This window comes from Clarias gariepinus, chromosome 7, assembly GCF_024256425.1.
Source record: "Clarias gariepinus isolate MV-2021 ecotype Netherlands chromosome 7, CGAR_prim_01v2, whole genome shotgun sequence".
In the NCBI taxonomy this organism is placed as follows: Eukaryota; Metazoa; Chordata; class Actinopteri; order Siluriformes; family Clariidae; genus Clarias; species Clarias gariepinus.
The window spans coordinates 6,556,835-6,628,233 of record NC_071106.1 but is presented as its reverse complement, the minus strand read 5'-3'; the positions used below and the strand labels follow the sequence as shown (position 1 = coordinate 6,628,233).

The 71,399-nt window shown below is 39.1% G+C and overlaps 7 protein-coding genes across 7 annotated transcripts in view; 6 read left to right on the top strand and 1 right to left on the bottom strand.

Moving 5' to 3' along the window:
- LOC128528172 (extracellular calcium-sensing receptor-like) overlaps positions 1–6,415 on the top strand; it is a 9,503-nt gene extending 3,088 nt beyond the window's left edge. The window contains exons 2-4 of the mRNA XM_053500926.1: positions 3,758–3,964; positions 4,948–5,071; positions 5,502–6,415. Of these exons, the coding sequence (XP_053356901.1) occupies positions 3,758–3,964; positions 4,948–5,071; positions 5,502–6,415 (1,245 nt within the window). The remainder of the gene's footprint in view (positions 1–3,757; positions 3,965–4,947; positions 5,072–5,501) is intronic.
- Positions 6,416–12,034: 5,619 nt separating this feature from the next.
- On the bottom strand, positions 12,035–14,022 carry LOC128528244 (uncharacterized). Its single transcript, XM_053500999.1, has 2 exons — positions 12,424–14,022; positions 12,035–12,202 (listed from the first exon to the last, which is right to left on the bottom strand). Exon 1 carries the CDS (start codon positions 13,948–13,950, stop codon positions 12,715–12,717), a length of 1,236 nt encoding a protein of 411 aa, XP_053356974.1. The 5' UTR covers positions 13,951–14,022; the 3' UTR covers positions 12,035–12,202; positions 12,424–12,714.
- A 13,367-nt stretch (positions 14,023–27,389) lies between these two features.
- Positions 27,390–31,611, top strand: LOC128528171 (extracellular calcium-sensing receptor-like). The gene is made up of 3 exons (XM_053500925.1): positions 27,390–27,563; positions 27,812–27,935; positions 30,698–31,611. The coding sequence occupies exons 1-3, from the start codon at positions 27,390–27,392 to the stop codon at positions 31,609–31,611; spliced, it is 1,212 nt and encodes a 403-aa protein (XP_053356900.1).
- Positions 31,612–39,013: 7,402 nt separating this feature from the next.
- LOC128528098 (extracellular calcium-sensing receptor-like) lies at positions 39,014–42,462 on the top strand. Its single transcript, XM_053500851.1, has 6 exons — positions 39,014–39,246; positions 39,511–39,811; positions 39,917–40,702; positions 40,833–41,057; positions 41,295–41,418; positions 41,549–42,462. The coding sequence occupies exons 1-6, from the start codon at positions 39,014–39,016 to the stop codon at positions 42,460–42,462; spliced, it is 2,583 nt and encodes an 860-aa protein (XP_053356826.1).
- A 7,210-nt stretch (positions 42,463–49,672) lies between these two features.
- Positions 49,673–53,264, top strand: LOC128528170 (extracellular calcium-sensing receptor-like). Its single transcript, XM_053500924.1, has 6 exons — positions 49,673–49,905; positions 50,198–50,498; positions 50,611–51,396; positions 51,500–51,724; positions 52,043–52,166; positions 52,363–53,264. The coding sequence occupies exons 1-6, from the start codon at positions 49,673–49,675 to the stop codon at positions 53,262–53,264; spliced, it is 2,571 nt and encodes an 856-aa protein (XP_053356899.1).
- Positions 53,265–53,521: 257 nt separating this feature from the next.
- LOC128528168 (extracellular calcium-sensing receptor-like) lies at positions 53,522–60,423 on the top strand. Its single transcript, XM_053500923.1, has 3 exons — positions 53,522–53,566; positions 59,174–59,285; positions 59,510–60,423. Exons 1-3 carry the CDS (start codon positions 53,522–53,524, stop codon positions 60,421–60,423), a joined length of 1,071 nt encoding a protein of 356 aa, XP_053356898.1.
- Positions 60,424–63,499: 3,076 nt separating this feature from the next.
- On the top strand, positions 63,500–68,439 carry LOC128527824 (extracellular calcium-sensing receptor-like). The gene is made up of 6 exons (XM_053500431.1): positions 63,500–63,690; positions 63,914–64,205; positions 64,350–65,135; positions 65,362–65,586; positions 65,780–65,903; positions 67,526–68,439. Exons 1-6 carry the CDS (start codon positions 63,584–63,586, stop codon positions 68,437–68,439), a joined length of 2,448 nt encoding a protein of 815 aa, XP_053356406.1. The 5' UTR covers positions 63,500–63,583.
- The last annotated feature ends 2,960 nt before the right edge of the window (positions 68,440–71,399 follow it).

The window sequence follows — 71,399 nt, the reverse complement described above, 5'->3', positions numbered from 1 at the left end:
AGGTGTGCAGGGGGAACTAGTTCTTTATAACTGGGCCAAGCATGTGTAACACTGTTATAAAATGCAACCAACACTGCATTATTATAATTGCATTTTAAGATACAGTGTCAGATATACATGGTTTTCATCTAGTTTCCAGTCCTAGTTAATTTCCCAATCTTTATTGGCTATATTGAGGAGAACTGTTTTTACATTTTATTTTTGCAGAATGACTTTTCTAAACTTCAGTGCTCTGCCCACCTGAATTGTCTATGCACATGGAAGTATAGCTTTTAGTAGCATAATAACTTATGGTCAAAAGCACATGTTCAAGCATTAACAAGTTTGCCAAATTACATGACAGTCTGATGAATTGACTCATAGTGCAGCTCTATTTACATAAATTTTTTACACTCTATTTACAATAAATTATTACTATGGCAGGTATAAAGTATATTAAAAGTATTTGGTTTAATGTATCAGGCAATATTTTAAGCTAAACTAATTAATAAACTAAGCTTACATGTTAGTGTCTTACTTGCATATAATTATACTTACTAATAATACACATGCCATAAAGTAGTGAACTGTAAACCCTAATGGTCAAAGTAGTTAAACATATTTACTGTTATGTACTCAATAATTTACATAATTCATTCTGCTTTACTGTATAGTTTTGAATAAGTTTAAAACAAAAATTAGTATGACCTTAACCAAACATAGAGTACAATGTCAGTCATGTCACACTACAATGACAAAAGCACCAGAGAAAAAAAAACATTGTTATTAATTGAATACACTTATAAATAGAGTGAAAAATATGGGTTATAGTTAGTAAAAATAAATAAAAGGCTCACACTTGAAGCAACCTGAATCTGCTTAAGTTTGATGTAATGAGATATGAAGAAGTTCATGGTCATCATTAAAATGATCAATGAATACATAGCCACACCCATCTATGCGATTTCACATAAAGCTATCAAAGCAAGGTGTATATATAAACCACTGTTAGGCATCTTCTCAAGTCTTTAGATTGCTGGGAGTCACCATGCTTGCCATGCAGATTTTTTCCTGCATTATATCTTTTCTATTAGCTCTGTTGATAACCAGAGTCAATTGTGCAGTGAGTAAAACTAATCCAGTCAACTGCAGGATATGGGCAGACCCTCAGTTGCCTGGGATTTTTATGAATGGAGATTTTGTGATTGGAGGGATTTTTACTTTTCATCATTACACAAAAACAGAGCAAATTACTTACACCAGGATGCCACCACAAACACAGTGCTATGGGTATGTGTTGAATGAGACATAAAGTATGGGATCCTGTTTAAAATGACCTGACATTAGACCTGAATTTATTTAATTTATGTGATGTTTAATTTGCATAGAACTTTATAATTTTAACTAAAGCTGCCTTGTTTCTTTTACTGTTTCATAATAGCATTGACTTTAGGGAGGTGCGCTTTGCTCGTGCCATGGAGTTCACCATCCAACAGATCAACAGAAGAACAGATCTCCTCCCTGGCATTAAGTTAGGCTACCGTATACATGACTCATGCTCTACTGTACCGATGGCAATCAGAGTTGCATTTCAGATTGCAAATGGTTTTGATACAGGTTTTAATGAAACTGGTTCTTGTTCTAAATTTGCAGCAACCACTGTGCCTGCTATTATAGGAGATTCTGCTTCCACACAGTCAATCAGCATTGCCAGAGTACTTGGTCTTTTTGGAATTCCACAGGTAAAAAAAATATTGTTTTTACTAAAATCTCTTTGTAAAATCTCTTATATTTCTATGTAAGATTTTTATATGTACATATATATAAAATCTTTACTAGAATGTTTTTTTTTGTGTGAGGACATCAGAAGAATTATTAAAAAAAACACATGTTCCATATAGTAACTTCAGATACTGTGTGTTGTCAAATCATTTAGTTATTTAAAATAATAAAATGCATACATCTGCTCTAGGAAAGGCTATAGATCTAATGATTTTTTAATGATTTCTTGCCTTTCACTTGGTCCAAACTTTAGGTGAGTCACTATTCGACCTGTTCATGTCTAAGTGATAAGAATCAGTATCCTGCTTTCTTCAGGACCATACCGAGTGACCAACACCAAGCAGCTGCACTGGCAAGAATGGTCAAGCATTTTGGCTGGACATGGATTGGAGCTGTTCGTAGTGACTCAGATTATGGAAATTTTGGAATGGCATCATTTCTTAAGGCTGCACAAGCAGAGGGAATTTGTGTGGAATACTCTGAGGCTTACTACAGGACACAGCCCCGCAGTAAACTGGAGCGAGTAGCAAATGTTATTCGCAGATCAACAGCGCGGGTTATACTTGCATTTATGGCATCAGGTGATATGAAGATTCTTTTACAAGAGTTATCACGACAACCAATGCCTCCACTTCAGTGGATTGGGAGTGAAACATGGATTACAGACCCTGATATTTTGCAGTTTAACATTTGTGCTGCTGCAATAGGGTTTGGTGTTCCTCGATCAGTTATTTCAGGCCTTCGTGAATTTCTTCTAGAGCTCACTCCGAACAAAGCATTAGAATCACCCCTGTTAACAGAACTTTGGGAGAGCTCATTCAGCTGTCATTTGAAAAGTCAAACCAATGTATCAGAAGGCATGCGGAAATGTGATGGCAGTGAGGACATTCATACAATACAGAACCCATATTTAGATACATCTCAGTTGCGGATCACTAACATGGTGTACAAAGCAACATATGCTATAGCACATGCCATCCATGGTCTGATTTGCAATGGCACTCAATGTGATAAGAATATTAAATTATCACCATGGCAGGTATAACGTAGCTTAATTAAAAGTATTTGGGTTAATGTATCAGGAAATATTTTAAGCTAAACTAATTAATGAACTAATCTTACATGTTAGTGTCTTACTTGCATATAATGCATAATTACTAATAATACACATGCCATGAAGTAGCACACTGTAAACCCTAATGCTCAAAGTAATTAAACATATTGAGTACTGTTAAAATTAAATAATTACAATTAGTTCAAATGAATAGACCTTGATGAGTATTTAGAACTTTTTGGTATTTATGCGTTTGTAGAAATGACACTTTTCAAGTTAGCTGAGCAAATTTGATATTTAAGTACCTATAAGTACTTAAGTAACAATAACTGTCACCTTAAAGTTCCACCAACTTAAAATCTTTCAAACTAGCCATTTTGTGTCTGACATCATGAAGACGATAGGGTACTATTGGGTCAGTGGTAGGTGTTTTGCCTGCTATGCGAAAGGCATGGGTTTGATTCCCAACAACTGGATGAAGTGACTGTTACAAGCCCAGATAAAATGGGAGGGTTGTGTCAGGAAGGGCATCTAAAACAGGCGTAAAACCTGTGCCAAGCTCCTGTGTGCAGACCAAATTGTCTGCTGAAGCAACCCATTGCTGGGATCACCTGAAAGACCAACAACAATTTATTTAATTTGCAACAACTAAAAAAGATTATAATTGCTATAAAAAATTGTATGAGTTAGACCATTCACTCAATAATGCAAGTAAAAGAATGATTAATATGAATGAGTACAAAAAACTCATAGTTCCATTTACTTAGTAACATCATTACTTAAAAAAATAATGTAACTGATTATCTAATTTTTTTTTTAGTTTTGCCAACTTATTTGGATTTACAGTGCATGTTAATTAAATGTTAATTGTATTATTTATCCCTAAAATTTATTTCTCTATTTTCAACTATTTTATTTTATTTTTTTATATCTACTGTACAGATACTCAATCAACTAAAATTAGTAAACTTCACTACAAATAATGGTTTTCAGGTCTCATTTGACTCTAATGGAGACCCTCCAGCTGTATATGAACTCATCAACTGGCAGTTTAAAAACAGTGGTGCTTTGGATTTTGTCACTGTGGGTCAATATGACTCATCCAGACCAAGAGGACAGGAATTCAAAATAAGCAAAAATATAATCTGGGTTGGAGAAGAAACTGAGGTATTGCATAACAACCCAGATGACTGTGTCTGAACAGAGCAATTATTAACTGAACAAAAATATAAACGCAACACTTTTATTTTTGCTCCCATTTTTCATGAGCTGAACTTAAAGATCTGTAACATTTTCTACATACACAAGAGACCCATTACTCTCAAATATTGGTGTTGTAAAAACAGGTGTGTCATATTATGGTACTGATTAGACAGCATGAATATTACACAGGTGTGCCTTAGACTGTCCACAATAAAAGGCCATGTGCCTTAGACTGTCCACAATAAAAGGCCATGTGCCTTAGACTGTCCACAATAAAAGGCCACTCTGAAATGATCACACGACACAATGCCACAGATGTCGCCACCATTTGCCTCACGCAGTGCAACACATCTCTGTCGCATAGAGTTGATCAGGTTGTTGATTGTGGGCAGTGGAACGTTGGTCCACTCCTCTTCAATAGCTGTGCGAAATTGCTAAATATTGGCAGGAAGTGGAACACGCTGTCGTATACGCCGATCCAGAACATCCCAAACATGCTCAATGGGTAAAATGTCCAGTGATTATGCTGGCCATGCAAGAACCAGGATGTTTCTTGGATGTGTCTAAGGCACACCTGTGCAATATTCATGCTGTCTAATCAGCACCTTAAAATGCCACACCTGTGAGGTGGGATGGATTATCTCGGCAAAAGAGAAGTGCTCACCAACACAGATTTAGACAGATTAATCGGCCTCTTGTGTATGTAGAAAATGTTACAGATCTTTGAGTTTAGCTCATGAAAAATGGGAGCAAAAATAAAAGTGTTGCGTTTATATTTTTGTTCAGTGTATATTTAAACACGTATTCAATATTGTCTACTAATTCGTGTTTCTCTGTATACAATGTGCAAAATATTGGAATACATGAAACTGCAGAATTGGTATGAATCAGATGAAATTGGACTTTTGTATATGTACTGTATATTTTAGGTACCAGTTTCTATGTGCAGTGAGAGCTGTCCTCCAGGCACTAGGAAAGCTGTGCAAAAGAGAAGGCCTGTCTGCTGTTTTGACTGTATATCATGTGCTGAAGGAGAGATCAGTAACGAAACAGGTTGTATATTCCTATATACTAATAAATTAATATTAGTCATAACTTTAGTTATTTACATTATCTACCTGCTCAAATATAAATAATTCACAAAAGGTAAAACAGGACTGTTGTATAGTAGGAAACCAAGCCAAGTAAAAGGTTTGCTTCTTATAACTGTAATATTTATTGAGCTAAAAGTCCCTTCAATTGAAATGAAGTATTTTTGTAAGGAACTATATGGAAGAGATATAAAAATATATTAAATCTATAAAAATATTAAAATCTAATTTTGTCCTATTGCTAGAAAGTGAAGTTTAAATCAGAAATACAACATATTTGAAAGGGTTTGTTGGAGTGGAGTCTTAATTCCCTGAAAAGTACTTCTTAAGATAAAGCTCCATTATGATTGCTCTATTCTGAGCTTTTCTTTCTTTTTTTTTAAATCTGCTAGACTCTTTAGATTGTTTAAGCTGCCCACCTGAGTTTTGGCCCAATGCCAAACAAGACAACTGCCTCCCCAAACCTGTTGAATTCCTCTCCTGGGATGAAACTTTGGGCATCATCTTGACCGTGTTCTCTATCACAGGGGCCTTCATGGCTGTGTGTGTAGGTGCTGTATTTTACAAGCACAGGACCTCTCCTATTGTTAAGGCCAACAATTCCGAACTGAGCTTCCTGCTGCTCTTCTCTCTGACTTTGTGTTTTCTCTGTTCACTGACTTTTATTGGTCAACCCTCTGAGTGGTCCTGTGTACTGCGCCACACTGCCTTTGGAATCACCTTTGTTCTTTGCATCTCTTGTGTTCTGGGAAAAACTATAGTGGTGTTAATGGCATTTAGGGCTACACTTCCAGGTAATAATGTAATGAAATGGTTTGGGCCTCCACAGCAAAGACTTAGTGTAATTACTTTTACCTTTATACAAGTTCTTATTTGTGTGCTTTGGTTAAAAATATCACCTCCTTTCCCTTTGAAAAATCTGAAGCACTACAAAGAAAAAATAATCTTAGAATGTGGCTTAGGTTCAGCTATAGGATTCTGGTCTGTGCTTGGATATATAGGATTCCTTGCACATATGTGTTTTATTTTGGCTTTTCTGGCACGGAAATTGCCTGACCATTTTAATGAAGCCAAATTTATCACTTTCAGCATGCTTATATTTTGTGCTGTTTGGATAACCTTTATTCCTGCTTATGTCAGCTCTCCTGGAAAATTCACTGTAGCTGTTGAAATATTTGCCATTCTGGCTTCAAGCTTTGGTTTAATCTTTTGTATCTTTGCTCCCAAATGTTTCATAATTATTTTTAGGCCAGATAAGAATACAAAGAAACAACTCATGGGTAAGACACATTTTAAAGATCACTGAGACATGAATAGTAAGCATAATATGTAACAATTCTGGAACGTACAGTAAGTGGATTTTCACACTTGGTCACAGATGAACATATGAACTCAAATCCTTCTTAAGTGATTCACAAGTGAACCATACTTAGACATCCTTTATTTGTGTTTTTACCCTCATTTACAGCTTTGAAGTGCCTGGGTATCTCTTTGTAGGAGCTAAGTGACTAGAAAGAGAGAGATCTGGACATTTTTTAAACTGTTGCCCCTACAACCCAGACCAAATAAGTTGGATTAAAAATGGATTGATAGATGGATGCATGGATGGATGTTTCCATCCAATCATATGATTTCAGCAAATGAAAAAGCTAATATTTTGATGTTTCAGTGTTACACAGCAATTACATTGTAGTCAAAGAGTAATAGTTAAAAGTGGTCAGAGATCTTATTATTTAGACTTTTTTTCAAAAGGTGAACTGAGTCCCCTTGTAACTGAGTCCACTTGTATTGTGGTCAACAAAAGCATTGAGACAATGTGCAGCTAATTTCCTTTCTAGTTTTCTATATTAAATAAAAATGTATGTTAATATACAGTTAGTGGCATATGTATAGTTTTTGCCATTTTATAGATCTTCCCCATTACAGAAATGAATGTTAATAAAATAAATAAAAATTAAAAGTTTTATGTGTGCGTTAACAATTCATGGTATTGATTAAATCTTGATAATTTCTATATCAGAATTTAACTTGTCTCTTTAGGAGAATTTGTTTATGTATACACAAAACACTCAATAAATGGAAATTAAAATTTTGCATTAAATAGTGGAGTCAAATATAAAACTAGATTTGAGCTAATTACTAAGCAAGAAAGAAACACAATTGGCTAACATCCCTCAAACTCAAAGCTGCTAGACAATAAAAAAAAATACAAATAAATAAATCATAATAAATGTAATCAGAGATATAATCAGTTAATGTAAGGTTAAATGTGCACATGTAATCAAGAACATAAAAATATGGTCAAAAACAATAAAAAAAAATAAAAAATAAAGATTAAAATTTTGTGTAGGTTTACCTTATGCCACAGGGGTATCTGGGCCCTCAGTGCATGACTAGGCTGCTGTGGGGTGTGGGGTAGGCCTCCATAGAACCTGTTTGCCTGGCACATTCCATTTATGCTTAGTTGGACTGAAATCTAGGAAATTTGGAAAACGTTTCAACATACTTGTCCTGTTTGCTTGCCAAGCCCCATCCATGGCCAGCTATGATGCACTAGTTGTTGAAATACCTTTTTTCATGGCTTGTATTGACCTATTTCAGCAATTTGTGCCAAATTGCCTTTTTTGTTTTAAGTTGGTTTCACAAATGGCAGCCTTAGCATGACACCCTCTACCACTTCCTTTGTTTTGCTTATTGTCTATTTGTTTTGTAACCTTAACCCAATTACATACACTAGTGGAAAATTGATTAATACCAGGCAGTTTACTTCACATACAGTTTTTACACTCCCAGAACATTTTTGGAGACCTTAGTTAGAGAAACAGCTTGGAGAACGAAAGGTGGCGGAGTTTGCTTCTCTATGAACGGAGGTTAGTGTACTGATGTCACAGTGCTAAATAAATACTGCAGCCCAAACCTGGAATCATTGTTTATAAACTGTAAACCCTTTTATTCACATAGAGAATTTTCCTTTTTTATTTTGGCCCGTGTTTACATTCCACCCCAGAAAAATGTGAGTGAAGCACTGCATGACCTGGCAGACTAAATATCTGGCCTGGAACCAAAAATCCAGATTCACTTTTTTTAACAACCTTGGAGACTTTAACAGAGCAAATCTAATTAGTAAACTACCAAAATACAGGTAGCATATTAACTGTCCCACTAGAGAAAATAACACATTGGATCTTTGCTACACAGTTCTCAAGGATGCTTATCACTCTGTACCCCGGGCAGCTTTGGGACACTCTGATCACTGCTTGGTTCATCTTATTCCAACCTACAGGCAGAAACTTAAAATTGCCAGGACTGTGGTCAAAACAGTTAAGAAATGAACCAGTGTAGCAAAGCAAAAACTACAAGACTGCTTTGACTGCACCAACTGGAGTGTTTTTGAAATTGCAACTAACGATCTGGATGAGCTAACAGACACTGTGACATCTTACATCAGTTTTTGTGAAGATATGTTTGTGCCAGGAACACACTCACAAAGGAGATCAGGGTGGCTGAAAGAAGCTACACTGAAAAGGTGGAAAACAGGTTTTCAGCTAATGACCCTGCATCAGTGTGGAGAGGCCTGCAAGGCATCACAAACCCCTCTCCACTGACGCAAACAAACAAAAGCCTGGCTGACGACCTTAACACCTTTTAGTGCAGGTTTGAGAAGAATACCAGCACACCTCAGACCCACTGACTGCCTACGTCACACCTCTGATAACGCTTTTATCACCCCCTCCAACACCCAAGCTCCCCTCACAATCTGTGAAGAGGATGTGAAACAGCTCTTCCAAAGATAGAAGATAAGGAAAGCACCTGGCCCAGACGGTGTCTCCCCCTCCTGTCTAAAAGCATGTGCTGACCAACTGGCTCCGATCTTCACATATATTTTCAACAGATCTCTCCAGCTGTGTGAAGTCCCATCATGCTTCAAAACCTTCCTGCTTCCCAAATAAACCTCCATCACAGTTCTAAATGACTACAGGCCTATAGCTCTAACATCTGTGGTCATTAAGTCCTTTGAATGACTTGTATTGGCCTACCCAAGGAACATCACAGAGCAGCTGTTAGATCCACTTCACTTTGCATACAGAGCAAACAGGTCAGTGGATGATGCAGTTAAAATGGGACTGCACTACATCCTCCAACATCTCAACTGCCCAGGGTGTTATGCAAGAATTTGGTGTGTTGACTTTAGCTTGGCTTTTAATACGATAACCCCAGACATCCTTTTCTCTAAACTCCTACAGCTTACTGTACCCCCTGCCATTTGCCAGTGGATCACCAGCTTCCTGACAGACAGGGAACAGCAGGTGAGGCTGGGAGAAGTTACCTCTAACACAAATAGTCAGCACTGGTGCTCCGCAAGGATGTGTCCTCTCCCCTCTGCTATTCTTCCAGTACACTTACAGCTGCACATCCAAAGACCCAGCTGTCAAACTTCTGAAATTTGCAGATGAGACCACGCTCATTGGACTCAAGTCTGCATGACTACAAGAGGTGGAATGCCTGGTGCAGTCACAGCAACCTGGAGCTTAACATGCTCAAAACTGTGGAAATGAAAGTAGATTTTAGGAGACAGCCTCTAACACTACTCCCCCCGAGAATATCCGAAAATCCTTTGTCAACTGTGGACTCTTTCAAGTTTTTGGGAACTACCATTTCCTACACTGAAAAAAGTGAAACTGCTGTGTCATTGATACAAAGATCTGACATACATTGATCTGATGGAAATTTTTGATTTTCTATACGAAACTGATATTTTTACGTTGCTTAAAAGCAAACATCGAAGCCCCTGTTTAAAATGTATCTGTTCATTCAATGGACATTTCTGCTTCAAACCAAAAGTTTGCAGTGTCACGTGACCTCATAATGTAGTATTATCGTGGACTGAATCACGTTCTGCTGGCGGCCATAGTTTTTCGAAGAAAACAACAGGTAAGAAAGAAAACTCGTCATTTCTATGTTAAATGTATCTCTTCCATAAGCAAATTTATGATTTATGTCAGGAACAACTACTTTGTAGATTGAGTTTTGCGTCTGTGTTTACTAGATTGCATTTTGCGTCTGTGGTTACTAGCTAAAAACACCTATATTATCTACAGTAGCATTAGCGAACTAACGCGGTTATTTTTCAAAAACACCGGAGTTTCTATGCTAAGTCGGCTGTGCCAAATAACATGAAATTAATTATAATTAAGTACCATAAAAATTAATAGTATTAGCCAGTTTGGAGGGAGTGCTGTTTGTAGTATACTTATAGTTGTGTCTAAAACCTTCTGGACTTGCTAACGTGTAAGTAATGTAATATCGCTAAAACTATATTCCCTCGTATGAAACGGGGCATAAGCACATGTTCCTGACATTCTGGTAACACTTTATGACACGTTTTTATTGTTATCAGTATATAAACACTGGCAGCAATTTTTGACACGTTGATTTAACGTTACTACAAGTACAACAGGCCAACCGATTAAACTAACCATGTAAATTAAATGTGAAATAAAACTCAAAACAGTTAATTATTTATATATGCAATTATATAAAAACTTCTAATTTGCTTGGAAGTAGTAGGTTGGATTAATGGGCAGAGCACTGTCACACTGTCCACTAGTGTTTACACAGACCAACAAGCTGAGGTTAGACATTACTGCGTCATGAAGTTTAAAAGTGAAACATTTAAAAAAAAGTAAAAATCTTTATTAATTTTTGTGTTTACAGGTCTGTTAGCTTTTCTGAAAGGGCATTATTTTACCCATACTGCAGAAATCAAGTCCTAAAATGCACAAATAAAAACATTATGTGGATAAATTTTGAAATGAAAATGATACAATAGAATTGCCGTGAATTTAGTAATTGTCAGTGTAATCTAAATGTCCCAAAATAATCTCCCTGAAAATGATGAAGCACTGAAAATTAGTAGTTGAATTATCTGATAATATCAGACAATAATTTCAATTATCCTGCGAAACTGAATTATGTTCATGGGTTTATTGTATTATAGAGCTACCCCTGGGGCCAGGGGTAGCTCAGTGGTTAAGGCATTGGACTACGGTTCAGAAGATCCCAGGTTCAAACCCCACAACCACCAAGTTGCCGCTGTTGGGCTCTTGAGCAAGGCCCTTAACCCTCAACTGCTCAAATGTGTAATGATTCTTTCTATACACACTGTAATTAAGATTTGCTAGGAATTTTTTTTTTAGATCAGCAATTCAATTTTATTTATTTGTATAGCGCTTTTAACGATTTACATCATCACAAAGCAGCTTTACACAATCAAAAGAATTAAGTTTGTATGAAATGTGAATGTGTATGAATCAAAATTATATGATTGTCTCTGATGAGCAAGCTTATGACGACGGCGACAGCGGCAAGGAAAAACTCCCTGAGATGGTAATAAGAAGAAACCTTGAGAGGAACCAGACTCAACAGGGAACCCATCCTCATCTGGGTGAAAACAGATAGCAGGGATTGATGTGCATAATAATATGCGAGACTGGAAGTTCAGTATAAAAGGAGATGTGTAAGATTAAAGTCCAGTTTGTTCCTGGAGGCTGTGAGAAATTCCAGTCCTGAACTATTGAGCGACTGAAGTCACAGGTCCTCAGAGAACAGCTGTCTGCATCAGTCGAGGACAAGACCACCTTCATGGTAAAGTGAAACCATCCCCAGTCACCACACGCATTCCAGGCAGACCGCACGGGACATTCATGTGATGAGATCTCCAACCAGAAGCAGGATTCCAGGATGAGTTAGACAGGTCCAGCGGGCAGAGGAGGTCTGGATCACTGGCAGCTCAGGAGCGACATGTATATCTCGACAGAGAGATAGGTAGAGGAAAAAGAAGAGACGAAGAGAGAGAGAGAGGATAGAGCAGAAAAGGAGAGAGCAAAAGAGATGGAGAAATAACAGTTAGGTATGGTCACAGTAGAACAATATATAATATTCTGCCCTAACAATGTGTCGCAACGATGCATAGGCAGATAGCGAACGGTTTGAATGAAATCCAAGCACACTTGTTCATTTGACCTTTTACTGTAGATTTTGTTTGCTCCAACAAGATATACTCCACACAGATGTCTTTCATTCCACCGTAAAACTAAGAAAACACACATAAGTATTTTTCATTAAACTAAATAAACTGAGGAGTATATTATCAAGAACTTCCTCTCACATGCCGGCAGTAAGCATGAGTTCAGAGAGCAGCTAATAGTGCTAACACAAAAACATACTTTATCAAAACATAACATTTTACCAAATTCGTAGCTCTTAATGTTACATAGGCATGCAAATAAGTGTCAGTAAACAGATATCACTTACAGACATATCTACTCCAAGGATTTCTATCATTAGAAACAGCGCTGCACACACTCCAAGGAACATGGAAAAAACCGGACCTCTTTTTCTTTTCTTTTTTTTTTTAACTAATTTGGAAACTTCCGGTACCAAATTCAGCCAGTAGATGTCGCCTGTGCACAATCTAGTACACTGATAAGCAATGTAAAACAATAGAATAAACAGAAATATACTACAGAATAGTCAGAGAAGTTACATTCCCCAGCCAGAACACTCCCCGTCTGGTATAATGTCTATTATACCACTGTGCACCATTCAATTACTATTATCTTTGGAGAAAAGCACAACAACGTCCTTGATAGGCCTTAGATACTCTTTCACAGTCCCTTGTTTTGCAGTCTTTACCATGACCTTACGAACTCTGTTGTCCTTGCTCAGAATGACCTTTGTAACGAGTCCGACTGGCCATTCACTTCGTTTCACCTGACAGTCTTTAAGCAGTATGACATCACCTTCCTGAATATTGGCTCTGTCATCGATCCACTTTCTTCTCAGCTGCAGAGTCGTCAGATATTCCTGCCTCCATCTTTTCCAGAAGGAGTCGGCCAGGCTCTGCACTTGTCGCCATTGACTTTTGTGTAGATGACCCATTCTGAAGTCTCTCGGAGGAGCAGGGGCCACACTCGCCTTTTGAGTCAGTAGCATCGCAGGTGAAAGAATCTGAGGCATTTCTGCATCGGTAGAGATGGGGGTCAAAGGTCGAGAATTCATGATGGCCATAACTTCAGCCATTATGGTCGTCAGCACTTCATGCGTGAGTCTCGTAGGACCATTTTTCAACAGGAGTCCGTCGAGAATGCGTCGTGCGACTCCAATCATCCTCTCCCACGCTCCCCCCATGTGGGATGAATGTGGTGCGTTAAATGACCAGGTACAGCCCCGATCCTGTAAGAAGTTTTTGATCTCATGGTCTTCTGTGTTTATTTGCAGTTCCCTGCAAGCACCAATAAAATTTGTGCCTCTGTCAGACCTCAGGTGTTGCACTGGCCCTCTGATGGCCAGGAAGCGTCGGAGAGCATTGATAAAGCTTGAAGTTGACATTGATTCGATCACTTCCAGATGAACAGCTCTGGAGCTCAAGCAGCTGAAGATGACAGCCCACCTTTTGTTTTCAGCACTACTTCCTCTCGTTCGACGTGACACCACGCTCCACGGGCCGAAGATGTCAAGACCTGTGTGTGTGAATGGAGGATCTACAGACACTCTGTCCACTGGCAGATCTGACATTTTCTGGTTTGCCAGTTTCCCCCTCAGCTTCCTGCACATGACACATTTGTGGATGACACTAGCGATGAGCCTTTTGCCTCCAACAATCCACAGACCTGCTGTGCGTATTGAACCTGCAGTGAAATGGCGGCCTTGATGGGCTACTTGACCATGGTAATGCTCGGCAAGCAGCTTGGCTATATGGTGGTTAGACGGTATTATCAAAGGATGCTTCTCTTGGTCGGAGAGGTCAGCTACACGTATCCGACCGCCCACTCTCATCATGCCTTCATTGTCAATAAAGGGGTCCAGTCTTTTGAGTGAGCTATGCTGTGACACTCTGCTATCTTGTGTTAAGTTCTTAAACTCTTCCTTGTAAACATCTTGTTGCACAGCTTTAATGTAAACTTTGCTTGTGAGAATTCTGTTGTGCAATGTCTCATGCAGTGGTGCCATTTACTACAGGTCTCTGTGCGTGTGGACTGAGAGAATGTCCTTGCTATGTGAGTAAGTGTCGCAACAGCTCTCACAAGGGATTTCCAGCTTGAAAAGCGCTGAAATCTGTGTGTTCCCAGTGGCTGATTTGTAACCTTTGTCGTCAGTGTGGTTACCTGAGGCCGTATTTCGACATCCAAATCCGGGTTCACGAGCTGAAAAGACTCCACAACATTGTCTTCCCGAGCATCTAGGTGTTGAAGGAAGGTGGGTCCAGAGAACCAGTTGGTGAGGTTCAGCTGAGCTGGTGGCATAGGCCTTGTGGCGTGATCGGCGGGATTTTGATCAGAACGAACATAATGCCACTGGTCTGGGGAGGTGGATTTTCTAATGCGTGCCACCCTGTTGGCCACATACATGTGAAACCTTCTTGTCATGTTGTGAATGTAGCCAAGTACCACGCGGCTATCAGTGTAGAACTTGACACGTAGGTCAACATCCATCTCTTCCCTTATGAGCTCCATGAGCTCGACGGCGAGCACTGAAGCGCAGAGCTCTAGGCGTGGAACGGTGTGAGCAGGGAATGGGGCCAGCTTTGACTTACTCATCACAAACCCCACATAAAGCTGTCCCTTAGAATCTTTGACCCGCAGGTATGCCACAGCAGCTATGGCTAGAACAGACGCATCTGAAAAAATGCACAGCTCTCCATTTAGGGTCTGTGAGAGTGAGACAGGGATATATGGTCTTGGAATGTGTAGATGTTCAAGTTCTGCTAAAGCTGTAGTCCATGCTTCCCACTGGGCTTTTTTGTCTGCTGGTAGAGGCTCATCCCAGTCCTGCTGCAGTGATGCGAGTTCTCTTACAAAAACCTTGCCTTGCATAGTGACTGGAGAGACAAATCCCAAGGGATCGTACAGGCTGTTGACTGTAGAGAGTGTCCCTCTCCGTGTAAATGGTTTGACCTCTCTTGACACCCTGAATGTGAAACAGTCCATTTTGATGTTCCAGCTTACACCAAGACTGCGCTGAAGAGGAAGCGAATCTGCACACACATCCAAGTCCTTAAGCTCCTTTGCCCGATCTTCTGGTGGAAAGGCCTCCATGACTGTGGCGCTATTGGATGCCATTTTGTGGAGTTTCATGTTCGCTGCTGCGAGCATTCCTTGTGTTCTTTTCAACAGATCAATAGCTGCTTCTTCGCTGGACACAGAAGTTAGCCCATCATCAACATAAAAGTTGCGGAGCACAAATTCTTTGGCGTCTGTACCATATTCAGCTTCGCCGAGTTCTGCTGTGCGCTGTAAGCCATATATGGCAACAGCTGGTGATGGGCTGTTACCAAAAACATGTACAGTCATCCTGTAATCGATAATTTCTCCCTCAGGGTGGTTGTCTTTGTGCCACAGGAAGCAAAGATAGTTGCGGTGATCTTCTTTCACCTTGAAACTGTAAAACATTTGCTCAATGTCAGCAGTTATGGCTATCTTCTCTTTACGGAAACGCAGCAAAACGCCCAGTAAAGTGTTGTTGAGGTCAGGTCCTCTTAGCAGAACGTCGTTGAGTGAGGTGTCCTGGAACTGGGCGCTTGAGTCGAACACCACTCTGATTTTGTCTGGTTTTTGAGGGTGGTAGACGCCAAATATTGGTAAGTACCAACACTCCTCAGCTGGCCGCATGGGTGGAGCAGGTTCTGCTTGGCCGTTTTCAATGACCCTTTGCATGAAGTCAAAAAAGTGTTTCTTCATACCTGGCTTCTTCTGTAAAGTGCGTAGCAGCGATAACAGTCTCTGTATTGCTTGCTCTTTGTTATTTGGGAGCAGACGTCTAGGAGAGCGAAATGGCAGCGGTGCCACCCAGTGGTTATCTTCATCAAGATATGCCTCTTTGTTCATCACATCTAAGAAGATGTCGTCTTCGATTGAGAAGGCCATCTTCTCATCATCTGCATTTTTCTTGAAAACATCATCCCCCAGACGACTTGACCTTGCATGGAGACTGTTTGAGTTTCTAGAGTAACACGGTGTGTCGGGTACATACAGCAGAGGGTGAGAATTCATTTGCTCTTTGACTTGAACACTCCTGGTGCATGGCATGAAGAATGATGTTCTGCCATTAGGAAGTATGTTTGTCTTGTAGGCTTTGACTTCCTTCGGCTGATGGACTCTATCAAGGCAGATTTCTCCTACGATGACCCAGCCCAAATCTAAACGCTGTGCATATGGTGTGTTATGAGGTCCATTATGCTGTTCACGTACTTTGTGCACACTTAAGACATCTCTCCCGAGAAGTAGGAGAATTTGAGCATCTGGATCTGGAGGCGGGATCTTGTCAGCTACAGGAGCAAGGTGGTGGAAGTGCCGTGTTATCTCCGGCGTTGGAATTTCCGCTTTGTCATCTGGAATTGTGTTGCATTCTATGAGGATAGGGAGTGTTACTATAGATTTTCCATCAAGTGACTCCACTGTGAAGCCATTTGCTTTTCTCCCCGCCATCTCGACTGTGCCCGAACACGTCTTTAGAGTGTAGGGAGAGAGGTTGGTCTCAATGCCGAATAGATCAAAGAACTGTGATTTCGCCAGCGACCTATTGCTCTGGTCGTCTAGCACTGCGTAGACATGTTGCATTTTGTTGCGCTGGTTTGAAGGGTAAGCTTTCACCAGGCATATCTTGGAGCATGACCTGGGTTGGGGAGAGCTACTGCATATCTCTGTGCACTTAGAAATAACATTGGGCAAGTCATCCTTTTGCTGCTCTGGTTCACATTTGGCCTTTTCACAAGACCAGGGGGCGGGCCCAGGGTGTAAGGCAGATACGTGCTTTTCACTGTCACATTCTCTGCATTTAACAGACAGTTTGCAGTCCTTAGCAACATGTTGAGTAGAATCACAGCATCGGTAACAAACGGAATTTTCCTTAAGATAGGCTTTCCGTTCATCTAGGTGTTTGCTCCGAAAGGTTCGACACTTAGAAAGGGGGTGTGGCTTGTTGTGAATGGGACAATGTTTGCCTGGCCCATCCGGCTTCTCAGATTGGCAGGACAGAGAACCTGAGGCAGTGGTCGACACGTCGGTATTTTTAACAAAATTGTTCAACTTAACTGCTCTGTCTAGTTTCACGCTGTTTAAGCAGCTGGATGAAGAAAAAAGGAAACTCGGGTCATTTCTAGTTTTTGCTTGGCTGCAGATAAACTTCACAAAAATTCTAAATGGTGGAAAGGCTACTTTGTGTTCTTCTTTGTACCTGGAGCCTTGTGTAACCCATCTTTCCTGAAGGTTGTACGGGAGTTTTTCAACTATGGGGTTAACACCCCGTGCAGTGTCAAGATATGCAAGCCCTGGTGTAAGCCCACTCCCCTTTGCCGTTTCCAGTTCCTGTAGCAGGTCCCCCAGCTCTCTGAGCTGGCGAGGTTCCTTATTTGTGATGCGGGGGAAATCTTCTAGTCTCTTCAGCAGAGCGTACTCAATGACTTCGGGGCTTCCATAACAGTCCTCTAGGCGCTGCCATACTACCTGGACTGCCTTTGCTGGACTTGTTACATGAACTGACCTGATTCGTTTGGCATGTGTGGAAGACTCCATTTGGTGAGTAGATCGAGTTCCTCCCGATGTGTCAGGTTGAGGTCATGTGTGATGCTTTGAAATGAGCTTTTCCATGCCCAATAATTTTTCTGGGCGGTCATCGAATTGAGTCAATCCTGAGCTCACCATTTCTCTTCTTATCAAATAGGTGGAGAAATCAGGCGGCTGGGGCAGTGCGTCTGTGTAGCGTGATGACGTCACATGAGATAAGGGGATTGAAGCATGCCGTACTGTTGCTGCACTGTTCTGTTGGTCCACACAGTCGACTCCAGCTTGCTGTGTGAAGTTAACTGCATGTGAGTAAGCCTGAGGAGGAAGCTGAGAGGTGATTGGAGGAGGAGGAATTGGCTCTCTCAAAACATGCTGCAATTCAGGAAAAGGCTGCTGAGCATATTGCACTGGAGTATTCTGTACATACTTTACATACTGTACTGTACATTCTGTACCAAATCGGAGCACTGCTCGTTTTCTAAACCAGCTGCAGCTTCATAGACCTCTGCTTCTCTAGATGCTGCAGTTGCCTCTCTTTCTAGCTGTAACACGTGGAGGTCAGCTTCCACATCTGCTTTTCGGCGTGTTGCTTCAGCCAGTGTTTTCTGTTGCTGCTCCTCTATGCGAGCTCTCTCGCGCAACATGGCAGCTTCCCTCTCTGCATAAGCGATCTTCACTTTGTACGCCTCTGCTTTGGCCCGTGCTTTGGTTGCAGCACTGCTAGCTGTTGATATGCTAGATCTCACTGATAGACCGCTGACGTGTGACTTTGTTTCTAAAGTTTGCTGCTTTTCCTTGTCCATTTTGTCGTTTAAACTCAATAACGTTTGCTGTGATTTCTATATGTCGATATGATGAGCAATGCAGAGCTGTTCTTTTTGCTTCTCCTGCTTTGTGAATGTCTTTTTACTATTCTGCCCTAACAATGTGTCACAACGATGCATAGGCAGATAGCGAACGGTTTGAATGAAATCCAAGCACACTTGTTCATTTGACCTTTTACTGTAGATTTTGTTTGCTCCAACAAGATATACTCCACACAGATGTCTTTCATTCCACCGTAAAACTAAGAAAACACACATAAGTATTTTTCATTAAACCAAATAAACTGAGGAGTATATTATCAAGAACTTCCTCTCACATGCCGGCAGTAAGCATGAGTTCAGAGAGCAGCTAATAGTGCTAACACAAAAACATACTTTATCAAAACATAACATTTTACCAAATTCGTAGCTCTTAATGTTACATAGGCATGCAAATAAGTGTCAGTAAACAGATATCACTTACAGACATATCTACTCCAAGGATTTCTATCATTAGAAACAGCGCTGCACACACTCCAAGGAACATGGAAAAAACCGGACCTCTTTTTCTTTTCTTTTAACTAATTTGGAAACTTCCGGTACCAAATTCAGCCAGTAGATGTCGCCTGTGCACAATCTAGTACACTGATAAGCAATGTAAAACAATAGAATAAACAGAAATGTACTACAGAATAGTCAGAGAAGTTACATTCCCCAGCCAGAACGTATAAGGTGAATGTATATTTAGTGCAGAGTGCAAGTAGGGACTCCGGCAGGACTAACTATGACAGCATAACTAAAAAGGGAGAGCCAGAAGGAAACACAGACATGAGGGCTTCCAGAGATGTAAAGCAACCAATCACCTCACCGTCAACAAACCTGAGTGATCAATGAGGGTGGGGAAGACAGCATCTAAACATACCAGCTCACCTAATACCCCACGTTCATGAGTCCCCCAGATCTGCTCCTTTACCTAAGGCTAATCTATTTATAAAAATGCTTGGTCTTTTAGCCTGGACTTAAACACTGAGACTGTGTCTGAGTCCCGAACACTATTTGGAAGACTAATGAGTAATGAGTTTCTGAGAATTATAACTGCTCCACTTCAAGCAAGATTGCTGGTTTCCTCGAACAAGCAACACTACAAACTCATTGAGATCATCAGAAACAAGGGAGGAATTGTCAGAGAGAAGACCAGAGATATAATCTTCATCTTCAAGTTCTTGATCTGGTATGTACTTGCTCAAAAAAGCAAAAATTAGCTTGGTGTCTAATTTTATATATATATATATTGTGAATGGATGCCACAGGAGCTGAGAAAGGCATCCAAATCAAGTTGGCTGAGACGCACTAAATTACTAGCAGAATAAAACATTTAAGTTTAACTTGTTTACAGGTTAGTGTATGCTGTCTGAACAGGTTTCAATGTCTGCCATGTTCATTTTATCACGCTTCACAAGCCTAACATAACCAACAATACTATGTTTGTTTTTACATGCCTAGAGCCTGGAGGTGAATGTATGAAGAGAGTATCTCCTGAAATGTCTTATGGTGTATTTAGTGGAAGATGTGGTCTAACTGATTAAGCACTGGTAAGCGTTTTTTCATAAGGCATTTCAATTTTAGAACTGAAAAATATTACTGAATTGATAAATTAGCCTTGCTCTAAGGTCCAGGTGGCAGCTTTGGTGGTGCTCAGGTTTGAACCTGTGAGCTTCCAATCAGTAGACCAACATCCAAAAACTATACAACTACCTCTGCCCCTTCATATTGACAAATACGAGGTCATTGGCATTATCAGCTGCAGCACCACCTTTACACAGGGCCATTTTTTTTTTTTTCAAATCATAGTATGTATTAACATTAGTTACATACATGCTCCTAAACCTTGTGGAAAGACTTCACGAAAGAGCTGAAGCTGTTATAGCTGCAAAAGGCCAACATCATATTAAACCCTATGGATTAAGAAGTGAATGTTACTCAGTATGCATGTGAAGGCAGGCGAGCCAATACTTTTGGCAATATAATGTAATATATAATGTGTGTGTGTGTGTGTGTGTGTGTGTGTGTGTGTTATATGTATGGCAGTTGTTTTGGCCTATTCATTGACATAATTACATTTAACTTGATGCACCATAATCCTAGGTGTTTTTGTTTTTTTTGCACTTATATGGAGCATTAATTTATTTTTACATGCATACATCAGACACTGTTTTGCCAAGTAGAGCAACTTGTTTAACAAATGTCCTTTTTTTTATTAGGTTGTTCAGAAAGATGACGCTCAGGCAGAAATAACCCTGTCTTCAGCCACCAGATGAAATCAGGATTGTAACGTATTGAGTTTCCATCAGTCACACATGAATGTTCCATGTTGTTTCGCCTCATCTATGTGCTAAACTTCAGCTATCTTGGTAAACTCAAAAACACTTTTGTGGCCCTGTAGAAAATATTTAGGGAACGTATAGCTTATTGACAGTAAAGTATAAAATTTTGGTCACTTCATTTGTCAAACAATTGTCAGATTTTGACATGGTTGGCAAATAGGTTTATACAGTTCTTGAGATTAAGTTAATAAAAATGCATTGTTTTATTTATTTTATTTTTGTTTTCTGTCTTTTAATTTGAGAAATAATAGTACAACAAAAAGAAAAGGTAATGTATCGTTTCAAGGATGGTAGTAATTGTTTTTGGAGGAGAACGTGTGTGTTCATTATCTTCATTTTTAAATGTAACTTTTCCACATAAATGAACTTTTTTGGTTTAGAGATAATTAAATTATTTTATTTCAGAAAAAGACTATATATTGTATAATTCATAAAATTAAGTTTGTACGTAATCATACTTTTAATTTGAGAATAATGAAAAAGATTACTACTATAATTTACTCCTATTACTTTATACTACATGAATGTAAGTTTTTTTCTTTTAAGGTAAACACTAAACTTAAATATAATGTTAAATGTTAGGTTTTTCTAAAGTGATATAATCAAGTTGTTAGAAAGTAGAAAAATAAGTTTGACTGGCCTCAAGGCATTGTAATAACTTTTGTTTCTGATTTGGATGGATGAATTTCTTTTACTTCGGAAAAACTTAAAAATCTATTTATATTTAATCAAATTAAACCATAAATAATATTCTAACGTTTGATTTGAGAGAAAGAAGAAAAAATGCTTGTAGCAACTTGAATTTGCATTTAAGCTTTAATTCTCTTTTTAAGGTCACTGGCAGTCGTGTAAGCATTTCACTACATTTCGTACTGTGTATGACTGTGTATGTGACAAATAAAATTTGAATTTTTTTTTTTTTTTTAAAGTTAATCCGAAGTATAATTTTTTCAGTGTACTTAAAATTTTAAATGTTTCTAAAGTGAAAATCAAGTTGTTACAAAGTCGAAAAATTAGTTTTACTGGCCTAAGGTGTTGTAACAACTTTTGTTTTTGATTTGGATGGATGAATTTATTTTTGCTTTGGGGAAACTTAAAAAGAATATTAATATAAAATAAAAATTAATCCTTAAATAAACTTATGACATTTGAAATGAGAGAAAGTAAAAAAATTGCTTGTAACAAATTGAAGCAATTTTTTTAAAGTTGATCCAAAGTGTAATTTTTTTCAGTGTAGTACCTGAAATGGGAATTCAACAATAACTCTATTCTCAAAAAAGCCCAGCAACAGATGTACTTCCTGCACCAACTAAAAAAGTATGGTCTGCCTCAGAAGCTGCTGAAACAGTTTTACACTGCAGTCATTAAGTCTGTCTTGTGCTCATCTATCACTGTCTGGTTTTGAGCAGCCACAAAACAGGACAGGAACCAACTGCAGAAAACAGTAAAAACCTCAATCATTGGAGCTCTCCTGCCCCCTTTCCATGACTTGTACTCCACAAAAACCAAAAAACATGCAGGAAAAATCTCCATAAACCCCTTACACCCAACACACAATCTCTTTTACATCTGGTAGGTGCTACAGAACTCTGCACATCAAAACTGCCAGACACAGGAACAGTTTTTTTCTGCAAGCAATCACCAAACAGTTGAACTGGATCTTACAACTGTCTTAAAATAATTATTTGCACAACCGTCTTACAACCGTCTTTAAATAATTGTTATTTGCACAAATCGAACTTCCAGTATCATACTGTATGTTGTGTAAAAGCACCACCATGCCTTCATAAAACGCCCTACATGCACATTACTTCATTACTACTATACTACTTTGTTTTTTTTGCACTACCTACTATAATACATATGATGCACACAGGGCTACTTTCCTAATCTACAATCCCTTTATGTACTGCACATACTCAGGATCCTCCCGCCTTTTTAAATCTTATTTAATCACAAGATAAATGTTGTGTAATGACTGTGTAATTACTTGTACAGTGTTTTATATTTGTCTGTACTCTGAGAGCTACAAACAACTGGAACCAAATTCCCTGTGTGTCTCAACATACTTGGCGAATAAAAAAAAAAAAAGTTTTTGCTCTGAGTTTTACTGAAATCTGGGTCAGTCCCAGAAAGAGGGAAAAAATAAAAGGTGGTGGAACATACAGTAGCAGACCAAATATCTGGCCTGAAACAAAAATATCAGGATATACTTTGTATAATCCTTGGAGACTTTAACAGATCAAATTTAACCTGTGAACTACCAAAAATACAGGCAGCTTATTAATTGTCCCACTAGAACACATTGGTTTATAGCTACACAGTTCTCAAGGATGCATATAACTTTGTACCCTGGGCAGCTTTGGGACACCCACTGCTTGGTTGATCTTATTTCACCCTACAGGTAGAAACTTAAAACAGCTAAGCCTGTGGTCAATGGCTTTGCTAGACTGGTCTAAACAGTAAAGAAATGGACCAGTGTAGCAAAGCAAGAACTACAAGACTCTGTTGTCTGCACTGACTGGTGTGTTGTCAAAATTGCAACTGACATCTGGATGAGCTGACGGACACTGTGACAACTTTTGTGAAGATGTGTGTGCCAACCGAAACCTTCAAATAACAACAAGCCATGGTTCACAGCCAGACTGAAACACCTTCATCAGGTTAAGAAACAAGCCTACAGGAGTGGTGATAAAGCCCTGCATAAACAGGCCAGGAACACACTAAAAACTGAAATTTCCAACAAAAGCTAGAAAACAGGTTTTAAGCTAACAACCCTGTAAGACATCACAAACTACAAGATATCACAAACTACAGGAGACTAGTCTTCCCTGCTGACGCAAATGAAAGCTTGGCTGACAGCCTCAACGCCTTCTACTGCAGACTTGAGAAGGACTCATCACAGATCACAAGAGGTCAGATATCTTGGGTCATTTGCAAAATGGCACATTTATGAAATCAGCATAATTAAATACACACACCACATCCTACACTACACAATCTGGGGTTAATTGTGGACAATCATCTGTCATTTTATTCCACACATCACGAACCTTACTCACTCTTGTCAATTTCTTCTTTACAACATCAAAAGAATCTGCCCATTTCTTTTTTCACAGGCTACCTCAGTCCCTTGTTATTTCAAGACTGGACTATTGCAACTCACTTCAGGCAGGTCTGGCTCTGTCCACTATTTGCTCTCTGCAGCTGATCCAGTATGCAGCTGCCTGTCTCGTTTTCAACCTTCCCAAGTTCTCCCACACCACCCCGCTTCTCCACTTCCTGCACAGGCTTCCTGTATTCAAAACCCTGATGCTCGCCTACAAAGCTAAAAATGGCCCAGTACCCACTTACCTCTCATCTCCAACAACACCATGCAGGGCAGCAGGTTCTCGCCCCATCCTACAGCATTTCTCGCTTTGTCCCACCATCTCTCAGTCTTTGAGTCTTTGAAGGTCATTAAATGATGATTCAAGACATATCTACTGTGTTTGACTGATGGCACTTAGTTAGTAACCTAGTGTAAGTATCTATCCAAGACAGAAATGGCAAAGCATCTTCTGGAAGTCGCTCTGGAGAAGAGCGTCTGCCAAATGCATAAATGTCAATGTAAATATTCACAATGACATCAGCACCCTTGTGTTAGCATGCTCAGAAGGCACACAGGTTGTGCAGTGCACCCGTCATCCAGGCACTTTTGAGGTTCTTACCATGCTGAAAAACTCATGAAAATTGGCACACCGGTTGGAATCTGCTGCCATTAGGAAGCCCCTGAGTTTGGCGCCTAAGCGTGGCTTCACAGGAGATTTCTCTGCATAGCTCATGCACACTTAAACATATACATGTCAAACTCGGTGAACTTCTAGATCTCATTGAGCTGAACAGTTTTCACTTTGCAACCTAATCTTAATATGAGGTCAGATATTTTGGGTCATTTGGAAAATGCACATTTATGTTATTGTTATTAAATACACACACTACACATCCTACACACTCACACACCAAACAAACACATACCACACACATCCACTATACACACACACACACGTACACACACTACACATCCAACACACACACCCTACACATCCTACACAAAGATGACCGGCCTAAGCATCTGCGCCATTACAATCTCCACCAAATCTGACCTACTGTACATTGAATGAAATCAGCAACCGGGTTTTTTTGTAGTCTTAGTGTGCTTAGATTATATATATAATTTGGTATATATAACCTAAGCACACTAAGACTACAAAAAATATATAATTCCTAATTTGGTGTTTTGTTCCCGTATATCTCGTTGTGTTTTCTGATTTTTTTATCATGTTTTGGGTTTTGTTATTTTGTTTCGGTTTTGTTATTTTGTTTTTGAATTTGTTATTTTGTTTTGGGTTTTGTTATTTGGCCACTGTAGCAGTGGGCTCTGAGCCACCTAAGCCAGGCTTATTATTCACAATCATGTGGTAATCTTTAAAGTTTATTCACCATTCAAATGTTTAACTGCAGCTAAGAGTCTGAATCTACTTAAGCTTGATGTGATAAGACATTACAAAGTTTATGGTCATCATTAAAATGAACATTGAATACACAGCCACACCCCTTTATGCAATTTTGTATAATGTCATCAAAGCAAGGTGTATATATAAATCACTGTTAGGCATCTGCTATAGTTTTTTTTTAAATGCTGGTAGCCCTGCCCTTGCCATGCAGCTCTTTTCCTGCATGATAGCTTTTCTATTAGCTTTGTTGATAACCCGAGTCAATTGTGCAGTGAGTAAAACTAATCCAGTCAACTGCAGGATATGGGCTGATCCTCGGTTGCCTGGGATTTTTATGAATGGAGACTATGTAATTGGAGGGATTTTTACTTTTCATCATTACACAAAATCAGAGGAAATTACTTACACCAGGATGCCACCACAAACACAGTGCTATGGGTATGTGTTAAATGACACATTAAAATGACAGATGACTGATTAAAATGACCTGACATTAGATCTAAATGTATTTATTTATTGTGATGCTTAATTTGCATCAAACCTAATCATTTCAACTGAAGATGCCTTGTTTCTTTTACTGTTTAATAATAGTATTGACTTTAGGGAGGTGCGCTTTGCTCGTGCCATGGAGTTTACCATCCAGCAGATCAATAGCAGAACAGATCTTCTCCCCGGAATTAAGTTAGGCTACCGTATACATGACTCATGTTCTACTGTACCAATGGCAATCAGAGTTGCATTTCAGCTTGCAAATGGTTTTGAGACAGATTTCAATGAAACTAGTTCTTGTTCTAAATTTGCAGCAACCACTGTGCCTGCTATTATAGGAGATTCTGCTTCCACACAGTCAATCAGCATTGCCAGAGTACTTGGTCTTTTTGGAATTCCTCAGGTAAAAAAAATAATTGCTTTTGCCAAAATCTAATTTTAATTGAATGATGCTTAAATAATTTCTTGCCTTGCCTCGGTTGCAATTTTAGGTGAGTCACTCTTCAACCTGTTCATGTTTAAGTGATAAGAATCAGTATCCTGCTTTCTTCAGGACCATACCGGGTGACCAACACCAGGCAGCTGCACTGGCAAGAATGGTCAAGCATTTTGGCTGGACATGGATTGGAGCAATTCATAGTGACTCAGATTATGGAAATTCTGCAATAGCATCATTTCTTAAGGCTGCACAAGCAGAGGGGATTTGTGTAGAATACTCAGAGGCTTACTACCGGACACAGCCACGCAGTAAACTGGAGCGAGTGGCAAATGTTATTCGCAGATCAACAGCGCGGGTTATACTTGCATTTATGCACAAAGGGGATATGAGATTTCTCTTAGAAGAACTTGCACGACACCCACCACCTCCACTTCAGTGGATTGGAAGTGAAGCATGGATCACAGATTCTGATATTTTGCAATATAACATGTGTGCTGCTGCAATAGGGTTTGGTGTTCCTCGATCAGTTATTTCAGGCCTTCGTGAGTTTCTTCTAGAGCTCACTCCGAACAAAGCATTGGAATCACCCCTGTTAACAGAACTTTGGGAGAGCTCATTCAACTGTCATTTGAAAGGTCGAACAGATGTATCAGAAGCAGTGCGGGAATGTGATGGCAGTGAGGACATTCATACAATACAGAATCCATATTTAGATACATCTCAGTTGCGCATAACTAACATGGTGTACAAAGCAACATATGCTATAGCACATGCCATTCATGGTCTGATTTGTAATGGCACCCAATGTAATAAAACCATTAAATTTTCACCATGGCAGGTATAAAGTAGCTTTATTAAAAGTATTTGGGTTAATGTATCAGGCAATATCTCGAGCTAAACTACTTAATAAAATAAGCTTAAAAGTTAGTGTCTTACTTGCATATAAAGTATACTTACTATATAATATACATGCCATGAACAGAAGTTGAAAAGTACATTTACTTGTATTATTTATCCTTATTACGTATCCTTAATCACTATTTTTTTAATATTTCAATCTTTTATATCTACAGACACTCAATCAACTAAAATTAGTAAACTTTACTATGAATAATGGTTTTCATGTCTCATTTGACTCTAATGGAGACCCTCCAGCTGTCTATGAACTCATAAACTGGCAGTTTAAAAACAATGGTGCCTTGGATTTTGTCACAGTGGGCCAATATGACTCATCCAGAACAAGAGGACAGGAATTTAAAATAAGCAAAAATATAATCTGGGTTGGAGGAGAAACTGAGGTATTGCAAAACAGCCCTGATATCCTATAAAGCAGGACTTCTCAAATTCTGAGTGTCTGAACAGGGAGCCAGGACAATTTCCAATGTTTTCTACACATTTAGTCCACTAATTCATGTTTCTGTGTACATAAAGTGTAAAAATATGGAATAAATTAAAATACAGGATGTCAATCTGCATGTATGACAGATGAAAGTAGAAATTTACTTTTGTATATGTACTGTACATTTAGGTACCAGTGTCTGTGTGCAGTGAGAGCTGTCCTCCAGGCACTAGAAAGGCTGTGCAGAAGAGAAGGCCTGTCTGCTGTTTTGATTGCATACCATGTGCTGAAGGAGAGATTAGTAACAAAACAGGTTGTATATCCATACATACTAATACATTTGCATTAGTTATTACTTTGATTATTTTGATTATCTACCTGCTCAAATATAAATAATTCATATAAAGTATAATTCATATGAAAGCATTCTTTAGAAATGTTGGCCCATATTGATAGGATAGCATCTTGCAGTTGATGGAGATTTGGGGGATGCACATCCAGAGCTCCCTCCACATCCCAAAGATGCTCTATTGGGTTGAGATCTTGTGACTGTGGGGGCCATTTTAGTATAGTGAACTCATTGTCATGTTTAAGAAGCCAATTTGAAATGATTCGAGCTTTGTAACATGGTGCATTATCCTGCTAGAAGTAGCCATCAGAGGATGGATACATGGTGGTCATAAAGGAATGGACATGGTCAGAAACAATGCTCAGGTAGTCTGTGGCATTTAAACGATGCCCAATTGCCACTAAGGGGCCGAAAGTGTGCCAAGAAATCATCCCCCACACCATTACACCACCAGCAGCAGCCTGCACAGTGGTAACAATCCATGATGGATCCATGTTCTCATTCTGTTTACGCCAAATTTTGACTCTACCATTTGAATGTCTTAACAGAAATCGAGACTCAACCAGGCAACATTTTTCCAGTCTTCAACTGTCCAATTTTGGTGAGCTTGTGCAAATTGTAGCCTCTTTTTCCTATTTGTAGTGGAGATGAGTGGTACCTGATGGGGTCTTTAAGCTGTTGTAGCCCATCCGCCTCAAGGTTGTGCATGTTGTGGCTTTACAAATGCTTTGCTGCATACCTCGGTTGTAATGAGTGGTTATTTCAGTCAAAGTTGCTCTTCTATCAGCTTGAATCAGTCGGCCCATTCTCCTCTGACCTCTAGCATCAACAAGGCATTTTCGCCCACAGGGCTGCCGCATACTGGATGTTTTTAAACTTTTTAAACCCTAGAAATGGTTGTGCGTGAAAATCCCAGTAACTGAGCAGATTGTGAAATACTCAGACCGGCCCGTCTGGCACCAACAACCATGCCACGCTCAAAATTGCTTAAATCACCTTTCTTACCCATTTTGACATTCAGTTTGGATTTCAGGAAATTGTCTTGACCAGGACCACACCCCTAAATGCATTGAAGCAACTTTCCAGGATCTATGACTTTATCATGGTGGATAGGTTTCTGTGCCCCTATGAGCCTGTGATCTGTGTTTTCTGGAGCCATGTGTTCCTGGTAGGGTCTCCAAAGGCAAACTGGTCCCAGGCAAGGGGCCAGATTAAGAATAGTTCGTAATAGACCCTATGAAAAAAAAGAGAGGGAGAAGGGTAACCCTGCCCAGAGAGGGCCTTGTCCCCACGTCTGGAGCCAGGCCTGGACAGATGGCCTGTCAGTGATTGCCTGGCAGCCTGCGTGTGCTGCAGGCCCAGCCAGGCACTCCCTATAAAAGTATTGTTGATACCCACTCTTCCCCTTCACCATCTCAGGTGGTAGGACCTACCACCTGAAAAAAGGAACCCTTGTGGTCAGTTGTGTTGCTATTGGGTTACAGTTAAGGCCAAGGGCCTTGACGGACAAGACCTGGAAAGCTGAGGCTGGGTCTGGGGACACAGAGGGATTTGTGCTGAAGGTGAAGGCTTATCATTTAGATCTGGTGGAGCTTACCTCCATACACAGCATCAGCTCTGGATCCATTCTTCTGAATAGAGGTTAGACTTTGTTATTCTCCATAGTTGTAAAGGCTGTGAGATGCTAGGAGGGTGCAAGAGACTCTTACGAGTCCTTGGCTGAGTGCCATAGTGTTGTAGTTTACTCAAAGGATGAGAGGGTCACCTCTCTATGCCACAGGGTGGGGGTAGCGGGTACATAAAGGCGGGAGGGGACTCTGTTGACTATTATTTGTGCCTATGAACTGAACAGCAGTTAAGAGTATTCAGCCTCCTTGGAGAGGTTAAATGGAGTCCAATGTAGCCCCCAGTAGGGAATTCCATAGTCCTGGTGAAGGACTTTAACGCACATGTGGGCAATGACAAAATAATTGGAGGGGTGTGATTGGGAAAAGTGTTCTCCCTGGTCTAAACCCAAGCGGGGTTTTTTGTTGCTGGATTTTTGTGCTAGTCAAAAATTGTCCATATTGAATACCATGCTCATGCTCATAAGTGTACTTGGTCCAGGCCGAAGGTTATTGATTCATTTCTTGATCGTCTCATCTGACCTGAGGCCATATGTTTTGGACACTTGGGTAAAGAGAGAGGAAGAGCTGTCAACTGATCATCATCTGGTGGTGAGTTGGGTCAGGTGGCAGGGAAGGCCTTCTGGAAAACCGTCCAGCACCTCAAATTATTCCTGAAATGGGGATGGTCAATGTTAATCATTGCGTGGAAATTAGTTGAGTCAGTTGAGGTGGTTTGGGCACCTGGTAAGGATGTCACCATAACACCAAGGTGTTCCTGGCATGCCCAACAGGTAGAGATTATAGCTCCACACTAGCCCCATTCAGAGTCAGCTGAGGTGGCTGGGGAAAGAAAAGTTTGGGATTCCCTGCTGGAACTGCTACCCCTAAGACCCGTTTTTAGTTAAGCATTTAAAGATGGATGGAAGGATAGATGGATATAACTGTGTGTAGTTATGTAAATAAAACTTACTTAAAACACGATGTTGTCATAAGGCTAGAAAGTGAAGTTTAAATTAGGAATACAACATATTTGAAATGTTTTGTTGAAATGTACTTAATAAGGTAGAGCCCCATTATGGTTGCACTGTTCTGACCTTTTACTTTTCTCAATTTTTCTAGACTCCTTGGATTGTTTGATGTGCCCTCGTGAGTTTTGGCCTAATGCCAAACAAGACAACTGCCTCCCCAAACCTGTTGAATATCTCTCCTGGGATGAAAATTTGGGCATCATTCTGACAGTATTCTCTATCACGGGTGCCTTCATGGCTGTGTGTGTAGGTGCTGTTTTTTACAAGCACAGGACCTCTCCTATTGTTAAGGCCAACAATTCAGAACTGAGCTTTCTACTGCTCTTTTCTCTGACTTTGTGTTTTCTTTGTTCATTGACTTTTATTGGTCAACCCTCTGAGTGGTCCTGTGTACTGCGCCACACTGCCTTTGGAATCACTTTTGTCCTCTGCATCTCTTGTGTTCTGGGAAAAACTATAGTGGTGTTAATGGCATTTAGGGCTACACTTCCAGGTAATAATGTAATGAAATGGTTTGGGCCTCCACAGCAAAGACTCAGTGTAATTACTTTTACCTTCATACAAGTTCTTATTTGTGTGCTTTGGTTAAAAACATCACCTCCTTTCCCTTTGAAAAATCTGAAGCATTACAAGGAAAAAATAATCCTAGAATGTGGCTTAGGTTCAGCTCTAGGATTCTGGTCTGTGCTTGGATATATAGGATTCCTTGCACATATGTGCTTTATTTTGGCTTTTCTGGCACGGAAATTGCCTGACCATTTTAATGAAGCCAAATATATCACTTTCAGCATGCTTATATTTTGTGCTGTTTGGATTACCTTTATTCCTGCTTATGTCAGCTCTCCTGGAAAATTCACTGTAGCTGTTGAAATATTTGCGATTCTGGCTTCAAGCTTTGGTTTGTTTTTTTGTATTTTTGCTCCAAAATGTTTCATAATTTTTTTTAGGCCAGATCAGAATACCAAGAAACAACTTATGGGTAAGACACATTTGAAAAATCACTGACACATGAATAGTAAACATAATATAAAGATTCAGATGGTACTCAACTCAGAATTGTGGTTTTACCTCAGGCGTTATTTATTTGCATCAAATTTAAGCAAAGTAAATGTTAACACAGTGAGCCCTTAGATATTATTATATGTAACACTCTGGTTGTGCATCAGAAAAAGTGGGTGTACCACATTTATTTTCAGATTAATGCAAAAACTATATAATAAAACTATATAAGCTACATAAGTGTTATAAGACTCTACTTTTATTTAAGTGCATTTACAATGATGCCAACAAGTTGTGATTTTGTAAAATAATGCAAACAAACATGGTGCGCTATTCTGTATTGGTTTCGGTGAACTTGAGCAGGTTAAAAAATGTATACTTGCTTCACAGATGTGAAAAATATAAGAAAGGTGAAATGTCTGATTTTACATTAACTAATGGAAAACAAATGTCATATCATGTAATTCATATGAAACACCAATGTAGGCACATCCAATACTGGGGAGATAATAAGATGACATGACTATCACTACAGCCAAATAAAAAAAAGAAATCACTAATTTATCAGTAAATTATTAAAATAGTCTGAGACAGTTTCCTTGCTGTTTTTCCCAGATGCATTCATAATTATTAGTCTACTTCTACCGGTGCACTCTGGAAAACGTTGTACGAGCTGTTGAGTGCTGATTAGACTACAAAGGAACTTAAAGAAAAGTATCGCAATGGCAGCTCAACATCCCAGAGCCCTAACCTAATTTAAACTAAATCAACAAATATTGTAAGTAATTGTTCAGTGACAACACTGTAAATTTCCATGTAAAACTACATGGTGCATCTGTATGAATAAATTGTTTAAATGTATGTATCACAAGCTATTGATCATTGATTTATGAAAACGACTCAGGTGTAAGTAAATGATCATTGCAGCACTGTTTGGGGGAAGTGATGTGCTAATGATGTTTACTCTTCTTTTGGTCTGCTGATCTAAGTGTGTAGAGTGTTGTGTGTGTGGTCTCACCTGATCCAGGTGTTAATAGGTCTTACATATTCACTAAAAATCATGGATTATTCATTGAAACAGAGGATCTGCTAAAAGAAAGTTAAGCAGATCAGTCTCTTTACCCCAAATAAAAGGTCTTTTAGTTTTATAACAAATATACAAACCATGTACACTGAATACGAAACGTAAACCAGGCGCACATACATTGGCCGTGAGGATTATTAAACCAGGATGCTTTTTTTAGCAACGCCCCCCCACCCCCCCACCCCCGTAAATGAAAAACCACAAAAGAAGAGGTACATCACTGTTTCTGATAAATATTAGTTAAATTGCATCTTCTGATAATAATATTTTTGATAATACAAATACAACAACAACAAAAAATTAAATAAGCTTAACACATACTATTCCAACTTGTGTGATGTGTGATGGAACGCTGAGAAGTTGAAAGACTTACAAAGAGAGTTGAAACCATGGTGATTGGACTCAATAAATACAGTAGGTGTTCAAGGGGAATGCGTATTACTCCGTGCTTACAGCCGCAGCAAAACAACAGCAGCCAACATAAATCAGTCGCATTTTCATGTCATTCATTTCGTGACGCAGGTTTCAAATATAATTAAAGCTTAAGTCATAAAAAAAGTATGTTGTATCGAAGAAATACTACAGTAATGGTAATTTCCACATCTGAGTACTTTATACAACAAACATAAAAAATCTATTGACATTCATTGTACAATAATGAGTTTTTAAAGAAAATGGTAAAATGTTGTTTAGACAGACAATTAAGTTCACTAGCTAACAATTTTATTTGTACAAAGAAGAAACTGTTATATAGCCTCTGTTTGTATTGGTTCATTGTTATTATTTAAGAAAAATGTTACATTTAAAGACATCAAACTTTAAATATAGAAATAACTGGAAAAATTGACTTTTAGAATAGAACATTAGAATAACTCAAAAAAATACACAGGGTAGTTTTTGTAAACACCTGGTTGGGTTATTTTGAACCAACAACTGTTTATTTTGTTTCTGGTTTCTCTAAACGGCAGCAAAACGAAAACGTTCGAAATGTTACTTGTATTTTTTCACAAAGTGTAGTTTTAAGCATTGTTTAGGCGAGAATGCATGTGTGTACAGCTCAAAACTTCCATCGGTTATTAAATATAGCGTCTATTTAAAAAAAAATTGCCCATGTACATGCCTTATGTCTTTTTTTATGTTTACGCAAAGCGGAGTCCTAATCTGTTAAAATTTTGAGGACAACTGTTTTTTTTTCAGTCCACATTTTATCAATAATATATAAAAAAAATATAATGTTTGAAGTAAATGAAATAATAGTTTAAATAGTAAAACAAATAGTTTATGATTTAAATAGTTAAAATAAATAGGTAAAATAATAAGATGGGAAATGTTTGATGTCATGTGGGCATTATAACATTTACATTTACATTTGGGCATTTGGCAGACGCTCTTATCCAGAGCGACTTACATTTTTATCATTACACACCTGAGCAGTTGAGGGTTAAGGGCCTTGCTCAAGGGCCCAACAGTGGCAACTTGGTGGTTGTGGGGTTTGAACCTGGAATCTTCCGAACCGTAGTCCAATGCCTTAACCACTGAGCTACCCCTTATAAGATTTGTATTGAAAACTTCTAAATAAAACGTGGCAGCTGGCACGCCTAAAAATAAATGCAAGATTATTTCTATAGTCTAAATAAAGACTATAAAAATAAATTAATTGTTGCTCACTTACAATATTTGTTAATTTAATGTAAATGAGTTCTGGGCTCGGTGCTGAGCCGGGATTATTATCCTCCTCTTTAATTACTTACGTAGTCTAATCAGCCCTCAACCACACACATAAAGCTTTCGAGAGCGCTGAGGAATTTTGTTGTACCAAATAATATTTATGCAGTATAATCAGGGCCTCTTATCCCTATTTATTCTAGGTTGTTGTTGTTTTAGTATTACTGAGTGTGCTTTACAATGTCAGACAACATTCAAATGCAAATAATTCACCCCCCCCCCAGGTGTGAATCAGCTGTTCTCACCTATACATTCAGAGAAACTAAAATGCACCCCTCCCCACTTTAAGACCCTCTTGGATCTGAGGCCTTCCTGAAGACATGCAAATCTTGAAACAATGATTTCTTTTGTATGTTTTAGATGAAAAATTTTTTTAAATTATTCTATTTCTATTTTTATTTTGTACAATAGCATAAAAAAATTAGGGGTTTGTATAAAATGATTAAAAACAATACATGGCATGTTATGATAAGGAAACCTTTTATCGCTTCCATGCTCTTTTGCACAATATGCATTACTGGATTCATTTTTGCATTAACTTCTTAATTCTTGCTGCTAAGTTAAGGAACATTCACTGTCTCTCCACTACCTCAACTCATCACCTTAACACCACAGAGTATTAAGTTATGTTATGTTGTGTTAGTCGCACTGTCACTTTGTTGCTCTTGTTTGCACATTTGCACATGCACTTTATGTTGTCTGTAAAAAAAAATGAATAGATAGTCTTCCTCTCTGAGTTAGCTAGTTAGTTTTTGTTAATTTATGTTGTTAATTTATGTTGTCAGGTTAATCTGTCAATAAGCCTCTTAGTTAGCTAGTTTAGTTTTTCCATTAACTTATGTTGTAAATTTATATTGCATGTAGCACCTTTGTCCTGGAGGAACATTGTTTCGTTTCACTGTGTACTAACTCTATATGGTTGAAGTGACAATAAAGCCAACTTGCACTTGAACCTTCCATTCCAGTGATTAAAAAACGGTAACAATGGCTCGCGGGCGCGGAACTAAGAAACACGCATCTCAGTTTATTAATTCACATGTTCAGTTTAGGTTTAGTATTCAGTGTGCACCATATGTTCGGTTTGTATATCTGCTATGTTACAACTATATTATAACACTCAGAAAGACCTTAAAACGTAAAGTTACCTAACATTTTCAGCAAAGCCTCTGTTTCACTGAATAATTTAGGACCTTTCATGAATATGTAAGATCTTTTGACACCTCTCAGTTCACAGCATGAAGACAACAACACACCCACTTTTTCTGATGCACACCCAGAGTTTTCTGGCTACGTGAGTGTTACACATGATAAAAGGCTTTTTGTGTTAACATTTACTTTGCTTAAATTCGATGTAAATAAGAAACGCCTACATTTAATAATTGTATAATTTGTACTGTAATTTTAGTACTGTGATTGTAAAATCGTTTAATGTTTCAGTTGTATTTTATAAGGTTTTGCCGGTAGTGGTACAAAACCCTACATAGCCTTTCTAATTACGCATAATTAAATCTAAAGGCTCACTGTGTTAACATTTAGTTTGCTTAAATTCGATCCTTATACAATTTAATTTTAATTCTAAATTTGTACTCTAATTTTAGTACTGTGATTATGAATTCATTTAATTACAATGTTGCACTTGATTTTATCCGCTACTGTATGCAGCTCTAAAAAACCTGCGGCTCATTAATCCTTGAGAGAATGAACTAAGGCCTGAGGCGTCAGTCTATAGTTATATAGCGCCACTCAGTGGTAAAAGCCTGCAAATGCACAAACCCAAATGCTGCCGCTGTGAGGCGCGGCGGTAAAAGCATTATTGTACTTGAGTACCATCTGTACAATGATAAGTCAGCTTATAGAGAGGAGATGGGCGTCTAGCTGTGTGGTGCGCTGTCAAAACCTTCTGCTCAACACCAGAAGGCTCATAGTTGACTTCAGGTAGAAAAAGGTGAAACACATCGATATCAATGAAGAGGTGGTGCACCATGTCACCAGCTTAAAATTCCTGCACATATTGTATAAAATTACCTCTCATTTCACTCTCAATAACAAGTTTAACACATGTATTTGACCTTCTTAACTGCAATATCATATCTATGGTATACAATATATTCCCTCATCTATAATTATTGCACTCCTTATACATTACCCTTCTCTGTGTATATTTACATGTGCATATTATTTTATTATGCTTTATATTCTCCTTCATTGCACTCAGTGTATATAACCCTTTCTGTATATAAACCTTGCTGTTTACAGTTTACATATGTGTACAGTTAACATATGCAAATGATAAGGATAAGGATAAGGAGGATAAGGATTTATTTTCTGTCACATGCACAATCATACAAGTACAATATGCAGCGAAAATATTTTGCGACCACAGAGTCGCGACGTCAGCCACTAGGGCGCCATCATAGAAAATAAGGAATAAGATACATTAGGATAACGAGGGTAAAAAATCCCCTCCCAGACTGTCCTTCGAAAAGGGCAGTGTGAGATCAGGGGTACAAAAAATACCTCAGCAAAGCACAAAAAAAAAAAAAAAAAATGTAATCACAAGACATAAACATTGCAACGATAAGGGTACAGGGGATAGGAAATGTCCAGTGTAGGCAAACAGCTCCAGTCCCTGCAGCTAGAGAGCGCTGGTCCCGATTCCGCCTGCCCACACTGAAGGGAATAAGCACACGAAGGCGTTGGATATGGGGAAGGTGGAGTGTCTATCTGTAGCTGTTATGTGTGTGTGTGAGTGCATGCATTTCAGTTTATAAGCCTGTAACATCCCGTAATAGTCTGCGCCAGGTGTCCTTGAAGGGGGAGGGATTAGGATTCCAGAGCGTCTCGTTATCTTGGTCTTCGGGGAGTTTGTTATGACTTTAGCCACGGCCTTGAATGCAGTAGCTAGAAGAAAAACAAGGGGCAGCCGAAAAAGAAAATCATATTTTCCAGGTTTCGAACAATATCTGCCAATTTCACAGATATTTAGTGTCCATCACTGGTCTGCAGGTCTGTCCAAAACATGTTGCATAGCTGCTAGTCTCTCCAAGATGTTATCCAATTTGCGGTCCAGAACCACAGTCTGATTACCGACAGCTCTCGTCACCACTATTTCCCAGCCAGCCAGTCTCTTGGGGTTGAGACTGACTGCTTTTAAGATTTTTCGATATCCAAGTATTCCACCTAATCCAATCAGCAGAATCCCAGTTATCAGAGTTCCGAATAGGTAGATATCTTCAACATCCTCCAGAGACAGTGCGGCCAGGCACACAATGCGCCACTTCTCCCAACTGTCCATCGTGTATCCAGCAGCAAACGTCCCAGCAGGACAAGTAGGTTCCCCAGAACCCACATTTCTCGTCGAGAAGATCGTGTCAATTGCATTCAGAGACCAGTTGATCAAATCCATATTCCTTTTTTATTTTCAAGAGCAAGACGAGGAGAGTCTCTGAATAGTATTCACAAGACAGACAAGAGAAGCAAGCGGGGAAAGATAAGGGAGGGAGAGCAGATGCGACCGCCTTCGTCGAGAGCAAGAGAGAGTCTTTATTTATTATAGTATACAATATCTTCTTTATTGTATACATCTAAATCATTGCACCCATTGTACATAACCTTTTTTCGCAAATTCTTTATCATTGTATACAATACCTTCCTTATTGCACCACCTATAATCATTTGCTCATTTGTTTGTATTTATCTCCCTACCTATATGCTGTTTATATATGCAAATTATTATACTCTGTGAAAATGAACCTCTGGTTAGATGCTAGCTGTATTTCATTGCTTTGTACCTACATGTACAGTGACATCAAAAATTCAATCTAATGTAATCTAATGTAATTTGGGTAATATCAGATATATCAATTAAATCGTTTAATCTTTTTTTACGAATTACATTTATTAATATTGTCAAAAACCTCTGCAGTAGTTTTATTTAAGACTCCAGCATGATTGTTGCTCCACTTAAATGATTCCTCGACAAGGCCAAGGGTCATCCGTAGAATCCAGCAGCAACTCAAGAATTACTGTGGTCAAATCATTTACAAAAAGGTGATAATGGCTAAAAGGAACATGCATTTGTGTTATACACCACCCAGAAAAACTATTTATTGTCAGGTTTTATTTTATGGTCTTCTATCACCATGGCTCTAGAAAGCTATTATGTCCAACTGCCTATGTCTATCAAATATGGAGCTGCAAAATGAGAGCACTGTCTATTAACATGCAGACTGCACTAAGGAATTCTGTATAACAAACGTGATTTTCACTTTAATAAATTCTGTAAAATAGAGGGAAAGAAATTCAATGACATGAATTCATGTATGTAATAACCATTAATTGATTTTCCATTATGTCTTCTTAGGAGGTTTATAATAATGAATGTGAGTTATGCTTTCATGATCCATCATAGGGATAATGAATGTCAGATATAAAATATTCTCACTGTGCTATTAAAGTTACTGTTCTTGTTATAAACATTGAATTCAACCACACCCCTTGAGACTAGTTCACAACCACTTTTACAGTTCAAGACAGCTATTTAAAGCACTGCGCAGATCTACCCTTGCCCACAGAGTGCTGGGCCCCATAGATACTATGATGCAGCCCAATTCTAATCTGATGTTTTTTATGTCAACTACGTGGATTACTATACTTAATCCGGTAACATGTAAACCTGACTTGGTTGGCTGCAGGTTGTGGACTGATTCTAAGTTAACTGATTTATTAATGAATGGGGACTTCATGCTTGGAGGGGTTTTTGCCATCCATGACTCCTTACAATTAGAACAAATTTCCTATACCAAGTTACCATCACAGTTACAGTGCTATGGGTATGTGTGCAAGGCAAAAGCAAAGAGAGCAAGGGGTTAAAAAATCTCTTTATTATTATTATAATAATTATTATGTTTATGTTTACCTGTTTTTATATGTAACTTGGTATTAGTAGGAAATCGGTCATTTATTTCTTACATTAAATATATTTTACTTATTTATGAAATTATTTTTATTACACAAAGGACATAAACTATAATAATTCTTTGTAATATTATTATTATTATTATTATTATTAAAGCTCCTTCACTTTTTCCTAAAAGCATGGATTTCAGGGAAGTGCGATTTGCCCGTGCTATGGAGTTCACTATTCAAGAAATCAACAACAGAACAGATTTACTTCCCGGGATTAAATTAGGATATCAGATTCATGATACATGCTCCACTGTGGCAATGGCAATAAAAGTTGCATTTCAGCTTTCAAATGGTTTGGAACCCGACTTCAAATACACTGACTCCTGTTCAAATTTGGCAAGTGCTGCTGTAACAGCTGTCATAGGAGACTCCTCTTCCACACCATCAATCAGCATAGCCAGAGTCCTTGGTCTTTTTGGAATTCCACTGGTAAAATTTATTATACTACATGTGTCTACAAAGCATGGTGCCTAAAACTATTTACAATTGCTATTTAGTTTCTTTTTCTTATCCCTTCCATGTTTTTAAATCCAGGTGAGTCACTATGCAACCTGCTCATGTCTAAGTGATAAGCATCAGTATCCTGCTTTCTTCAGGACCATCCCAAGTGACCAACACCAAGCAGCTGCACTGGCAAGAATGGTCAAGCATTTTGGTTGGACATGGATAGGAGCAGTGCGTAGCGACACAGACTATGGAAATTATGGAATGGCATCCTTTCTAAAGGCTGCACAAGGGGAAGGGATATGTGTAGAATATTCTGAGGCTTACTACAGGACACAGCCACACAGTAAACTGGAACGAGTTGCAAATGTCATTCGAGCATCAACAGCACGAGTAATAATAGCATTTATGGCATTGGGTGATGTAAAACTTCTTTTAGAAGAGCTATCACGGCAGCCACTGCCTCCACTTCAGTGGATTGGAAGTGAAACTTGGATCACAGATTCTGATTTTCTGCGCTATAACATGTGCGCTGGTGCAATAGGATTTGCCGTTCCCCGGTCTGTTATTCCTGGCCTTCGTAAATTTCTTTTAGATCTAACCCCCGCTAAAGCATTAGAATCGCCCCTGTTGACAGAATTTTGGGAAAAGTCTTTCAACTGTTACCTTAAAGAGAGAACTAACAACACAAAGGTCAAACGAGAATGTGATGGCAGTGAAGACATTCACACACTTCAGAACCCATACACAGATACATCTCAGCTGCGAATCACTAATATGGTTTACAAAGCAACGTATGCCATAGCTCACGCCATCCACGGACTCATTTGTAATGAAACACAGTGTGACAAAAATATACAATTTTCACCATGGCAGGTACAAAGCAAAGTTTCATTATAAAGATCTATCTATCTATCTATCTATCTATCTATCTATCTATCTATCTATCTATCTATCATCTATCTATCTATCTATCTATCTGCGTGTGTGTGTTGGGTCTTTGCAGATAATTGACCAGCTCAAAAAAGTAAATTTCACTACAAGAAATGGATTTAAGGTCTCATTTGATTCTTTTGGAGATCCTCCAGCTTTATATGAGCTCATAAACTGGCAGTTTAAGAAGGATGGCACTTTGGAGTTTATCACAGTGGGGCAGTATGACTCACTCAGACCAAGAGGACAGGAGTTAAAAATAAGCAAAAATATCAGCTGGGTTGGTGGACAGGAAGAGGTGCAGTATGATGAGTTTTCTTCTTGCTCTTTCTCTCTTTCTTTCTTTCCTTTTTCCCATTGTGTCAATATCATGTAAGCAAAGCCACAAAAACACGAAACTTTTCTGTTAGGAATGTAATGTAAAATACTGGTTAATCTGAATGAAGTTATAACTAAAGATTCTATTTTATTATTATTATTATTATTATTATTATTATACATTCACATTTGATGCATCCTCTGCTGTCTTCCTTAGGTGCCAGTTTCTGTGTGCAGTGAGAGCTGTCCTCCAGGAACCAGGAAAGCTTTACAGAAGCAAAGACCTGTTTGCTGTTTTGACTGTATACCATGTGCTGAAGGAGAGATCAGTAACCAGACAGGTATGTATATATATTACATTTTTGCTTGTTTTTTAGTCCCTTATATTATAGTTCATTGTCTCTGTTATGTTATGAATACTAGAAGCAGAGGCAATGTTTTTAAAACCTTCTTTCTCTATAAACCTTGTAGATTCATTGGGTTGTGTGCATTGTCTTCCTGAGTTCTGGCCCAATGCCAAGCAAGACAGCTGCCACCCAAAGCCTGTTGAGTTCTTGTCCTGGGATGAAACATTAGGCATCATCCTGACAGTATTCTCCACTGCTGGAGCCTTCATGGCTCTATCTGTGAGTGTACTATTTTATAAGCACAGGACCTCACCTATTGTTAGGGCTAATAATTCTGAACTTAGCTTTCTATTGCTCTTCTCCCTGACTTTATGTTTCCTCTGTTCACTTACTTTCATTGGTCGGCCATCTGAGTGGTCCTGTATGCTGCGCCACACAGCCTTTGGGATTACCTTTGTACTCTGCATCTCCTGTGTTCTGGGAAAAACAATAGTGGTGCTAATGGCCTTCAGGGCTACACTTCCAGGCAGTAATGTCATGAAATGGTTTGGGCCTCCACAGCAAAGACTGAGTGTGATTTCTTTTACTCTCATACAGGTTCTTGTTTGCGTTCTCTGGTTAAAAATATCTCCACCTACCCCATTAAAAAATTTTAAACATTACAAAGAAAGAATTATCTTAGAGTGTGGCTTAGGTTCAGGTTTAGGATTCTGGGCTGTACTAGGATATATAGGAGTTCTAGCACTTTTGTGTTTTATTTTAGCTTTTCTAGCTCGGAAGTTACCTGATAATTTTAACGAAGCCAAATTTATCACTTTTAGCATGCTCATATTCTGTGCAGTTTGGATCACATTTATTCCAGCTTATGTCAGCTCTCCTGGAAAATTCACTGTAGCTGTTGAAATATTTGCTATTTTAGCCTCAAGTTTTGGTTTGATTATTTGTATTTTTGCCCCAAAATGTTTTATAATCATTTTTCGGCCTGATCAAAATACCAAGAAGCACCTTATGGGTAAAGTTCCATCTAAGACTATTTGAGACCCTTTTAAAGTAAACTTATGGAGATGGAAATCCATGAAACTGCTGTATACCTCTTGCTAAAATAAAACTTTTTTGCAACACTGTCTGTAAGATTTTCATTTCATTTTAAAAATAAAATTGAATAGAATTGTGCCTACTTTCATAAATACAAAGCTTAATATTCTAGCTAAAACTGTTGTGAAAAAAAGAGGGCTGTAATCTCTGATTGTTGGACTGCAATTGTAACCGGTTTGTCACTCTCTCCCGAGTTGTGTAAAAAAAAAAAAAACAGGACACTTGCTACTGCTGTTCACCAAAGCAGGTTTATTGATGCACTCTGTCCACATGTGTGTTAATATCAATAAGTTGATATTACAAGACCGTGGGCATTTCTCAACAGCCACACTCCTCTCACCAGAATATGCAGCTCAAACTGCTATGTGTAACAATTAAACAAAATATATTTTTAAGGATGAAATATAATATTTATCAACACAAGGCAATATTAAAATACAATACAAAACGATAATGGACAAGACGAGTAAATTAAAGACAATAACCAACAATAACAAAAACAAAGGGAATACCTGTATGTTAACATCTACCAGTTGATATTACAAGGCCATGGGCATTTCTCAACAGTCACACTCCTGTATAATACAACACATGTTAATATGGTTCTTATTTTTTAGTCAGCTAACACATACACACATACAGCCCACATAATACATAATACAACATGTACATCCACACACCAAACTTTGCATATTGTCTTAATACTATTGTAGCGTTTTTATCGCCGTAAAGGATGGTGGAGAGACGAGTGAGCTTATTTGCTGCCCAATGCAAATGGCTGGGAGTACTTTATTATGTTGTAGCACAATCTCACAACAATAACACATGAGAAGGCTAAAAACACACACATGTAACACACACACACACACCCCTGGCCGAAACCACTAACCCAAACACCATTTTCCCAACAGGGTGAACACATAACAGCCCCATCCCGCAAAGCATGATGGTTCCCAAGCGAAACCCCGCCCCTGCCACACTGCCCCCACCCGAGCTGTGACCGTCCCCGGTCACCATGGCGCACTCAGTCTAGCAAGCGTGACGGTGGGCGGCGCTGGCGTTGGGAACGCCGGAGTCTTTTTGCGGGGGAAGGGGGGCTGTCGAATCGGCTGAACACCTCATCCACCAGCACTCGAGCCGTGATGGAAGCGCTCTGATCAGGAACAGCAAACGCCTCCGGCCACTTGGTGAAATAATCCATGGCCACCAGCACATAACGATTCCCGCGATCAGAGATGGGAAACGGCCCCAGAATGTCCACGCCCATACGTTCCATGGGCGCCCCCACCCGGAAGTCTTGCAAGGGTGCTCGCGAGCGCTGGGTAGGGCCCTTCTTTGCCGTGCAGACGTCGCATCTGTGAACAAAAAGTTCACTATCAGTATGACAGCCCGGCCAGTAGAACCGAGCACGCAACCGCCGCAGTGTTTTGGTTACCCCGAAGTGTCCCGAACCTGTATGCCCATGAACCATCCCCAGCACACATGCCCGCAAAGTCCGCGGCACCAGCAGCTAAAAAGATTCGCCAGCGCCACGCGGCCGTTCCCATTGGCGGTAGAGTAAACCCCCCCGCAATGCTAGTCGGTTAAACTGCGAGTGGAGCTTTTTCTTCTGGTCCCAGGTGGGCAACGGCGGCATAATCCGGTCTCTGGCCCGCGTTATACCCGCTGCAGGGCCGGGTCCTTCTCCTGCTCGACCATTAGCTGATTGCAGTCCATCTGTGGCACAGGCGAAGCGACCACAGGCGATGGGCTAGGTGACGCAGTAACTCGGCTACAGGCCGGCTCGGACGGCCGATTACTGACGGGGGCTTCGGAAGACTGCGCAGGGAGAATGTTCTGATTCACGGGGGTCGGGGTGTGTTCGATGTCGTGACCCCCTACATGCTCTTCAACCCGCTCGCAGTGTCGAGAACGCTCTTTGCTGCACGGCCGGCGGGATAACGCATCGACGTTAGCATGCAATTTTCCCGCTCGGTGCTGAACGGTAAAGTTATAGTCCTGCAACCGCTCGAGCCAACGCGCTAACTGCCCCTCGGGCTCTTTAAAACTGAGCAGCCACACCAGCGAAGCGTGATCGGTCTGCAGCAAGAAGGATTGCCCGTACAAATACGGCCTAAAATGCTTAAGGCCCGCGACGACCGCTAGCAGCTCGCGCCGCGTGACGCAGTAATTCTTCTTCGGCCCAGACAACGCGCGGCTGAAGTAAGCGACAACACGCTCTTTGCCCTCCGAAACCTGGGACAGGACGGCCCCCAGCCCTACATCACTCGCGTCCGTGTCGAGAATAAACGTACGAGCTATATCAGGATATTCGAGAACGGGCGACGTAACCAGAGCTTCCCGTAACCGAGTGAACGCACGCGTGTGCTCCCTGGCTAAACCGAAATTACCACGCAGAGTCCCGTCCGCGAGATTCAGTACCGCACCCCACCTTTCAGTACCGCGAGATTCAGTACCGCACCCCACTTTCCAAAATGTCTAACCCCAAGATACAATCATCCTCAATGTCCGCCACAAAGAATGGATGAGAAAGAATGATTGCACCTACTTGTATTCGCACTGTGCGACACTCCAAATAACTCTCCATCCCACTTCTGACACCAATGTAGCGTTTTTATCGCCGTAAAGGATGGTGGAGAGACGAGTGAGCTTATTTGCTGCCCAATGCAAATGGCCGGGAGTATTTTATTATGTAGTAGCACAATCTCACCACAATAGCACTCGCGCTCATCTACTGCGAAAATATCCGCGAACTCGTGCAAAAGGGACTTCACGGTGTCGGTCTGCATCTGATTTAGCCCCACACTGCTACGCCGCATCAGCTCGGCCATTATTCTCGCTCGGTCGGCTACCGGATGTTTACATGGCGCGTCCACCGGAAGTTCCGCCCCCCTGGTGCGTGCTACTAACCCGTCCGGCTGCGCTTTGGGCACTAGCAACCTGGCTAAACCGAAATTACCACGCAGAGTCCCGTCCGCGAGATTCAGTACCGCACCCCACCTTTCCAAAATGTCTAACCCCAAGATACAATCATCCTCAATGTCCGCCACAAAGAATGGATGAGAAAGAATGATTGCACCTACTTGTATTCGCACTGTGCGACAGGCCCGTATCCTCAAATAACTCCCCGACACGGTGCGAATGTTCACGGCCGGTTTCGGCAGCACACAACCGCGCTCTCCTCGCTTCAACAATCCCCCGCGCAGCAGCGAAACTGTAGATCCAGTGTCTACGAGCGCCCGTAGCTAAAACGTTGTCCAGGCCACAGTCCACGTAGACCCCCGCGCGATTTCTGACACGTCCCGACCGGAAGTTAAATCCAGCCGTTGGGGAAACAAAGATGGCTGCGGGAGGCGGGTTCCCCTCGGCGCCCCCCGAAGCTAGTTTAACGGCTGCTGGGGTACGCCGTCCTCCGGCCGGAGAACATAGCAGCGGTAGTCTGGCGGTCCCGGGCCTCGGCGTCGTCGCGGAAACTAGGTTGCTGAATCGAGGCCTAGCCGCGACGGGTAGCCCTGTCCCCGGCTAGGTTCACCTAACCAGCGGCCGCGGGTCAGGGTCGCCGGTGCCGCTAACCAAAGGTGCTCGCGAAGCCGGTACGGCCAGATTCCCCGAAGGAACGCGCGACGAGCTAGCTCTTCCTGCTGGCCGTGTTCGAAATCCGGGTAGCCCTGGCGCACGAGAGATCGCAGGTCCATGGCAAACGCCCCTAGTGGCTCGGAGGCGCGCCGCTCGCGGGTCGCCAGCTCCTCGCCTGCGGCCTCCTTACGGTCACCCGCGCTGAACCGGAGGTGTAGCGCCTCCCGCAACTTCGCCCAGTCCTCCCGCTCATTAGCACGGAGGTCTTCCAGCGCGCAGAGCGCGGCGCCCTCCAGCTCGAGGGCCGCCCGGACGGCTGTTTCCGCCGGGGACCAGCCCCCGAATTTGGCGGCTAGCTCCACTTGAGCAAGGAACGCGTGGGGCTCAATGGCGCCGTTGTAGGAAGGCAGCCGCAGTTCGCCTCGCTGGCTGACGGCGCGCGGTGCTGTAGCTTGCTCCGGTGCCTGCGCTGCGTCACCGTAGGACTTCCCCTCGAGGTCCAGGGCCGGAACCTCCACGCCTCCACCCTGCTCAGGTCGCCGCCCTTTGCTGACGCTGGCCCCGTCAGGGAGGGTTTTCCTCCTCCTTAATTGTTCTGCTACTTGGCGGCCTGCCTGAATCTTCCAGGTGTCCTCCGGTGTGCGCTCTTACCCGTAACTCTCCATCCCACTTCTGACACCAATGTAGCGTTTTTATCGCCGTAAAGGATGGTGGAGAGACGAGTGAGCTTATTTGCTGCCCAATGCAAATGGCTGGGAGTATTTTATTATGTTGTAGCACAATCTCACCACAATAACACATGAGAAGGTTAAAAACACACACATCTAACACACACACACACCCCTGGCCGAAACCACTAACCCAAACACCTTTTCCCAACAGGGTGAACACATAACAGCCCCATCCCGCAAAGCATGATGGTTCCCAAGCGAAACCCCGCCCCCGCCACACTATTAAGAAGGAATTAACAATGTTTCCAAACTTTATAAACTTTATTTGCTCTTAAACCCGAGGGCTCTGAAAAGCATCTACCTCTCACCAGAATATGCAGCCCAAACTGGCGGGAGGCACGCACTCACGTCAAAATGGCGTCAAGACAGCCAGAATTGTCAAAATAAAAGTCTCTAAATGGTCAATAAAAAACAACAACATATTTTGCTTTAAAAAAATTATATAAAAAAAGACTGAAATTTTACACAAAAAAATAGTAAGGATTTTAGAGAAAAACAAATATTGCTTTGCACTAAGATTTTATTTACTATGAACCCGCTACACTATGATAGTTTCATGTCACCTGATGTCATAAATGCTGTTATATCATGTCCTGTCTTTCAATGTAAATTTAATCAATATCTGTGGCAATTGTGGAAGGCAGCATTTCTAAAGATGTATGGATAGATAGATAGATAGATAGATAGATAGATAGATACTGTGCTCGATGGTTAGAGCAACAAGAAGTATTCACATAGAGCGAGTGTTTGAAAGGTCCTAGGAGTATGTGAATGTTCCCAGATGTGTGAATTAGTAGCTAGATAAAGTTACCCATGTGAGTTGCAAGAAGAAATTCCACAGCCATTGTTTTTATCATTGATGCTATGGGAGAAATTTCTATTTGGTTTTATGTAATTTTACTTACTTTTAATGAACAAAAGGTACCCATCGGAATATAATAGTCATTTTCTGTAGTAAATTTGAGAAGTGCTTGCCTAGGAATTTAAGCTATACATAGGATGGGGAATGTACGTGCAAAAGCTGACCATATAAGGCCTCCTGGAATGTGCTTGCCCAGGAAGGTTAGGTAGACATAGACCGGGGGAATTTAAAGAAACCCAGCTGTTGTGGGACATCACTGTATACTGAATCAGCTGCATTGTATGGAGTATTTAAACGAAGAGCGTTCAGAGATCAGTGTGACACTGCAGTCTCCCCCGGCTGTTATTGCATGATAAATAAAGGTCGTTATCTTCTGAAAACCAAAGCCTGAGTCTTCAATTAGTTTCCATGACGAAGCCAGCATCAACCTGATATGTAATCTCTCAACTCATTTTAACTTTGCATTAAAAATATTATTTTAGATAACAAATGTGACACAGTGGCATACTGGTTAGCACTCGGGCCTCACTTGAGCTTGCATCTTCTCCCCGGGCTTGGTTGGTTTCATCTGGGTACTCTGGTTTCCTCCCACAGTCCAAATACATGAAGATGAGGTTAACTGGAGTTCCCAAATTGACTGCTGTATGTGTGTGTATGTGTGTGTGTGTGTGTGTGTGTTTTCGCGCGCGCGAGTATGTGTGTGTGTATGTGCCCTGTAAGGGATTGACACCCTGGGTGTATTCTGCCCTGTGCCCTAAGTTTCCATGATACAGTAATAATATGCTAATATGAATTAAGACATCACATGTTTTATATTGCACATTTATTTTTTTTAATTATTTATGGTGCATTGACTTTTCTGTGGGATTGAACCAGTGTCTGCGAGCATGGGTAAGTCCTTGGTCACCATGAACCTGTTGCCAGTTTGCTGGTATACTGTATGCTTGATAGTAAATGTTATTGCCTTAATGTCATGCAGTGATAATGACTGACTGGTGTGTGTGTGTGTGTGTGTGTGTGTGTGTTTTTGGGGTGTATCTGAAATAAAAAGAGAGGGAGAGAGAGGGAGAGAGAGAAAGAGATAGAGTAGAGAAATAATTATATTTTTATCTAGTTCACATATCTTCCTCATACACTAACCAAGTTAAGAAGGTCCGTTCTTGGACCATAAGCTGTATATGAAAGAAAAAAGTTCAGCCTTCTTACGGTATACCATCAAGCCAGGGAGGGTGCTGTTTCTTAGGACTCTTAGGAAACGTCTGCAGTAGTTTAATTTAAGACTTCAGAAAGATTGCAGCTCCACTCAAATGATTTCTCAGCAAGGCCAAGCTAAATCCGTAGAATCCAGCACCAACTCAAGCCCTAAAAATTACCGTGGTCAATTCTTAAAAAAAAAACTGATAATGGCTAAAGGGATCATACATTTGTGATATACACAAACCACACAAACTATTATTTGTCAGATTTTCTTTTATGGTCTTCTATCATCATGGCTCCAGAAAGCTATTATGTCCAACTTCCTATGTCTAACAAATATAGTGAAGGAGCTGCAAAATGAGCAGTGTCTATTAACATGCAGACTGCATTAAGGAATCCTTTATATTAAACGTGATTTTCATTTTAATAAATTATGTGAATCAGAAAAGAAGAAAAGTTGATCATTTTGAATTTAAATATGTAATGTATATAAGTATGTAAAAACCATTCATTAATTTTCCCTTATTTCTTCTAGTAAGGTTTACGATAATGAATATGATTTATGATCTCATGATCCATTATAGGAATAATAAATGTCAGATGTAAAATATTTTTATTGTGCTATTATTGTGTGGTATAAGGTTTACTGTTCTTTGTTATAAAAACTGAATACAACCACGCCCCTTGTGACCAGTGCACACCCATTTTTCCAGTTCAAGACAGCTACTTAAAGCACTGCGAGGAAGCTTCCCTTGCCCACAGAGTGCATGGCCCCACAGATACTATGATGCAGCGCCGTACTAATCTGATGTTTTTTATATCAACTATTTGGATTACTAAACTCAACCATGCAGCATGTGAAGCTGACTTGACTAGCTGCAGATTGTGGACAGACCCTAAGTTAGCTGAAATATTTATGAATGGGGACTTCATGCTTGGAGGGGTTTTTGCCATCCACGACTCCTCACAATTAGAGCAAATTTCCTACATCAAGTTACCATCACAACTAGAGTGCTATGGGTATGTGTGAAAGGCAAAAGCAAAGAGAGCAAGGGTTAAAGGTTCATTATTATTATTATTATTATTATTATTATTATTATTATTATTATTATTATTATCTGTTTTTACATTTAATTTGGTATTAGTAGTTGGAAATTAGTAATTTATTTTTTACATTATTTCTTATATAATTTTCCCTATTTATGTATTTATTTTTATTACACAAAGGACAAACTATAATAATGACTTGAATTATTATTATTATTATTATTATTATTATTATTTAAAAACCTCTTTCACTGTTTTCTAACAGCATGGATTTCAGGGAAGTGCGATTTGCCCGTGCTATGGAGTTCACCATTCAAGAAATCAACAACAGAACAGATTTACTTCCTGGGATCAAATTAGGATATCAAATTCATGATTCATGCTCCACAGTGGCAAAGGCAATAAAAGTTGCATTTCAGCATACGAATGGTTTGGAACCAGATTTCAATTACATTGACTCCTGTCCAAAATTAGCAAGTGCTGCTGTAACAGCTGTCATAGGAGACTCCGCTTCCACACAGTCAATCAGCATAGCCAGAGTGCTTGGTCTTTTTGGAATTCCACTGGTAAAATGTATAAATCTACATGTGTCTACCAAGAATGGTGTCAAAATTATTTACAACTGCCACTCAGCTAATGTGTCTCTTTTTCTTATCACTTGCATGGCTTAAATTACAGGTGAGTCACTATTCAACCTGTTCATGTCTAAGTGATAAGCATCAGTATCCTGCTTTCTTCAGGACCATCCCAAGTGACCAACACCAAGCAGCTGCACTGGCAAGAATGGTCAAGCATTTTGGTTGGACATGGATAGGAGCAGTGCGTAGCGACACAGACTATGGAAATTATGGAATGGCATCCTTTCTAAAGGCTGCACAAGGGGAAGGGATATGTGTAGAATATTCTGAGGCTTACTACAGGACACAGCCACACAGTAAACTGGAACGAGTTGCGAATGTCATTCGCATGTCAACAGCACGAGTAATAATAGCATTTATGGCATCAGGTGATATAAGACTTCTTTTAGAAGAGCTATCACGGCAGCCACTGCCTCCACTTCAGTGGATTGGAAGTGAAACTTGGATCACAGATTCTGATTTTCTGCGCTATAACATGTGCGCCGGTGCAATAGGGTTTGCCGTTCCCCGCTCTGTTATTCCTGGCCTTCGTGAGTTTCTTTTAGATCTAACCCCCGCTAAAGCATTAGAATCGCCCCTGTTGACAGAATTTTGGGAAAAGTCTTTCAACTGTTACCTCAAAGAAAGAACTAACAACACAAAGGTCAAACGAGAATGTGATGGCAGTGAAGACATTCACACGCTTCAGAACCCATACACAGATACATCTCAGCTGCGAATCACTAATATGGTGTACAAAGCAACGTATGCCATAGCTTACGCCATCCACGGACTCATTTGTAATGAAACACAATGTGACAAAAATATAAAATTTTCACCATGGCAGGTACAAAGCAAAGTTTTGTTATAAATTAATCTCTGTCTCTCTCACTCTCTCTCTCTTTCATATGTGTGTGTTTGTGTATGTGTGTGTGTTTTGGGGTTTGCAGATAACTGACCATCTCAAAAAAGTTAACTTCACTACACGGAATGGATTTAAGCTCTCATTTGATTCTTATGGAGATCCTCCAGCTTTATATGAGCTCATAAACTGGCAGTTTAAGAAGGATGGCACTTTGGAGTTTATCACAGTGGGACAGTATGACTCACTCAGACCAAGAGGACAGGAGTTTAGAATGAGCAAAAATATCAGTTGGGTTGGAGGACAGAAAGAGGTACAGTATGATGTGTTTTCCTGGTGCCCACTCTCTCTCTCTCTCTCTCTCTCTCTCTCTTCTTTTTTCCATTCTGTCAATATTGTGTAAGGAAAGCCACTAAAACATGCAACGATGAAACATTTGATCTTTCAGTGATTGAAATACCGAATAATCTAATTGAGGTTGTAACCGAAGATTTTTTTTCACTCTATTTTTAATAATAATAATTATTATTATTATTATTATTATTATAATTATATATATTTTTTATAATAATAATAATAATAATAATAATTATACATGTGCACTTGATGCCTCCTCTGCTTTTTTTCTTAGGTTCCAGTGTCTGTGTGCAGTGAGAGCTGTCCTCCAGGAACCAGGAAAGCGATACAGAAGCAAAGGCCTGTTTGCTGTTTTGACTGTATACCATGTGCTGAAGGAGAGATCAGTAACCAGACAGGTTGTGTGTCCTAAGGAAACTTTTTTTATGTTGTATTTTGGAATAGTAGGCTACAAAAAGTGCTTATCTTTAAGTATGGATTTTTTTAGTGTCTTTTAGTCCATTATACTGTAGTTCATTGAATCCCTGTTATGTGATAAATACTAATAGCAGAGGCAATGTTTTCTAAACCCTTTTTTCTCTTTAAACCTTGTAGATTCATTGGGTTGTGTGCATTGTCTTCCTGAGTTCTGGCCCAATGCCAAGCAAGACAGCTGCCACCCAAAGCCTGTTGAGTTCTTGTCCTGGGATGAAACATTGGGCATCATCCTGACAGTATTTTCCATTGCGGGAGCCTTCATGGCTGTGTGTGTTAGTGTTGTATTTTATAAGCACAAGACCTCGCCTATTGTTAAGGCCAACAACTCTGAACTTAGCTTTCTATTGCTCTTCTCCCTGACTTTATGCTTTCTCTGTTCACTTACTTTCATTGGACGGCCTTCTGAGTGGTCCTGTATGCTGCGCCACACAGCCTTTGGGATTACCTTTGTACTCTGCATCTCCTGTGTCCTGGGAAAAACATTAGTGGTGCTAATGGCCTTCAGGGCTACACTTCCAGGCAGTAATGTCATGAAATGGTTTGGGCCTCCACAGCAAAGACTGAGTGTGATTTCTTTTACTCTCATACAGGTTCTTGTTTGTGTCCTTTGGTTAAAAAATTCACCACCTACCCCATTAAAAAATTTTAAACATTACAAAGAAAGAATTATTTTGGAGTGTGGCTTAGGTTCAGGTTTAGGGTTCTGGGCTGTACTAGGATATATAGGGGTTCTAGCACTTTTGTGTTTTATTTTAGCTTTTCTAGCTCGGAAGTTACCTGATAATTTTAATGAAGCTAAATTTATCACATTCAGCATGCTCATATTCTGTGCAGTTTGGATCACATTTATTCCAGCTTATGTCAGCTCTCCTGGAAAATTCACTGTAGCTGTTGAAATATTTGCTATTTTAGCCTCAAGTTTTGGTTTGATTATTTGTATTTTTGCCCCAAAATGTTTTATAATCATTTTTCGGCCTGATCAAAATACCAAGAAGCACCTTATGGGTAAGGCTGTTTGAGACGCGTTTTATGCGGAAATCCATGAAATTTCTGTAGACCTCTTGCTAAATTAAGACTTATTATTTGCAAGATTGTGTGTAAATTTTTATTTCAATTGACAATAAAATAGCATAGAAATGTGTCATAGTGTTACGGAAAAACAGAATCCATAAACAGGAATTAGAGAAAACCCGAACAGGCGCTTTTATTAACAATGAATGATAACTGTTTGGGATAAGATGTGGGTAAGAGAGTGAACAGGAAAGCCTTAACTGATATGATGCTGGAGCTGGTGGACGGAGGATCAGATACAGTGGAATGGGTAGACAGGACACAGAGCTTGGAGAGATGAGGAGACACATACTGCAGTGATATTTTCATGTCACCTGATATTCTGAATGCTATCATAATATGGGCTGTCCCATATCCATGGACAAATGTAAATGTAAACATGATGTAAAAATTTAACCCAGCAAAATGGGTTATTTGTTTAACCGAGCAAGATGGCTAGGTCATATTTAACTATAATGTAAAATGTTTTACCTATATGTTGGTTCATTTTAACTGGAATGGGTTAATTCTATCTTACAAATAGGTTATTATTATTTTTATGTTTTACAGTTCGTCTGTAAAAATAAAAACTACCCATGTCTATTAAAACAATTAAATTACTTTGATATACTGGTCTATTACAAAAAAACTTCCAATTTTGCAAACCATACATATTTGCAATAAACAATATCCTATGTTTTTTCGAAAGTTCTTTGAAAAAACATTTATTTTTCAAAAGCACAAGAACAGATAATCAACAGTGACATTATTACTATACTATTACTAACAAGGGCAGAATGGAGTAATTGCACAAATAGACTGAGGCAGCTTCTACAGAGCAGGATCTCTGTGACTTCAGATATCTTTTCTGCAAAACAAAACTATCCAACCCTGGTGTCATTTTAACATACAAACACTGTCTATGACTTTTTAGGTAGGCCTTGCTGTTTCATACAGTAGCAACATTACTGAGAGCAACGCTGATCATTATCTCCCAACGTCAGGATGTAAGGGTATGGCCTTGACACTTCAGCCTGCTGGAGGTATTCCACCATGTTGGTTTCAACCTTAGAAAGAAAGAAATTAACAGTTTAAAGTTCATTCATCACTTCACCATCTTCGTACACCCTGCAAACATTCTACAGAGAAAGCTAAAAAGCTCACACATCTTAGCCGTTTCTTTTATACACAGGTGGGGTTAGCTATAGCAGCTATTGTCAGCTAAATTATCTTACCTTAGACCAGCATGAAAGTTTGAGTGTAACCTTAACACAGTAACAGTAATAAATGTTACATATAGTGATTATTTTTCAGTCATATGTGACTTAGGTGAGTAAACATGTGTATACAGACCTTGTATTTAACGTCATTTTCCCTTAAATGCATGAGGAGGATGAACCGTCATTAGCGGTGTGGAAGCTCAGAAGAGAAGACACCGGTGAACTTTGGGGGAGGGGCCAACCAAACTTTAAACCAGCAGCTGGGTTACACAAAAACTACCCAACTCTCTGTAAATAACCCAGAAAAATGACCCAACAGCGGCAACCCAGCGTTTGGGTAGAAAAAACCACCCAGCGTTTTTAAGTGTTACACATTATCCTTAAACAGGAGCATCTTCCCGTGTGTGTCACAAGCACTCTTACACAGTTCTTTTTATGAATGGATCATATTTGGAGGATTAGGATATTTGATGTTCTCTCTGACCAGAAGAGGAAATTTAGCCAAAGACTGGTTACCACCAAGTGTTCTACAGAGCGCCACAGGAGATCTTTTGTCCCTTTGACCATAAAATTTTATAATCACATACCACTTTTCAAGTGCAATTTCTGATTTTGTTTACACATATAATTTACCTGTGCAATATTTACAAACACATAAAGTTCATTTATTTAAACATATAATTTATTTAAATATATAATTTACCTGTGCAGGATTTACTTAACAATGCTCTTGGGCACACCACTCTGCAATTGCCAGCAAACCCTGAATTACTCATACAACTGCACATATAACTAGTGCAATATCTTTCCTTTTTTTTTTTCCTCACATGTGCAATATCTGCATATAGAATTATGTTAAGTTTGCATCTAAGATTTTATATTATTTATTTTCTACTTCTTCTTCTTCTTCTTTTTTTATTATTTATTTATTTATTTTAATTTATTTATTACTCTTTACCTTTTCTCCTGTGTATGACTGTAAGCAACTATATAAGCAATTTCCCTCAAGGATTAATAAAGTTCTTTGAATATTTGAATCTTTTGAATTTTTGGTTAGAACAACACAGATTATTTACATAGATTGAGTGTTTAAAAGTTTTTGAGAGTATGTGAACATACCCAATATGTCCAGATGTGTGAATTAATACCTGGATAAAGTTGAGCATGTGAGCTGAGGGTGGAAATCTGCGTCAATTGTTTTTAGCACTGATGCCATCATCAACCTGACATGTGATTACACAACTCATTACAACTTTTAATTGAAAATATTTTTTTGGATGACAAATGTGCAGGTAGCACTGCTTGCACCTACAGGATTAAGGGTTCAATTCCAACCTTGGGTCTGTGTGCATTGAGATTGCATGTTCTCCCTGGCCTTGGTTGGCTTCATACAGGTACACTGGTTTTCTCCCACAGTCCAGATCTGGTTAATTGGCAGATGAGGCTAAATTGGCAATAGTGTGTGTGTGGGTGGGAGCGTGCGCCCTGCGATAGATTGGCACCCAGCCCTCAGTGACAAGCAGTATAAAAGAAGGTATGAATGGATAAATGAATAAAAGGTGTGCATTTAACATGGATTATACAGTACATATTAACATGATGTGGTAATAATATGCTAATATGAATTATCAGATTACCAGATCCAGTGATTATGGATTACTTGTCCCAATGATCCTGTTGCCAGTTTGCTGGTATATAATTGATAGTTAAAGTTGTAGTCTTAATGTTATGTGGTTTTATAGACTGACTGGTATGTGTGTGTGTGTGTGTGTATGTTTGTATGGATGTACAGTATGTACATGTGTGTGTACATGTTTGTATGGATGTACAGTATGTATGTGTGTGTGTGTGTGTATGTGAGAGAGAGAGAGAGAGAGAGAGAGAGAGAAAGAGAGAGAAGATATATTCTTTAGCTCTATATTGATAAATACAAAACTACTCCCCTTAAATGTGGTGCATCAAGGTGGCTATTTAAAGCACTTTGAAACAGATTTCTTGCCATCAGAGTACTTATAGCCACAGATTCAGCTATGCAGTTCTTTTTCAGTCTAATATTTTACAGTTTGTTAACTGTGCTCAATCCTGCAGAATGTCAGGTTAATACAATCAGCTGTCAGCTATGGACTGTTCCTCAGCAACCAATTATATTTATGGATGGAGACTTTGTCATTGGAGGAATGTTTACTATTCATTACTACACAAAATCAGAACAAATTACTTACACCCAGCTTCCATCGCAGCTACAGTGCACTGGAAGGTTGTTGTGCTGACTGAACAACCAAAAAATTTAGATTTTTTATAACACTTGTTTTTATAACATTATTATTCATTTATTTTGTGTTTAACTTGAAAATGTTTAAAAACTGTATTTATGTCTACGCTGTCCCACCAGCATGGATTTTAGGGAACTGCGCTTTGCCCGTGCTCTGGAGTTTGCTATCTATGAGATCAACAACAGGACAGATATTCTTCCAGGGATCAAATTAGGATATCAGATATATGATTCATGCTTCACTGTACCTATGGCAGTAAAAATTGCTTTGCAATTTGCCAGTGGTTTTGAGCCAGTTTTTAAGTACACTAATTCCTGTTCAGAATCTTCAGAAACTGCTGCAACAGCTGTCATAGGAGATTCTACTTCCACACAATCATCAAGCATAGCCAGGGTTCTCAGTCTTTTTGGAATTCCTGAGGTGAAACCCATTAACTGTGTCTGCCATGCAGGGCACCATTATATATATATATATATTTTTTTTTTTTTACATTTATAAAACAATTTTCAAACATGTTACACATCTTCCATGATTTATAGTTTAATTGTGATCTAATAGTTTTAGCAACAAAAACACTAAATTATTATTATTTTTTGAATTGTGTGATTTCCAGGTGAGTCACTATGCAACCTGCCCATGTTTGAGTGATAAGACTCAGTATCCTACTTTCTTAAGAACCATGCCTAATGACCTACACCAAGCAAATGCAGTCGTAAAAATGGTGAAGCATTTTGGTTGGACATGGATTGGAGCAGTGTTTACAGACACAGACTATGGAAATGCTAGAATGGCATCATTTGTAAAGGCTGCCCAAATACAAGGGATATGTGTGGCATACACTGAGGCTTTCTTAAGGACACAACCACGCAGTAAGCTGGAACGAGTGGTAAATGTAATCCGCAGTTCAACAGCGCGAGTTGTAGTAGCGTTTATAGCATCGGCCGACATAAGGCTTATTTTAGAAGAGCTATCACGACAGCCATCAACTTTGCTTCAGTGGATTGGAGTTGAAACTTGGATTGCAGATCCTGATTTTCTGCAGTATAAAATATGTGCTGGTGCAATAGGGTTTGCCGTTCCTCGCTCAGTTATTCCTGGTCTTCGTGATTTTCTTTTAGATTTAACCCTAGCTAAAGCAATAAAATCACCTCTGTTAACAGAATTTTGGGAAAAGTCTTTCAATTGTTACCTTCAAAGAAGAACAGACAATACAGAGGCCACACAAGTATGTAATGGCAGTGAGGACATTCGTACCCTAAAAAACCCATACACAGACACATCTCAGCTGCGAATTACTAGCAATGTGTACAAAGCAACATATGCCCTAGCACATGCTATCCACAAACTTATTTGTAATGACACAAAGTGCAACAAGAATATTAAAGTTCAACCATGGCAGGTACAATAATAAGCTTAGCATAATTTTTTATTTAAACTTCGTAAGCTTTATTATACAAATTTTATCTTTACTGTATATACAGAATATTGTATTTAATTGTATTTTTTTTTAATTGCTTGCAGGTTCTTGAGCAGCTCAAGAAACTTAACTTTACTACCAGAAATGGATTACAGGTCTCATTTGATTCTAATGGAGATCCTCCAGCTGTGTTTGAGCTTGTAAACTGGCAATTTAATAAGGATGGTAATTTAGATTTTATGACAGTAGGTCAATATGACTCACTCAGACCACGAGGACAGGAGTTCACATTATGTGGAAATATCAGTTGGGCTGGAGGACAGAAGAAGGTACATTATAAATACTCTACAATACTCTTATTTGTGTCAGTGTTAAGATTGGAAATTACTAAAATCCTCAATAATTGTGAAATCTGAGGATTGTCATTTCAATTAATCAGTAACCTTTTTAGGGTCACAATTGCAGAATTTTACAGCCTTCATTTCATCAGTATTGCCTCAATTCACTGTTTCTGAATATAGGAAGAAGTTTTTTATTGTTATGTTGTAAACACATTTAAAAAATTAATTATTTATTGATTTAATACAGCTGCAATCTGATTTAGCCCTAAAATTAAACATACTGTATATTATCATGATTATGGATCTGTGCGATACCTTATTTATATTTTTTTAACAGGATCATGGTTTTATAAAATCCAGACAACATAATAATAAACCTTCATTCTTTTCAATAGGACCATAGTTACCACTGAAGTTATTAAATTTACTATAATTAAACATAATTTGGCTTACATTACAAGTTATGGATAGTTAAATCAAATAGTATCATTTAGACAAATAGTGTCACACCAAAATGTGATTAAAAATATTTTGTGTTCTGTCACCCACATCCCAACAACACAACTGTATCATATGACGCATTTCCACATGAAACCTCTTTCCACATGAAGTACTCTTTTTTCTTAGGTACCAGTTTCTGTGTGCAGTGAGAGCTGTCCTCCAGGAACCAGGAAAGCTATACAGAAGCAAAGGCCTGTTTGCTGTTTTGACTGTATAACATGTTCTGAGGGAGAGATCAGTAACGAGACAGGTTGTGTATCCCAGTATATAAATTACTAAATGTCATCTATCAACTGTGCCATACCTCCCCTCTATATTATTTGGTTGGTTAAAATTGTATAGTAGGGAGGTGACAAGATCATATATCAATAAAGATTTTTAGGTCAGTTATAATCTAATTTATTAATTTTCTGTAATGTGCAGAAGTAATGTAATGTGTAAGGTTCTTTTTAAACCTTGTAGATTCACTGGATTGTTTGCATTGTCCTCCTGAGTTCTGGCCCAATGTCAAGCAAGACAGCTGCCTCCCAAAACCTGTTGAGTTCTTGTCCTGGAATGAAACCCTGGGCATCATCTTGGCAATGTTCTCCATCGCTGGAGCCTTCATGGCTGTGTGTGTAAGTGTTGTATTTTATAAGCACAGGACCTCACCTATTGTTAGAGCCAACAATTCTGAACTGAGCTTTCTGTTGCTCTTCTCTCTGACTTTCTGTTTCCTCTGTTCACTTACTTTCATTGGTCGGCCCTCTGAGTGGTCCTGTATGCTGCGTCACACAGCCTTTGGAATCACCTTTGTCCTCTGCATCTCCTGTGTTCTGGGTAAAACATTAGTGGTGCTAATGGCGTTCAGGGCTACAATTCCAGGCAGCAATGTCATGAAATGGTTTGGGCCTCCACAACAGAGATTTAGTGTGATTTCTTTTAGTATAATACAAGTTATTATTTGTGTCATTTGGTTAAACATATCACCCCCTTTCCCTTTTAAAAATTTAAAACACTACAAAGAAAGGATTATCTTGGAATGCGGCTTAGGTTCAGCTATAGGATTCTGGGCTGTACTAGGATATATAGGAGTCTTGGCACTTTTGTGTTTTATATTAGCTTTTCTAGCTAGGAAGTTACCTGATAACTTCAATGAAGCCAAATTTATTACATTCAGCATGCTCATATTCTGTGCAGTTTGGATCACATTTATTCCAGCTTATGTCAGCTCTCCTGGAAAATTCACTGTAGCTGTGGAGATATTTGCTATTTTGGCTTCAAGCTTTGGTTTGATTATCTGTATTTTTATTCCAAAATGTTTTATAATTGTTTTTCGGCCAAATCAGAATACCAAAAAGCACCTCATGGGTAAAATTCCATCGAAGGCTCTTTAAAGCTCTTACATAAAATGTCATTGTAATGAAAACACATGTAAATGTAGTAGCATTTATGCTCAAATATAACTAACATATCCACAACATTATGATAATTATTACCATTTAAAAAATTAAAACTTATTAAATAAACATTATCACAATTGTGTCTATTCTTTTTAAAATACACGCTATCCTAGAAGATACTTTAGCTAAGATTGTTGTTAAACATTATACACAGTATATATTATTTGTATCGAAGACACTAAAATTATGACAGAACAAATATGGAATTATATATGTAACCTAGAGTATGTTTTTTTTTTTTTTATTCTTCAGTAGCCACCATTTGCTTTGAGGAGAGCTTTGCACACTCTTGGCATTCTCTCAGTCCTCTTCATTAACTAAATCCAGAGTGATGGTTGTGTCAGGGTAAAAAGGGGATAAAATGATGAACTTATGCATAGTGCCCACTGGGGTACTATGGGGTATATTTTTTGTCTGTGTATGTTCATTAGTGACACCCTCCTATATGCCAAGGGGGATAGGTTCAGAGACAATTAAACTGAAACACTGGCCAATTTAGTGTTGGAGGTTTCATTAGACTACATTCCACCAGTAAGAGCAGAGTGTGAAGGTTTAATTAGCAAAGAAATAGGACAGTTTTGTTTAAAATATTGCAATGCTTACAACATTATTGGAGATATATCAGATCGCAACTGTGCCCAAGACAGAAAGTCTTTGTGACGTATCAAGAGCCATGGAATTCAGGGTAATGTCAGCATACCACCAAGAAGGATGAATCACATCCAACAGGAGTAACTGTGAATGCAAGAGGAAGCTGTCTGAAAGGGATGTCCAGGTACTAACCTGGATTGTATTAAAAAATCATAAAACCACAGCTGCCCAACTAACTGCAGAATTAAATATGCTCCTCAATTCTCCTGTTTCCACCAAACCTGTTCATCGGGAGCTCCACAGGGTCAATGTTCATAGACGGGCTGCTATTGCCAAAACTTAGGTCACTCGTGCCAATGCTAAATATCAGTTTCAATGATGCCAGCAGAGAAAATCTTGGTGGACAATGTTAAACATGTATTGTTCACTGGTGAGTCCACCGTTACTGTCTTTCCCACATCTGGGAAAGTTACAGTGTGGAGAAGCCCCAAAGAAGTGTACCACCCACACTGTTGCATGTCCACAGTGAAGCATTGGGGTGGATCAGTGATAGTTTGGGCTGCAATATCATGGCATTCCCTAGGCCCAATACTACCAATATGTGCTAGATGGGCACGTCACTGCCAAGTACTACCGAACCATTCTGGAGGACGATGTGCACCCAATGGTTCAAACATTGTATCCTGAAGGCGGTGCTGTGTATCAGGATGATAATGGTGACAGCGTGGTTTAAAGAACATGAAAGTAAAGTTGAATATCTCCCATGGCCTGCACAGTCAACAGATCTATATATTATTGAGCCACTTTGGAGTGTTTGTGACCCGGCCACTATTCTGCAAGAAGAATGACTCAAAATCTCTCTTGCCACTGTGCAGGACTTGTATCTGTCGATCCCAAGACGAATTGGTGCTGTATTGGCCGCAAAAGGAGGCTCTACACCATACTAATGAATTATTGTGGTCTAAAACCAGGCGTTTTAGTTTCAATGTCCAACCCCTGTACAAGCTTTGCTGATCAAGTTGTAGGTTTCACTAGGGATGGAACAGTATCAAAACTTCACAGTATGTTAATACCTCGGTATGAATGGCACGGTACGATATTTATTGAATCATTTACAGGAAAAACAAAACTAATGAAGAGACTCGAAAAAAGTGTGAGAAGTGTTTATTAAACAGTATACATAAACACTGAACATATCAATGGCATACAAATTAGCCATCTATCTGTAAACTTTGAAACAGGAACTTCAATTTTTCAATTTTAATAACAAAAGATTATTAAACCATGTAAAATAAATAATGTTTCATATTAGTATTCTTGGAAACTCAGAAAAAGTTAAAATAGCAGCCTACTTATTGCAGCTGGCCCATGTGCTGAATGAGTATTTGAGAACACTCACCTCATTAACTCACTTATTCAGACAGAGACAGGATTTTTGTTTCCCTTTCTCGTTTCTTTTTAGAGAGAAACTGAAATGACTCTATAAAGCGACAGGTCTTCCGAGAAAAGTTTGTTCAGGCGAATGGAGTGAACGGGAGGTAGTGGGAACTACAATTCCCATCAGCCCAGGTGTGGCCATCATACTTTGCGGTCTGTTGTCGCTATAGATCCAGTAATGCGGAAATGGCGGGGGCTGCTATTAGCGCCGAAGGAAAAAAGATGGAAAGAGTAATTAATCATTACAGAGTACGCGAGTTACTGGATCTATAGCGACAACAGACCACAAAGGATGATGGCCACGCCTGGGCTGATGGGAATTGTAGTTCTCGCTATCTCCTGTTCGCTCCATTCGCCTGAACAAACTTTTCTCAGAAGACGTGTTGTTTTATCGAGAAAAAAATTGTTATTGCGGTACGACGGTATTTACAATTGCAGACAGCATGAAATGGGAAGGGGCAATCTTTGTTAACTTTTATAAATCAACTGTCTGCTAGACAACTGTTTAATGAATAATTAAACTCACCTGTAGTTAAATTCTTGTTTATTAGGATTTTGTCATCTAAAATTTAACTGTTCTCCTCAGACCTTAATTGAGGTGTACTCATTTTTGCAACATGGTCTTGAATGAATATGTTAAGAAAAACACTTTTTGCTGTGTGCAAATTAACAAATCTTGTTAGCAATTAATGGCCCACATTTGTGGGAGTATTTTGTAATATAGTGTCCATATAAAACACTAATTCTGATAGAAAAGTAAAGGTTTTCTGACAAATCTGTATATGTGTACTCACTTATGCTGAGCACTATAAAGTAGGGTGTCATTAAACAATCTTCACTAGCCACACCCTTTACTTCCCAGTGCATCATACCAATATTAATATAAAAAGCGCTGTGCAGCAGGTTTCTGGTTTTCAAAGTGCTGAGAACTACAGATGCAGCTATGCGGTTCTTTTGTAGTGTGCCATTTGTACCACTTTTGTTGATAACTGTGCTCTACCCTGCAGCATCTCAAGCTAACATACTCTGTCAGCTATGGACCGCTCCTCAGCAACCTGGTTTATTTATGAATGGAGACTTTGTAATCGGGGGGATTTTTACGATTCATTACTACACAATATCAGAACAAATTACCTACACCAGACTGCCATCACAGCTAAAATGTTCTGGAAGGTTTGTGTGTTGATTGAACAACCCAGACCAATGGATTTTGTTAGAAATACAAAATTTGTGTGGAATTTTCACAGAATTTATATTTTCAACTTCCTTTTACTACCTTCTTATTCAATTTTGACAATAATTTATTCTGTGCTTATCCTAAAATGTAAACATAGCAGAGACTATGATGTGGTTTATATATTATACTGTTTTCTTTCATCTTACTCTGTCTCAACAGCATGGATTTCAGGGAACTGCGCTTTGCTCGTGCTATGGAGTTTACCATTCATGAGATCAACAACAGAACAGATCTTCTTCCTGGAATCACAGTCGGCTATCAGATACATGATTCATGTTCTACTGTGCCAATGGCTATAAAAGTTGCTTTTCAGTTTGCTAATGGTTTTGAGCCAGTTTTTCACAGCAATAATTCCTGCTCAAAATCTGCTATAACAGCTGTCATAGGAGATTCTGCTTCAACACCATCAATCAGTATGGCCAGAATGCTTGGTCTTTTTAGAATCCCACAGGTGAAAATTATGGTTTATAATTACTATATATATATATATCCACCCCTCTTTGGACTAGTAATTAAAAAAAAAAAAAAAAAGTTGGATATTGTTATTTACATCACTTTTTATTTTATTTATTTTCCAACACTAATTGAATTTTAGGTGAGTCACTATGCAACCTGTGCATGTCTGAGTGATAAGCACGAATATCCTGCCTTTTTTAGGACTATACCCAGTGACCATCATCAAGCAGGTGCATTGGCAAAAATGGTCAAGCATTTTGGTTGGACATGGATTGGAGCAGTGCGCAGTGACACCGACTATGGTAATAATGGAATGGCATCATTTTTAAAGGCTGCACAAAAGGAAGGGATATGTGTGGAATATTCTGAGGTCTATTACCGGACACAGTCACCTAGTAAATTGAAAAGAATAGCAAATGTAATCCGCAGATCAACAGCCCGGGTTCTACTTGCATTCATGCACACAGGGGACATGAGATTTCTCTTAGAAGAACTTGCACGACAACCACCACCTCCACTTCAGTGGATTGGAAGTGATACATGGATTACTGATCCTGATTTTCTGCGATATAACATGTGTGCTGGTGCAATAGGATTTAGTGTTCCCCGGTCAGTTATTCCAGGCCTTCGTGAGTTTCTTTTAGACCTCACTCCTACCCAAGTGGGGAAATCAGACCTTCTAACAGAATTTTGGGAAAGCTCATTTTCCTGTTACTTTAAAGAGCGATCAGATATTGCAGAAGGTATGCGAAAATGTGATGGCAGTGAGGACATTCTCACGCTCCAAAATCCATACTCAGACATGTCCCAGTTACGTGTCACTAATATGGTATACAAAGCAACATATGCCATAGCGCATGCCATTCATGGATTAATCTGCAATGACACACATTGTGACAAGAATATGCAATTTACACCATGGCAGGTATAAAGTTGCTTAATTGAAAAGTTTTAAAATCATGAGATTTAAGATATGTGTGTGTGTGTGTGTGTGTGTGTGTGTGTGTGTTAATATTGGTTCATTTATATATTCGGTCATTTATTTAAAAGTACTTGTGGCTTCTAACTGAGATAAAATGTATTCTCACGTATAAAATGTGTGTACAAAGTCACACATTGTCCAGTGACATTTTATAAAATTGTCTCTGCAGCTTGTAAGTCAACTCAAACTAGTGAACTTCACCACAAAGAATGGCTATAAGGTTTCATTTGATTCTAATGGTGACCCACCAGCTGTATATGAACTAATAAACTGGCAGTTTAAAAAGGATGGTACCTTAAATTTTATTACAGTGGGAGAATATGACTCATCCAGACCAAGAGGACAGGAGTTCAGAATGAGCAGAAATATCAGCTGGGTTGGAGGACAGACAGAGGTACATTATAATTACCTCACTGAGTGTAAAGAAGTTTCCTGGTTCTTACAGAACGATTATAGCTTGTATAAGTTATGGAAACAGTAAAGTAATTGTGAGGTTTACAAAGCTGTGAATTGTAAAATACTGTATAATGTGGGATTTACATTTGCACCCAACAAGAGGTTAGATCTCTGCCTTTTTGTTCTACTAGGTACCAGTGTCTGTGTGCAGTGAGAGCTGTCCCCCAGGCACCAGAAAAGCTGTACAGAAGCAAAGGCCTCTTTGCTGTTTTGACTGCATACCCTGTGCTGAAGGAGAGATCAGTAACAAGACAGGTTTTGCATTATTATATTACATGTTGTAGACTTTTTTGCTTTAGTTCTCAATTTGCATAATCATTGTACAGTAAATACAAAAAAGACTACACTCTTGTTAAAATTTCAGTGTAAAAAAGCCCATGATGAGAAATTTCAGAACTGGCCTCTGGCAAAGGATTCCAAAAATTTAAATCTAATTCTGGTGAGGGTATTGCTTTGTTCGTTTGGAAGTATGCTTTGGGTTAATGTTCTGAAAGGTGAAATTCTATTTCATCTTTAGATGCCTGAAGGTTTTGTGCTAAAAATGACTGGTATTTACTGTAAAACTGTTCATAATTCCCTCCACCTTGACTAAGAGGCCTTTACAGCTAAAAAAAAACAGCCGCAAAGAATGCTGCTGCCACTAAAAACTTGTATGGTGTTCTATGGATGATGCTGTATGGTGTTCTATGGATGATATTGTGTTGTTTTTGTGCCTTACGTACCTTTTGGAATTATAGCCAGAATGTGTAATCCTCGTCTTATCAGACCATAATACATGTTTCCACATGGTTTTAGGAGACTTGATGTATGTTTTAGCAAAATTTAGCTGGGCTTGGATTTTCTTACCCCTACCACATAGCCCAGAGATATAAAGAATACTACCTTAACGGTGCCTTTTGGTAGCCTCACTGACTAGTTTTTTGTTGTCGTTTCATCAATTTTGGAGGGACATTCAGTTCTTGTAATGTCACCGCTATGCTATTATTTCTCCACTTGTTGATGACTGTCTTTACTGTGTCCCATGTTATATTTAATGCCTTGGAAATTCTTTTATGCTATTGCCCTGACTAATATCTTCCAATAAGGAGATCCCTTAGATGCTTTGCAAGCTCTTTGCAGACCACAGCTTTAGCTGTAAGATGCAACTAAGTAAATGTCAGGGAAATCCTAAAAGAACATCTAAACTTTATTTTGGGTTAATCAAAGTCTTTTAATTTGATGGCAAGTGTGTCCTGACCACTATTTCATATTTAATTCTGATCTACTTCATATAGTCACAGGGTTGTAAAGAGCCATGTAGTGCATAACTCCATCCAAGGACAGCCCTGTACTGTATTCACCTAAAATGTAAAAAGTGTTTTCAAATTACCAAGAAAATAGTTATGATTCTTAATTATGCAAAAACACATCATACACATTTTGATTGTATTTTATTTGCAGTAGAAATAAGGAAACAATAAAACAAGGACTCTAAAAAAGCCTAGTTTTGCAAGATAACCATCGGCTAAATGGTATTTGTCACACAAGTGTCAGCAGATACATGTATATAAATATCCCTGTTATTATTCACTGCTCTCTAGCCGAGTATAGCAATAATGTTCAAATAGAAATAATGTTTGTTAGACTTTTAGTGCTTGCATGTTTCAACAGTTGAACCAAATTTATGGTGTTTAAGCCAGTGGCAATAATACAAATTAAAAGGTATTTAGTAAGATAAAGTAATATGACTTGAATGACATCTTAAGTTCAACAAGAAGTTGCAATTACAATGCTTGTGAATGGTTTTTGTTATAGAGAGTCATAGTTTTGGTTACAGCTTTACCTTTTACTACTAAAATGTCTGTTATGTCTTCATCTAATAACTCTACTTATTCTAGACTCTCTGGATTGTTTGACCTGCCCTCCTGAGTTTTGGCCCAACCCCAAGAGAGAAAGCTGCCTACCAAAGCCCGTTGAGTTTCTTTCCTGGGATGACAAACTCAGTATGATCCTAACATCATTCTCCATCGTTGGGGCCTTCCTGGCAATGTGTGCGGGTTTTATCTTTTACAGGCACAGGACTTCTCCGATTGTTAGGGCCAACAACTCTGAACTAAGTTTTCTGTTGCTCTTCTCTTTAACTCTGTGCTTTCTTTGTTCACTTACTTTCATTGGTCAGCCTTCTGAGTGGTCCTGCATGCTGCGCCACACAGCATTTGGGATCACCTTCGTCCTCTGCATCTCCTGTGTACTGGGAAAAACATTAGTGGTGTTAATGGCCTTTAGGGCTACACTTCCAGGCAGTAATGTCATGAAATGGTTTGGGCCTCCACAGCAGAGACTTAGTGTTCTTGTCTTCACTCTCATACAGGTCCTTATTTGTGTACTTTGGTTAAAAATATCGCCTCCTTTCCCTTTTAAAAATTTAAAACACTACAAGGAAAGGATTATCTTGGAATGTGGCTTAGGTTCAGCTATAGGATTCTGGGCTGTACTAGGATATATAGGAGTCTTGGCATTCATATGCTTTATTTTGGCTTTTCTAGCTCGGAAGTTACCTGATAATTTTAATGAAGCCAAATTTATCACATTCAGCATGCTTATATTCTGTGCAGTTTGGATCACATTTATTCCAGCTTATGTCAGCTCTCCTGGGAAATTCACTGTAGCTGTTGAAATATTTGCAATTTTAGCTTCAAGTTTTGGTTTAATTATTTGTATTTTTGCTCCAAAATGCTTCATAATAATTTTTAGGCCAGAACAGAACACCAAGAAGCACCTTATGGGTAAAGTCCCATCGAAGGCTCTTTGAGGGCTTTGCTTGAATAGCAAAGGAAATGTCATGGTCCAGAACTTTAAACATATGTAAAATAAATATGTAATTTCCCTTACATGAGTCCCATGAATGTTTAACAGTCAAACATGTTAAAGTAGATTTAAGCCAAATACTATTTATTTTCTGCTTTCTATATCCTCTCTCTCTCTCTCTCTCTCTCTCTCTCTCTCTCTCTCTCGCTCTCTCTCTTTCTCTCGCTCTCAACTGTCCAGTATATGATACTTCGGAAACCACATGTAAATGTACTGTACCAGTTAATGCAATGTTTGCTGTGATAGATTTCTATGAAAAAATCTCTGCGAAAAACAGGTATGTCAGATATGAAAATAAGGTATGAAATGATTTCTCATGCTCCTAGGACAAGACTTTCTAAGCCCTGGAATATACATGTGACATTGGGAAAGAAAATAAAATCGACCAATAAACTTGAACAAAAAAAAGATATAAAAGACTATCTGAGACAATGGGTACTTTGAATTTATTTTCATCCACTTGAGAGAAAAGTGTTTGTACTAGGTGTTCATTTTGTAGTTTATCATCATAATGGTTACATATATTTTCTTAGTTTGTAATAATTTTATCACAAATAAAATTAATTATTAGATTTCTGGAGATATAATTGTATTTTTTTAATTGTATTGTATTATTGGCAATGAAGAAAAGGGTCTAGTTTAATTTTCAATTTCCAAACTCACCATTATCTACTGAACCAACGTTGTGCCAACATTGGGCCAACCTTGCTATTATCTACTGAACCAACATTGTGCCAATGTTGGGCTAGCCAATCTTTGGCCCACCAATGAGCCAGCATTGGGCCAATGGACAAAATAACAATGGGCCAACCACTGATGCCAACTTTGGCTTAGCGTTAGCCCTTCAGAAGTGTGCTATCTAGGTTGTTTCGTGCATGCCTTTTGCTGTGTCGGAGTGCTTTAAATGTATTTTGGGTGTTGGGTCATATACACCATAAAACAATATAAACCAAAGGAGAAAGATGAAAACCATCAGAAGAACGAAGCAAAAAGAATGATAATATGAACATAATTCGTTCCGGAAGCTGGCTTCCAAACTAAAGTAAATTTTACCATGATAAATAATGGAAACTCAAATAATTCGTTCCACAGCCCAAAAAAATGAATACATTAAAACAATTAATAAAAAATTTAAGGTAAAAATAAAAGAATTTAACCTGCACTTTACTTTTTAAAAAAAGTAAAAATAGATCGTGTTTCCATTTATGCACGCAGGTGCTCTGTGTGTGTGTGTGTGTGTGTTTGTGTATGTGTGTGAAGCTCAAGTAAGAGGAGAGAAGGAATCAGGCCCTCCCCTCTTCTCGTCTTACAAAGTAACCCTTTATCCTCTCTTATTTAAGTTTCACACACACACACACATTAACAGAAAGTACGGTGGCCCAGAAGGGCAAATAGTCTTTCCCATATATGTATATGTTTTTCTCCTTTTTTTTCCTTGTGAGAACTCTTATTCTCCCGTATTTTGCAAGCTTAAGCTAATGCACAAAGGACTATGGGAGTGGGGTCAAAACGCAACTGAACTTGGAACCTTTCCGGATATCAGCTCCAGGACTCAACATCATGGAGTATACAGTGAATTATAGCGTGATAACATTATAATTTTCACTAAATTTTCAACTGCACACACAGGTAATGTTTAATATATAAAATTAATCAGATGTTACTGTTTTAGGCACTAATGATAACTTTGTAGCAGTGGTAATACTATTGGAGTGATTGGGAGAAATGCCGAGCCGAGTGTAAATGGTAAATGATTAAAGTGAATATCATCTTATTTAGACCATTAAACACTGATGTAAACCATCAGCTTTATGGCATCTCTGTAATATACATCCACATATGGATTTATAAGCAAGCTAATATCACTATGCTAACCGCTAGCGCTTAGCATGGGGAAACTAGCTTGTTCATTAATATATATTAGTTTAATAGTGTATTTGGACACATATACGTGATGTAAACAGTTAGCTCCATTGTTTCTGTAAAATGCCTTTCCAAATATGGATCTATAAGCAAGCTAATATCACTATGCTAACCGCTAGCGCTTAGCATGGGGAAACTAGCTTGTTTATTAATATATATTAGTTTAATAGTGTATTTGGACACATATACGTGATGTAAACAGTTAGCTCTATTGTTTTTGTAAAATGCCTGTCCAAATATGAATCTATAAGCAAGCTAATATAATTATGCTAAGCGCTAGCTTACTAAAAGAGCTAAGATAGCAGCAACTATTGCTAATTATCCCTGAGCTGCTCCTGTTATGTGCTAAATGTTACAGATGGTTAACGAATTGTTGTATGTAGTTTATTGGAGCTCCTGAGTGCCATATAATGTATACTGCTGTATAATGTAGTGGTTTTATCATAGCTAGAGATCTTCTGAATAGTTAGTTATGTGCTTACACAATGTATTTAACAGTCAAGAAAAGGGGCTTTTGTTCAGGTTCTATCTATTCTATTATAAAGTCATTAAATATATGTTTATACTCCTTATAATATGTATGATTGTGTGTTTTTCTTCTCACAGTGAACTGTGTGTAAATCATCAACTGCCTGTGTATCAGCTGATTTCTACACCAGCTTTACATCCTGAGCAGAAGGTGAGTGCTCAGAAGTACAGTATTTACCTCTTTTCAGGAACACCACTGAGCACATCTTAATCAGGGGACAGGGACACATTTCTCTTCATGGACATGATGTGTGTGTTAACGAATGGTGGAGATGGGGCCAAATTTTGCAGCAATCCTTAATAGCAAAACCAAATAATTGGTTTTAATTCACAGCATTACTAAAAGCTTGCAATTTTATGAAATTTTGTGTGTGTGCCTGTCTGCCTGCATGTGTCAAGCTGATGTCATACGATGTCAAACATTATGAAGTGATATTAACTTGCTTATAAATC

Coding starts and splice junctions, on each gene's coding strand:
- LOC128528244 (XM_053500999.1), bottom strand. CDS start 13,950: ATGATGAGAGTGGGCGGTCGGATACGTGTAGCTGACCTCTCCGACCAA.
- LOC128528171 (XM_053500925.1), top strand. CDS start 27,390: ATGAATAATGGTTTTCATGTCTCATTTGACTCTAATGGAGACCCTCCA. Junction 27,564..27,811: donor TAAGCAAAAATATAATCTGG/GTTGGAGGAGAA, acceptor CTGTACATTTAG/GTACCAGTGTCTGTGTGCAG. Junction 27,936..30,697: donor AGAGATTAGTAACAAAACAG/GTTGTATATCCA, acceptor CAATTTTTCTAG/ACTCCTTGGATTGTTTGATG.
- LOC128528098 (XM_053500851.1), top strand. CDS start 39,014: ATGCAGCCCAATTCTAATCTGATGTTTTTTATGTCAACTACGTGGATT. Junction 39,247..39,510: donor TCACAGTTACAGTGCTATGG/GTATGTGTGCAA, acceptor TTTTCCTAAAAG/CATGGATTTCAGGGAAGTGC. Junction 39,812..39,916: donor GTCTTTTTGGAATTCCACTG/GTAAAATTTATT, acceptor TTTTAAATCCAG/GTGAGTCACTATGCAACCTG.
- LOC128528170 (XM_053500924.1), top strand. CDS start 49,673: ATGCAGCGCCGTACTAATCTGATGTTTTTTATATCAACTATTTGGATT. Junction 51,725..52,042: donor GGGTTGGAGGACAGAAAGAG/GTACAGTATGAT, acceptor TTTTTTTCTTAG/GTTCCAGTGTCTGTGTGCAG. Junction 52,167..52,362: donor AGAGATCAGTAACCAGACAG/GTTGTGTGTCCT, acceptor TAAACCTTGTAG/ATTCATTGGGTTGTGTGCAT.
- LOC128528168 (XM_053500923.1), top strand. CDS start 53,522: ATGATGCTGGAGCTGGTGGACGGAGGATCAGATACAGTGGAATGG. Junction 53,567..59,173: donor GATCAGATACAGTGGAATGG/GTAGACAGGACA, acceptor CTTTTTTCTTAG/GTACCAGTTTCTGTGTGCAG. Junction 59,286..59,509: donor ATGTTCTGAGGGAGAGATCA/GTAACGAGACAG, acceptor TAAACCTTGTAG/ATTCACTGGATTGTTTGCAT.
- LOC128527824 (XM_053500431.1), top strand. CDS start 63,584: ATGAATGGAGACTTTGTAATCGGGGGGATTTTTACGATTCATTACTAC. Junction 63,691..63,913: donor CAGCTAAAATGTTCTGGAAG/GTTTGTGTGTTG, acceptor CTGTCTCAACAG/CATGGATTTCAGGGAACTGC. Junction 65,587..65,779: donor GGGTTGGAGGACAGACAGAG/GTACATTATAAT, acceptor TTGTTCTACTAG/GTACCAGTGTCTGTGTGCAG.